Source organism: Lactuca saligna, chromosome 6, assembly GCF_052625555.1.
Source record: "Lactuca saligna cultivar CGN05327 chromosome 6, ASM5262555v1, whole genome shotgun sequence".
Classification (NCBI taxonomy): Eukaryota; Viridiplantae; Streptophyta; class Magnoliopsida; order Asterales; family Asteraceae; genus Lactuca; species Lactuca saligna.
Window position 1 is genome coordinate 53,162,538 of NC_136422.1, and position 72,089 is coordinate 53,234,626.

The window sequence follows — 72,089 nt, forward strand, 5'->3', positions numbered from 1 at the left end:
AGTGTTAGTTCTGGTTGCGCAAGGTGTAGTTCGTTGGGCATCTTGTCAACCAAAAGGTTATTCTGCTCGATCCGGCCAAGATAGAGGCCATGATGCAATGGGAGGTTCCGAGGTCTCCAACTGAGTTTCAGAGTTTCATGGGTCTGATAGGGTATTACAAGAGATTTATTTAGGACTTCTTCAAGATTACAGTTCCTTTGACCCGACTGACCAAGAAGTCGGTGTTTTTTCGCTGGGGACTTGAGCAGCAGACAAATTTCGAGACGCTCAGGCAGCGGTTGTGCGAGATCGTGTGATAGCTTATGCTTCGAGGCAGTTGAAGCCTCACGAGGCTAACTATCCGACGCACGATTTAGAGCTGGGGGCTGTAGTGTTCACCCTCAAGATTTGGCGGTATTACCTCTACGGGGTTCGTTGTACCATTTACACGGACCACCAGAGTTTCAGGTACCTTATGGATCAGCCGAATCTGAACATGAGGCACCGTCGGTGGTTAGATGTGGTGAAGGACTATCATTGTGAGATCATTTACCACCCGGGAAAGGCCAACATAGTGGTCGACGCCCTAAGCCGCAAGGCGGTAGCAACCCTGAATTGATATATTTGTCTGATGATTACAGTGATTACTCCATTACTGGAGCAGATCCGAGAGGCACATGTCGAGGGCCTAAATCAGAAGCACCGGAAGTGCAAGCGGATCATAGGCCAGGGGTCCTCCTTTGATTATGACAACCATGGATTGTTGATCCTTCATTAAAGGGTCTGGATATCGTATTCGGGTGTAATACAACAGATACTAATGGATGAGGCCCACAAGTCCAGGTTCTCCATCCATCCCGGGGCATCGCAGATGTATAGAGATCTTCGACCCGATTACTAGTGGCCCTTCATGAAGCAGGATGTAGCCTGGTACGTAGAAATGTGCCTGACCTGCAGGAAGGTCAAAGCAAAGCACCAAAGACCTCACAGCAAGATACAGTTGTTAGACATCCCCATGTGGAAGTGGGAGGACATTACCATGGATTTTATCACTAAGCTTCCTAGGACCACACGTGGGATCGATTCGATATGGGTCATCGTGGATCGGTTGACCAAGAGCGCTCACTTTATCCCAACCTAGGAGATCACCTCGGCTGACAAGTTGGCCGAGATCTATGTGCGAGAGGTGGTGTCACGACATGGAGTGCTTGTCTCAATAGATCGAGATGACCGTTTTACTTCCAGATTTTGGAAGCGGTTTCACGGTGAGATGGGTACTTGTTTCCACTTCCAAACCATCAGACAGAGCAAGATGATGATTCAGACTCTCGAGGACATGCTTCGTGCATGTGTTTTGGATTTCGGTGGCAGTTGGGATGTGTATCTTCTGTTATCGGAATTTCGTATAACAACAGTTATCACGCCAGTATAGACCGACCTCTATTTAAGATGCTCTATGGGAGGAAGTGTAGGACCCTAATTTTTTGGGGTGAGGTCGGTCAGAGGGTTATGAGGAGTACTGAGGTAGTACTCAACACCACAGAGCAGATCCAGCAGGTCCGGAGCAGGCTCCAGACTGCTCAGAGTTGGAAAAAGAGCTACACCAACTAGCGGCATTCGGATTTGGAGTTTTGGGAGAGCGACATGGTCCTCCTGAAGGTGTCACCCTGGAAGGTATCATCCTGTTCTAGAAGCGGGGAAAGTTGGGCCCCAGGTATATCAGCCCCTTCAAAGTCATTTCCCTAGTGGGCATGGTAGTGTATCGATTGGATCTTCCCGCAGAGCTCAGCCATATCCACAACACTTTCCATGTTTCCCAGCTACGGAAGTGTTTGGTGGACGACATGGTAGTTGTGTCCTTAGAGGATATTCAGGTTGATGACAGCCTGAATTACATTGAGAGACCGGTGGTGATTCTGGATCGCAAGACAATGGAGTTGAGGAACAAGCAGTTTGAGCTAGTGAAGGTGTAGTGGGAGCACCGTAAGGGTTCGGAGTGGACATGGGATCCCAAGGAAGATATGAGGGAGCACTACCCAGAGTTGTATCCAGAGGCAGTAGACTTCGAGGACGAAGTATAAGACAAGTGGGGGAAAATTGTAACGCCTGGTTCCCTAGTACGTATTTAATTTAATTATTTATCTATTTTTTAGAGAAGGACTCGATGAGTTGGTGGCCCTAACTCGTCGAGTAGAGGGCAGTCTATGCGCAGGGTTTAAGTTATTGACCCGGTGAGTAGCCTGGCCAAGGTGAAACCGTAATTTTGGGGTTTTGCACCCTATTTAAGCATCATAATCCCCACCCCTTGGCCTCATTTACAGCCTCCTTGTCCCAAACCCTCATCCACGAAACCTTAGAGTGTTCCTTGAGTGTGAGAGCCATTTTGAGTGTTCTTTGTGTCTTTTGAAGCTTGTGAAAGAAGAGGAAGGTAGAGGACTCAAGAGAGAAGCAGTAGATCCAGAAGCTTCATCCATTTAGCTACAATTTCTGAGTTAGTCAGGGAGTCGTGGGAGCAGCCAGCAGAGATTCCTCACGCACGAGATCAACATCCAGTTTAAGAGGTGAATCTTCCTTCAATAGGAACGGGTCGAAGGCACCAATGTCATCCCGTTTTTATATGTTAGTATGTCCCGGACCTCGATCCGATGTTGGGGCTAGCCCTACGTAGAGTATGTGTTTCGGACTTCAGTTTGATTTCGGGACAGTCCCGAGAAGTAGTTATGTATGCTTGATGTCTTTGTGATTCATGCATGTTATGTGTTATGTGTTCCGGGCCAAGGTCCGATACCGGGGTAAGCCCGATGTATGTTAGTTATTATGTTATGTGTTATGTGTTCCGGGCTTCGGTCCGACGTCGGGGCAAGCCTGATGTATGTTATGTGTTTATCTTATGTGTTTATGATATATGTTATGCAGTGTGTATGCCGTGGTAAGCCCGATGACGGGTCAAGCCTGATGCCAGACGTGGTCTGATGTCGAGGTGAGCCCGATGCCAGACATGAGTCCTATGTCGGGTCGTCCCGATGCAGCTGGGAGTAGTCCCAAAGTTATGTTATACGTTTTATGTTATGTGTATAGTATGTGGTAGTTTGGGGGAGCTCACTAAGGTTCGTGCTTACATTTTCAGTTTTGGTTTAAGGTACTTCTGCTAGCAAAGGGAAGGGCTCAGGATGATTGCATGACACACACCACAGTTTTATAGCCTGATATATTTTACTCTGATATTTGAGATGATATTTTGATATTTTGACATTTGATGTGATTTTTGGATGACAAATGTTTTATGATGTTTATATAATGGTATTTATGGTTTATTTAATAAATCAAAAATTAAATTTTTGGACCATATTTTTAGGATGTTTCAATATAAAAATTAATGAGCTGACATAAGGAGTAACGAGATTACCCTTGGTTTTCTCAAAAAATGATATATTGGACCCGACAAAATCAATATTGTTTCTTTAAAAGACAAAAAAATAACATAAAGGGTTGAATGGATAAACCCTAGAAAATTCGTGTACTATAGGTGTCATTTTTCCTTTTTTATTTTTATGATTTGGTATATGTATATACATAAACTAATATTGTCATTAATCTTGGTATATTTATTTATAACATTTTTAGGAGCCCGAAGATCATGAAATTTCTTTTGTTGTGTATGAAAAAAATAAAATCTGATTTGGGATATGTATACATAAACTAATCTTTCATTAATATTGGTATATTTATTTATAACATTTTTAGAAGCCTGGAGATCATTAAATTTCTTTTGTTGGGTATGAAAGTATTTTATTCAAGGGTATGCAATACTAGTATTTATAATCGCTATTTTTTAAAACTTTAACGCTTCTATGAAAAAAAATAAAGATATGTAATTGCATATCCTTGCAAACAATATAAGAAATGTGAATATTAGCGGTGACATAGATCGCCGATAAAGAGTATGGTTGTCGCCGCTAAAGCTATTTGTGGTGACATGTCGCCGCAAAAGGGTAGCCGTTGTTGCCTCGTCGTAAATGTCCAATTTGTCACCGCTAATACTACATGTCGCCGCTAATGCTCTATCATCATTAATACATCGGTGTCGCCGTTAAAGATGTCGCCGCTAAAACATTTTCTTTTTTTTTAATGTTTTAAAATTATAAAAACTGCTATAGCATGCATAAAAACTACTAGATTACTTAATTTTGTAGTAATATTAATCCAAAATATTAGTTCATACACAAACCTTTTTTTTTTCAATTATAGCATTGAAATTTCCAAGTTGCATATAAATACATGTACAAGCTTCTTTTTTTATTTTTTTTCAATTATAGCATTATATTTCTCAAATTGCATACAAATATACAAACTTTTTATTTTTTTTCATTTTTTCCAATATAACATTATACTTTCTATATAAATAGATTTAAACATGATTCCTACAATATTGCATATTCATTATTGCATCATATATTATACACATTACAATACAAACAAGTACATATAAACATACATCCTACACATATTACATATTCATTATAACATCATTTTTATTTATTTTTCCATACATTATATACATAAATACACATATTTATACGTACAAATACACATAAAATGCTTCCTACACATATTATATATTCGTTATAACATGATACTTTTTCTTTTTTCATTATAGTAACCTAATTTTTTTCATTTTTTTATACGTACAAATTAAATATATAATTTTAATAGTCATACACATACACATACAATATATATATATATATATATATATATATATATATATATATATATATATATATATATATATATAAACATGAAAAAACACATGCATGCATCATCCACATACAAATACATTCCACATCCAAAATGAGAGATAAAAAGATGAAAATGAACTTGTAGTGGAGTAATTTCGAAATTTTCAAAATATATATAGACATGAAAAAACAGATGCATGCATCATACACATACAAATACATTCCACATCCAAAATGAGAGATAAAAATACACATACACATACAAATACATTCCACATCAAAATGAGAGATAAAAAGATGAAAATGAACTTGTAGCGGAGTAATTTCGAAATTTTTCGGCAAAGAGTTCCACAATCCGACAACAATTCCAACAGAAACTAGATTTTTCCGACAAGAATCCTTATATTAAAGCTTCAAATCAATAAAAGAAAAAAAACACACGAAAACTGAAAAAGAAAACAAAATAAAGGATGATTTCGACCTTAATTCATCAAATTTCACGATTCGTCGCTGCTTCTGTCGCCGGAGTGGTTTTCGCCGGTAATGGAGGTCCAGTGGTGGTCGATCGTCGGTAATGGGGGGAATAATGAGAGCAAAGGAGACAGACATAGGAAAGAGCTTAAGTCGTAGGGTTATCTGCCCTTTTAGCGGCTGCACACCCAATACCCCCTCCCACCACGAAACTCAAAAATCATAAATCAAAAATAACATCCCATCAAAACATTAAGTATTAGGGCATTTATGCACAAGGAGTCGATTTGTGATCTTGTAGAACCAGCAAAGATAAGAGAAAATGAAAGATCGTGAATTTACTAGAGCATATGATGTAACGATTCGTGGATCCTGTTGCCGGAAACTATATATTTAAGTACTTACATGTACACGATGATTGTTATACGTCAAAAGATCGTATATATGCAACAAACACCGATTACTTATGAACCACCATTATTAGAGGTTGGAGAGGAAGAAATACCCAAAAAGAAAACCCTAGGAAAAGTCACACATACAAGAAAACACATACAAAAACGGCCTCATCGATCGAACCTCACACACATTACCTACAAACACTACTACTCTAACTCCATTGCCATATTATAAGCAAAGCTGTTCTTCTTCATCCTTATCTTCGATCCCATCTTCTCCACCACCGATTCAGTCGAACGACCACCACCCTCCTCCTCCTGCGACCCGCCACCACCACCCTCGCCCTCCGGAATCTCCTCGTCTCCACCACCTGGGGACGCAGAAGCCGCCGGCAAGATGGTAGTTTCCTTCTGAGCATCAGAAATCTCCTTTAGCCTCTCTTCGCTCATCCCAAAAGCAGTTGCAAACTCCGGACCCATCATGGTTTGCAAAAGAGAACCTTGACCCACCAAGAACTGTGGCCTGTTGTTTCTTGCCGAAGTTGAAAATCCAAAGAACACAAACGGGTTCGATCGTGAAGCTACCTGGCAAAAAGGAAAGTATCGTGGAATCCAAAACACATCACCTTCGTTCACTTCAGCATTCATTGCTAATGTCCCGTTTGGAAACACCACCTGAATGTTTCCAGTTCCACTCAACACTACCCCGTACTCTATTGCTGTTGGATTAATATGAGGTGCCATCATCGATCCCTGCGGATTGAATTCATATAATCATATTTTACGTTGGTTCGAATTTTAGAAACGAAAACGAGAGGTGAGATGTTAGTTTATATATACCGCAGTGAGATTGACAAGATAGACTCCGAAGTCGGATTTCTTAAGTGGTTCATAGTCGTTTTCGTTGACCTCAATGCTCCATCCGTAGTCGTTTTTGAAATCAGGTTTCCGATCATAGATATTGTATGAATCCAACGACTTGCTGTCACCTTTCTTCTTGTTTACTCCGAACATGGAATTTACAAACTCCGTCAACGACCATGTCGTCTTCTCTCCCTCGTCGTTTTTCACTCGTACTTGAACGATTCTCTTCATCTGTGTTTGCTTCTCGCGGTTTCCTTGATCCAAGAATCTCTTCCATATGCTTGGTTCCTTTTCAGACTCGCTGTCGGGTTTCAAGTACACAATCGCTCCTTTTTGTCGACTTGAAAGCAACTCATCGACTGTATTAAACGAAACCTATCAAACAAGAAGTCAAGAACGATCGTAAAGTTAGCTTATTCCAAGTATTACACAAAGCAATCTGATGGATACTCACATTAAGTGCTGTCGATAGAGTTTGGATATCGAATCCGGCGAGCACCGAAGATGGATTTGCTCCTCCTCCGATGTAAAACGACTGCAAAATAATACAGCGATTATGACAGATATGATACAATAGATCGAAATCTGAAATTCACTCAAATTTGGGTACCTGAAAAGCACTCCAATCGGAGCTCTCGGAGGTGTCGATGCTAGTGATGATATGGAGCCGCTGACCCTCTGCATTATTTACGATATAGAATGCTGAACCAGCTTGGATTCTGTACAAATCTCCAGATTTCAGATCTTTTTCAACGAAATCGTCTTGATAGATCGACCCGATTCTGGCCTCGCCTGCAAATTAAACATCGTTTTTGTGTATATCAGAACGGGGAAATTAACGAGTACCGAGTTGGGTTTGTAATGGAGGTTAATCATATGAACCTAATTCGACGAAGATGATCAGGCTGGAATCAAGATACTGTGGGATGAACATGCTGTTTGGTTCCATTGTTATGAACCCAATATGCATCGGACTTTCTGTGAGTTTTCCACCGACACCCTTCACCACTCTCATTCCACCGGCGTCCGTTGCCACCACTCGCTTTGCGTCCTGCAGTATAAACCTCCTCGAGTCCATTCGTCCCCTCCTACTACCTCCTCCGCCACCAGCACCACCACGACCAGCTTCTTCCTCCGGCGGCATCTCCCTACTCCCACCACCACCACGACCACGTTGAGATTCCGGTGGCACCTCTCTCCTCCCCCTTCTTGTCTCCTCCCCCGCGTCACCCTCCCACCGACTTTTACCTTGTCCATAAACTCCGATCACCAGTGCATTTGACACAACAACCGCTAGCAGTAAAAACACCCATACTTTCGATGAACCTTTTCCCATTGTTGAGCTTTGTTTCAGTGGTTTGAGTTAGAATACGAGAGTAGTTTAAGTAGAAGGGATGCGGAGATTGTGCGGTGGGCACGTGTCAGCCATGCAAATGTTTTAGGACATGGGTGGCATTTGATTAGTATAGACACACACCATCAACGTAATCACATGGTCTTTACTCATGAATACACTTGCACACTTGGCGCTAACTTCATGTACAAAAACCATGACTATTTTGTGTACCATTTTAGCAGGCACATTCGAGACTAAAATAATCTTTTACGTAGATTTCGTGACGATTTTGTCTCTATCTTTGATAAGAGAATTAACTATGAATCAAGATAATCGGATACATTAGTGTTAATTAGTGTTAAATATTTCGTAGTGTTTGGTATTATATAAAAGACATTAGTCATTTGTAAGTGGGAAAAAAGGAATAATTACATCGAAATATACAATTAAAACAGGGTTTTGAAACCAAAAATTACATTTTATATATGATATTTATGTTTCTATATACTATCAAATGCACATTTCTTCCTGAAGTCTCAAGGACACCACGCCGAAGAAATGATCACATCCAAAACACCCTTTTGAGCCGAAAACAACGAAGCCAAATCCAACAACCCCTCAAGGTCACATACCGAACGCAAAGTTGAAATATCAAGATCTCACCATTGCCCAAGCTTACCCATCACAATTTTCGCAACATCACATCCTGCTAACTTTAATGTCTAAATTTTCATAATATTTTTTTTTTTCATTTTTAAATAAGATGAATAACCAATTTAAAATGATGATCAAGATAAAACTCATTCGTTCATAAAATCACATTCCAAAATCCATGATGTGAGTATAAATAAAATCATTGTGGAAGTATCAAAACATAAAGTTGTTGCTTTGTGTGTAAACAGTCATGCATTCCACATTTGATCCACAACTATAAAGCAAAGCTTAATGAATTCCCAAAAATATCACATAAAACACATAACTAATAGTAACAAGTCTGTTTCAACCCAACATGTCTACTTCAACCAATAGCTCTATTTCAACCGACAAGTCTTTTTCAACCGATAGGTCTGTTTCAACCAACAAGTCTATTTCAACAAATATATCTGTTTCAACCGATATGTCTATTTCAACCAACATAACATACAAGCAAATAAGTAATATCCTACAAGTCTAATTATGCATACCATCATATCATAGCAACTATATCAAAAGTAATACATTAACAAAAAAACTCACATGAATCAAATATTGTAGAAAACATAGATACAAATCCAAACTTCACAGGAAACCGTCTCACGAACCGCCTAACAACAAACATAGGTTAAACATCAGTCTATAACTCAAAATCCTCAAATTGACCAAAAGTCAAACCGGTCAAAGGCCCCCGCATCGGGATTACTACCTTGGTCGCGTCGCGATCATAAAATGACAAAACATACATTGACCCAAATGACACTTGCGTCGTGGCTTAGCCTTGGCCGTGTCGTGATTCCCCTGGTAGAATCCATTTCTCATTAAGCACTTAATCTATTCAATTTAAGGATTAGATCTTTAGATCTGAATCTCTCAAGGGACTTATGGATAAAATTTTCAATTTTATCAGATTTATAACCCAATCTTATATTGTCCCAAAAATGTCTCGAATCCTTTGTATGGAATCCAAGAAGCTCACTTATTCACTCTAAAAGGTCCTTAATAACTCCATAATTCACTCATACACAAATCAATGGTTTCGGAGTTCTCCAAACTCCAAGAACTACACAAAAAAGGCTAAAAGAGATCAAAATCTCCCCCAAAGTCTAAGTCCAAGCATAAGAGTGAATAAAGTAATGAACTTTAGATCTTATAATGATAGAATAGTGACCAGAAGGTAGAATCTTGAGCTAGAAATGACTCCTTCAAGCATAAAAACAATGTTGATCTTCAGTAATCTCTCCAAACATCACAAACTCTCCAATAAGCACAAAAGAGGCCTAGCGTGTGCCCGTGTTTCTAGGCTACGCATTAATAATAATGTAATAGTCTAAGTCAACCTTTGTAACTCGTTTTGAAATAATAAGAATGAATTATGTGAATTTATGTGTTTTATACTATAATAAATTAAGGATAAAAATAAGAGTTGAAAATAAATGTTAGATAAACTCTGTATCTATAAAGAAAGTTGTAGTGCTTGAAACAAAGATTTCGGAAATATAAAGAAAACCGAAATTCGAGTTATAACGAAGAAGTTATGACCTGTCGAAGTTTCGCGACAAAACCGGCACGACTCTGTGTGACGTAAAAAGTAAGTTTATGATAAATTGTTTTTTAGTCTTAGCGATCTAAATAAAAGTCGTAGTGTACGTTAAACCAAGAGCGTGCAAAAAAATGTCCAAATATGACTTCGTATGAGGAAGTTATGAATTTTCTAAAGATTTGATATAGCAGTATGCAGCCTGAAACTCGAATTATAAATCGAGCGATTTTTAGGCGACACAACCTAAATAAGAATCGAAGATATTATCGATAATAGTTTAACGGTAAAAAGACAGACAAAAACGGACGTCAGATGAAGAAGTTATGAATTTTTAACAGACTTTTTCTGTCCCGGACTGTTAAAATATAACTTTAAAAATGAAGTCGAAATTAGCCAACAGAGTCCAAATGAAAGTTGTATAGCATGGTCTTACCTACGCGTGCATATAAAGATTGTAGAAAACGGAGCTCGTATGCGAAAGTTATGAATTTTGAAGTTCGAGGCACAAACTTCGAGGCTGGAAGCACGCCCAACATACTAAGGGGTATGCTAAGCATACTGATGTACGCCCGGCGTACAAGGTCTGTACGCCCAGCGTACTTATATTTGCTCGGTCCAGCATTGCCCACGACACACCCTTCGTTTTCTTGACACGTTTGAAGTAATTCGCTCCTACTCCCAGCGTAAAGTTTCATAGAAGATTACGCCCCGCGTACCAAAAAGTTACGCCCAGCGTAATGAGGGGCTTCGGCCACCTATAAAAGGGGTACAAGGCTGCCTCAAAAAGTTTTACAAAATTTATACTTTTTCACCCTATACTCTCTCTTAAACAACAATAACCCCCCCCCCCCCAACCCCCACCCCAAGCCTAGGGTACCTTCCTAGCACCACAAGAAAGCCCCAGAGAGCCTGAAGTCTCCAAGAAAAAGAGTTTTTCTAGTTGAAACTCTACCCACGTAAAGCCCGGTTTTTAAGCAAACCTCCTGGTTTCATCGAAAAAGATTGTTTTAAGGGACGAAGTGTTGTCCAATCACCGACCAATCAAGTGAGTGTAGTCACTTTCATCTTACACATATATATGAAGTATTTTCTATAAAATACATGTTATATGTATATATATTATTTGTTTATTTGAGATGGATGTTGAATGAATGTTTTATACAGGTTTTTAACTATATATGTATTTTTATCCACAAATATGTTGGATAAAACATGGGTGGATGAAATAGTTAATGTGTGATAAAATGATGAGAGGCCTCGATGTTGCTGTTATTCCAGTCATCTAGTGGAGTATAGATGACGACCACAAACCTTTCTAGACAGTCCAGTGGAACGCTAGCAGACACACAACATGTATGTGTTTGTGAACGATGTGTTCACCAGTATACTCCATCCCCCTCATGGTTACCTTATGGACATATATGGCTGAGGAATCCCCCTAGCAGTATTGTCCATCCCGATGATGATCCTTAGGCTAAGTCCCTTATGATATGTGTTTAGGGATGTAAAGTGAGGATAAAGGGAACGGGTAATCAGGGATATTATTGGTTGATGAAATTAATAAATTTATTATTGGTTGATGAAATTAATTAATTTGTTATTGTGTGTTGAAAATCCTATATGCTCATCAGGCTCCCAAGCCTGACCCACTCAACTTTATGTATTACAGGTAGTGGAACAAGAGCATAGTTGAATGGTGACGATGGATTTTGGATTGTAGGTCAGTACATGTAAATAAATGTTGTAAGGCCTATATTGTTCTGTTTATGTTTTTGGTATGTATCGATGTGGACATCCCGAGTTTTATAATGAAATGAAAAATACATTTCTTTAAGAAATGCTTTGATAAATTTTTCTTAATCATATTTTGTTTTGGGAACAAATTTTGCATTACTTTTAATTCAAAGATTACTCTGATTTTTGAATAAAAACATAAACAAAATCGGTCTTTTGTTAGGCTGTGAAAATGGGGATGTCACAGTTGGTATCAGAGCATTAGTTTAAGCGAACTAGGAATTTGTAGGATTTCTAGACTTAAACTTAGAATGCTAAGTGATGATCGTGAGATGAGTATCTACCATATTTTAGACACAAGCACTAGTATATTTTAGAAAAGATGCCTAAAATGATTTTATGTGCTAAATGCTATATGTTTACCATATATGCCATTATTTGTTCCGATCTATGGTTTGTTGCCGACCGGATCTAGAAACGTTATATGTTCAGGATTCTAAGTGTATGACTATGATATTAGAACTGACATGTAACGTTTCGGAGTGATAAGGAGAATTTAAATATCTATCGTGAATAAAGATCTAAATTCGCCTAATTTGATGTATAGATCATAATGGCAAGAACCCAAAGTAGTACTGGAAATGCAAATAGGAATCAGAAACCTCAACCCCAAGTGATGGAGCAAGTGCATATAGTAGAAGCTGCACCATAACCAATCAAAATGGCTGGAGTATAAGCCATGATTCAGGCTATGGTGATTGAACAAAGGGAAGAAATGAGACAACTATTGCTGAACAACATGAGTGAACCTTTAATTCCTGTTGAACAACCTGAACTAACTGATGGTCAGTCAGTGGAAGGAAATTACAGTAGATCTAATGGTCAAACTGAACTGCTTGTAGTTAGGAGGAATAACCAAGAGGATGGAGTCGAGAGAAATGGATGCAAGTACAAAGACTTTATGAATTGCAAGCAGTCAACTTTCACTGTAAAGGAAGATCCCATCGGAGTAATGGATTGGATCTCGAAGATGGAATTAGCCTTCATGACATGTGGTTGAAAAGGCAAGCTACAAACCATATTTGCAATGCGTCAGTTCAGAGGTGGCGCTATTCGATGGTGGAACACTCTGGGAAAGACCCTAAGCCCTAATGAGCATTAGAGAATTAAATTAATCCAGATAATTTAACCACATGATTTAGTTAAAATTAAACCACATGATTTAATAATTATCTTAATTAAACTTTTAATTAATTTATTAAATCAAATGAGCATTAGAGAATTAAATTAATCAATATAATTTAACCTAATCCACTACCCCTAATTGTCGGAAATCATGGGAGGGATAAATCAAATTTGATAATTATCTAGTTAGTCAAATAAGGAGATAATTACCAAAAACAAGAAACCCTACCAAAACCCTAATTTTCGAAAATGGAAAATCTTTGGGAGGAAGGCAAGGATTTCAATCCTTTCCATATTTCGAAAATATGGAGGGTTAAGGAAACCCTAAATTCAAAACTTGTAGGCAAGGGAAAGGGTTGAAACCCTTTCCAAATTTTCGAAACCAAGGTTTAGAAAACACTAATTTTGAAAAACCTTAAGTCCAAAAGGGTTTAATTGTCATAAACCCTAACTGATCAAATTCAAACAATTGCAATCAAATTTAATAGAAAACAAACCAAGGATCTGATACCACTGATGGGTTTTGAGCATAACAAACAAAAACATATTTGTGCATGCAACCCTAAATCTTGGATCTATGCTTTCTCGAATTGAACATACAATTGTTGAACATCAAATGGAAAACCCTAGGAGATCTATATTATTTTCGAAAATCATGACTAGGGTTAATAAACATACCTTTAATTGTTATGTAGTAATAACAATGAAAATCCAAGTCTTCTTGAACCTTGAGAGCAAGCGTCATAAGTGTCACACCTCTAGTAGATCACACCTAAACTAAACAAGAGGATGCAAGCAGAGAGAGCTTGTGATTTTCGGCTATCCTTCAATGATTTCCTTACTTATGTATTGACCAAACTGAACTTCACCCTACGTTGCTTTCCTTTGACGCACACTTCATAGAATTTGATTTTTTTCGTTACCCCTCCACCAAACAGCCTCTATTTACTCAATATTGACATTCCTTTCTCACTCATGTACCCCAATCTTTAATACTATAACTACGTCTTGTCATAAAGTTATTCGAAGGATTGTGATACAACCACCATTTCTCTAATAATACGTCCTTTCAAGAAATAAATTCCATTTTGCAAATTTCCTTTCATAACAATAAGAGCAAATTTGCAGAATTTTATCTAGTCTTATTCACTAAAATACTTCAACCCATGTTTGGCTAAAGTTCCAAGAGAAATTAAGTTCTTCCAAATATCAAGAACATACCATTAATCAAGTTTTTTTAACATATCATCATGCATTTTGATATACACCATGTCACCGCCCATGATACACTGAATCCCCTCCTCACCCATCTTCATTGTGACATTTCATTATGTAAATGATTCGAACCAAATCATGACCAATGTTGTAAAAATCATGTAGGTACTCGGAATCGGCCATGCGCTGAGGCACTTTTCTAAGAATCAGTCAAAAAAGTTAGAATCTGTCAAACTTGGGTCCAACTCGGTCTAACTCAGAAAAAATCGGTCCACCTCGGTCTACTCGGCCGACATGGAAAAACTTGGTCCAACTCAGAAAAACTCGGTCAAACTCGGAAAAATCGTTCAAATTGGCCAAACTCAGGATTTTTTACTTTTTTTAAAATAAACAACAATAATTGTTAAGTAAGTATTTTAGCATTTGTCATATATTTCGTTATTTATTAAAACATTTTCTTGTTTTGTTATAAATTTTAATAAACTTATGATATTTGTTATGTATAATTTTTTCAAAATTCATTTCTTTATAATTTACCCGATCCGGGTACTCCTGAGTACTCACTGCGTAGGTCGAGTTCTTGTTACTCACTAGTTGACCACCCTAGGAACGCCTAATGGCTTTTGCACCACTGATCATGATTATAGCTCATATAATGAGATGCGTCTGAGTCCAAGATCCAAGCATCTGCAAAACAAGTGGTGCATATATCCAAAACGTCGCATATGTCTTATTCTTCTTAACGCTCTTAAACCATGAAAACACTATTTTTACTGCTTGTTTCAATTTTGAAATTTCTCTTCTTTCGTTATGAATAGTCTCTTTTATAGTGCGTATTTTCCTTGTAGTTATAACATTTAATCTTAGCCAAAACTTTAGATTTGGATTGTCATTTCCCCCTGTTTCCACCATCTATTTTTGTGTTCTACCCCTTCCAACAAATAAACCTAAACTAGAACCTTGTTCATTACCAGAAACTCGACGCTTCAGTTCCTTGAACAACAAAAAATCATTCATGTCATTCACAATAGTCTTTATTCTACTATACAACATGGTATTAACGAAATTCTCATAAGAATTCAATAGAGAACGTATCAGAATAAGTGCTTGATCATCGTCTTCAATTTTTACGTCAACAACTTGTTGATCAAGTATAATATGGTTAAAAGTATCGAGGTGATATGGGCTCTTTATGTCATTCAAAGGGTATACAAATGTTGCTTCTGATATAATCGAATCATGATATAATTATTTTGATACTCATCATAGAGTTTCTCCCAAAGTCCAACAACAATCATTTGATCGCTAACCTCCCATAACACCTTATCAATCAAGTTTAATAGAGTAGCTACTATGTGATTTTGCTATAATGTCTTTATTTAACATCTCAACCATGTCTTTCGGGAATTTTGTTTCTCCTTCTAAAGCTATCGCACATAGCCATCATCTTCACCTTCCATAAAGTAAAATCGTTCGAGGCATTAAATTTCTCCAACTCGAATTTATAGGACATCTCTTCAATCGATAGAGCAAATTGTGGCTCTGATGCCATTCGTCATAAAGAAATGAGAATAATCACGTATACGTTCACGAGTATGAGGGGGGTATTCTTATTCACAAGTGCCACCTCATTGGTATGTTGACGGTGACTCTCTTCCTCTCCCTTCACACAGCACACATCCCACCCTCGATCTCACCCAAAATTTGCATCCCTAGTCTTCAGCAACAACCGGCCAAAAGGTCTCACCAAAAAGCTTTTGGATCTCAGCCCTAGTCTCTAACAACGACCGGTCCAAAAGGTATTAACAAGTATCGTTAGAAATCTTGTTTCCCTGCCCATATCATGGTTTCTAAGGCTAGTTCCGCCGAAAAGGTAGTAATAGGTCTAGTTGGAAAGCTTGTTTCGTTGGGAAGCTCATGATCTTCTAACCTTTGTAACCCCATTTCCTCTTGTTAGAGAGGAAGGAAGATAATTCCAGGATATGTTTTTGGATCCGATCAGGGAGGAAGAGAATTTCCAGATCTAATGATCGTTATCTAGATTTGCTGTTGGATTTCACCCAAAAAACAAGTTAGAAGAGAGGATTATGGTTGAAGATGCTATCGATGATTTGTTGTTGGATTTGTATGTTTGTGCATGTTATGTTGTGTTGTGTTTGTGTGTGTGTGTGTGTGAGAGAGAGAGAGAGAGAGAGAGAGAGAGAGAGAGAGAGATTAGTTCGGATTTTAATATCACTAAAAAACAAAATAAGTATGTGCATTTATGTGATTGGTTTCAAGTTTCACCTATGTATTTATAAGTTGATATGTTTAGAGTTTCAAGTTTCACCTATGCATATAATTAAAGCTATGAGGGGTAGTACTATAAGTCTGTGTAAAGAGGGAGATATACTAGGGACAAATTCCAAGTGATAAAGACGGAGGTATCCCACCTTTTTGCAATATAAAACTGTGTTTTTTGTCGCACATTGACATGATCAGTCTTACTTTCTTTAGATATAATGAAATCAAAACACACAAAGCACCATCTTCCCCACATGCAAGCAGACAAAGGAAAATAAATGATGCCTCAAGGAACATCATCGAACAAAATAAAATATCAAACTCCATTGATAAACCGAGCTCTCAATAGGCAAGTTCATAAAGAATGAAAAAGAGATCTACAGGAAATAATTCCATATCCATACCCATATACATATACATATAGTGATACTTTCAGCATCAGAAGGGCAAAATGGTCATTCACTCTCTCATTCTACGCAACAAATTTGAGACAACGTGTATCATTGTGAATATTCTGGCATCGAACAGCACAGAAACGCATCCCACATCTGACGCATGTATACTTCGCTGAAAACCCACAAACAGTGCAAAAGTGGCGGCGGCTGCCGGAGCTTGGCGGCCCAACCGCTGCTCTTAAATAGGTTGGCACATGAGGACCCAAGGATTCCAAGTTTGCCTATTATCAAAACACAACACATGTCCCTCAACCACATAATAATAAAAATAGCCCTAAAAAGCCTGTCTGTCTGTATCCTGCATAAATTGTAACAAACAAAAATAATAAGAGGTAGGAAATGAAATGTAATGTAATCTACTCACATCATGCAAGAGCTCAAGGAATGTTCTCGGGGCTTTCTTTGCAGTCTCGAGTGCTTTCGCCTGGCGAGTTTTACGTTTGGTACCTTTCGATTGCTTTTTGTGGAACACTACAAATGGTAAAGAACTAAAGATAAAACATATAATTAAAGAATATTAAAATAATAATATGAAAACTAATATGACCTTGATCATCATCTTCATCAAGGGATGCATCATCATCATCATTAGGTTCTACCATTTCGGCTCCTGGATTGTCATTCTCAAGCGCTTCAAGACGTGCGAGAATTGCCTAATAGTAATAGTAATAGTAATGGTAAGTAGAATTTATTCTCTCATTTCAATTATATTAATTAAATTTTAATTTTTGGTAGAAAAGAAGAAATCAAATTCCAAGGAAGGACCTGTGTTCGATTATCAGTGCTGGCAAGTGCAGCTGCCATTTTGGGTGCGACTTTACGCGCTCGAGTCGACATGCGACGGAGTGAGTTTGAAATCTCATCATCCATTTGCTTTTGCTTTGCTATAAAATTAGCAAAACTTACAGTAATCAGATTCAGTCATTTATATTTTTTCCATAGTTAACTTATGAAGTGGTTTGTTTTATTTGTTTGTTACTTTTAAATAAGTCTTTTATTTGGTACTAAGTGGTTTTTCTTTTGGGACTGTAGGGATATATATTTTTTCCATAGTTAACTTACTGAACCAGATAGGCCGATTCAAATCTTATTAAAAAAACAGATTCACACAATTCTTTTATCTTACTGGGTCAGACATATGGATGATTAAGAGGTTTATTAAGTGGTTTTTAAAACAACAGCCTAAACTATATCAACATAATCAGATTGTAACACCAAACATAAGTGCGTACTGTTGACATGAAACCAGATAATCACCAAACTATATCAACAAAATCAGATTCTAAGCTTCATTGATTGCACAAAAAAAAAAATCAAGGTGCTTTAAATTTAAGTGCTTTATCGATTCAATATATATATATATATATATATATATATATATATATATATATATATATATATATATATATCAGCTTATCACGAGGTGTGCATAACCAGAAAAAGAAAGTGGGATTCCAAACCAGAAATTAGGAACAAGAATTGAGCTCTAGAAATCAAACATCATGTAACCGGATAAAGAAATTCGGACTTACCAGATGAAGGAGCAGTAGCCGGCGCCGGTGATAGGAAGTCTGGAGCGGATATCGAAGCAGGGTCGCAGCTCTTCTCACCGATGAACGTTGTGAAGGAGCGTGTTTGGGGAATGAGCCTAACGACGTGAACGAGGGCATTCCTATTTGGGGAGAACGGGGGTATTTTGGTAATTTCAATCAGGTCCTCTTTATTTATGGAAAGTTGCATTTTGACCCATATTAAAAAAGGAAAATGAAATTGCACCCCAATGTTCTTGGAATTTGTCAAATCAGTCTTTAAACTTCGTTTTTGATTTTATAGGTGCATCAAATCAAATGGATATCGACTTGCTTATTTGGTCTCCTAACCTGAAAAAACATGTCAACTATGCCATATAATTAAAGAAACATGTCAACTATGTCATATAATTAGTTGAAGTTGATGTGGTTGTCTGGTCAACACATAAGACCCAATTAGTTTAACCCTTAACCACCATTGTGAACCACCATCGACCACCACAAACATCAACTTGTTAATCAAATCCCACATTTAGGGCTTAAAGATTCATCTTCAATGGATTTGCAGTCACAACCAAGAGAAACACTACAACTAATAAATTTCAATCGAAATTAACTATAATATGACAGATCATTCTATAGAAACTCATCGACGGTGAAAGCAAACTCAACTCCATCACCACCACCGCACACTGAAACAAATGCAGCATTAGCCAAAAGCAAATGTGCTAATCTCAAAGGCTCTCTTCCGCCATTATTCAACATGTATTTAATCCATCTATCCAACCTCTTACTTCCTTTTTGTATCTACGCCCTTTCATCTTCACAATCTTGTTATAAAATTCATCATCGCCAAAATCAGTCCGGTCCTTTTCCGTCAAAATCAGATAACATAAGAACCCGAATCATCACATAAATGTCGCCAACTGAATTGTCAGATAAATTACTCCCTGAATCCGTCAACTGATGAGGGGTTTTGCTGGTGTTTGATGGGAACTCGTTTGTATCTTCATGTGAGAGAGGAATTCTTAGGGCTTGTTCGATGGAGTTGTCTTGGAAGGTTGACAAGTCGTTAGTATGTTGGTTTGTACAAGTAAAAAGGGGCAATGTTGAAAGATTTTGATGGTTGTGTTTCGTAGGTTTGTGGTCGTTCAAGGAAGTAGGTCAAGAAGAATGTCTACGTGGTAAGAGGTAACCATGTTACTCCTTCAAAATTCCCAAATGCACTATTTAAACCCAACAAAAGTCTTTTGATTCCTCTGGAAAATAAGTTTAGGGAATAAATTTTGAAAACATTGTAGGACTACAATATCATTTCCCATTTTAAAAACAATGATAAATCATGAACTTATTTGTCAAGGTCCTCTTTATGCCGAAAAACCATTTTGAAAACTCGTTACCAAATTTGCAAATAAACTTCACTTTTTCTACAAAGTATATTGCTACAATAATGTTCAGTCCAAGTCCAATAAATTTTGTATAGATAATAAGCACCTGAGTCGTCTTTAAATATTCTTATTAGAGACAGTTTTTTTTTTTTAATTTTTTTACATATTTAATTTATAAAAAACATATAAACAAAACAATCCATTCCACATTTGACAAAGATCCACTTTTGATTCATAACCTTTTTTTCAAAGAGTAACTAAACATCATCCTACATTTTCTTCCTTCTCACATTTAATGAAAATAATAATCTTTTAATACATTTATCACTATTTAAAATGGGGGTAGGAGAACATACAGAAAGTTAATATAATAAGAGGATATTTAATTTCTCTTTTCAAATTAATACATCTATTGCAACTATCCCTATGAAGGAAACTTGAAAAGTAATTGTGACTACCAAACATCGATATAGATCAATATTTTGTATCTAGTTCTTTCAAATATTATGGTCCGATTTCTGGCCTCCTAAAAGCTATTTAACTAATTATCTGAATATGCAAAATCAAAAGCAAGCATCACATCATATAAGATGTAAATCAAGAGCTCATCAACAACATTATATTTTGTACATACCACTAAAAAAGAATCCGAAAATAAGTAAGAGCCCACTAATTAAAAAGCCCATTTACCTTTTTACCCTTTCTCCACATAAAAACAGCCAAGAATGATTTGCCAGCCAAATCATATGATATATCATCATTTCATGGCAACTGCCCTCTGTGAATTTTGACTAGATGGTATCGTTGACCATTGCTGCCCTAAAGAACCTCCCTCCTGAAACCCATCTTGGTTTTCATACCTCAGGGCCCCACCATTGCATGAATTTACCATTCCGCCCCCCCTCGTTTCTTGGTTGGTGTGGGTCCCGAAACTTACAGCTGGCTCTGAGTGTACGCGCTTCATGCCTGATGACGTGGCAGTTGCCACGTCATCGCTTGTATTTTTTGAAGCATCGGTTTCGGTTTTCTTTGCAAATCGACCGCCGGAACTTCTCACTCTTCTCATCGCGTGTTGATGCCGGGATTCATGAAGATAAGGCTGCAACATAAGAAAAAAAAAAAAAAAGGTGTTATGTTTTCCATGATTCCACCGGAATTGAGAATTGGAATGGAATACCAATGGATGGAATGGAATAAGCAAGATAGTGGAATGTCAATTGTCATTATGTTCTGTTTTTATGATCATGTTTGGAGTTGAATGAATTTTCATATTTATGTTATATGTGAAGAAAAGATTATGGTTTAACTATATTCCAATGGAATGAACCATTCCATTCCATCGTATAAAGGAATCAAATCATAATTCCATTGCATTGAATGCCAACCTTTCTATCTTTTATAAGTTTCTTTTCAAGCTCAGCTTTAGCTCGTGATTGTCTTCGCCTCAATATTGCATGATATTGTTTAGCATTCACATAAACAGGCTCTTGTGCCATTTCAAGTGGCAATGGCATCCTCACTTGTTGCACATCGACAAACTGAGGATGAACCTTCAAAAAAAAAAAAAAAAAAAATCAAAATCTGACATGAATTCAAATTCATCAAAATATATAATGTCAAGATTCTCACAAAATGTTGACCATAAGCTGCCATCATCCCACCATAATACGGATCGTAATAAGGAGCCTACAAAAGATCGGAATTAGTGATTCCGCCCTAGAGTGGAATTGGTGATTCCGGGGAAAAGGAAAAGCTTACAACTGATTGGTTGACAAGTTCAAGATGTGGTGGCTGTGAAAGGGTTTCTTCATTTCTTGGAAGTATGTCATGCTGAAAATGTTGGTGCTCTTGTGCACATGTATCTGAGCTCCAGGGGTAAATCAGTCCATCAATATTATGATAAATAAATATGATCCAAGTGAAGTCAACATGTACAACATCCTGATAAAGGACTTACTATGACAAAAATAAGGATAAAGAATTGATGTGTAGAGAATATATCAATCCTGAACATAAGTACATGAAAGGTATGAGTTATTTGATAGGTTAATAAAGAATTAGTGTAGAGAATACTGATTCCCATTTTAGTTTTATTTTTTTAATTTCCGATTTGACCCTTTTCAAAGCAAAATAAAGGGGTAATCACTAAATTGACCAAAATGGAAGGAAAGAAAGGAGAAAAATAGCTAACACTCAACAAAAAAGATAAAATGAAGAAAAGATATAAAGATAAACCAAGTCCAGAGTGTATAATGAATGATATTTATTCATAGATGTAAAGAAATGCAATGAGTAAACATGGAGTATAGAGATAAACCAATTAGAGAACACCTCTTACTATATTATTAAATAGTAAAAAAAAAAAAGGATTTATATAATAAAAGCTAATTAGATGGGCTAAATAACTAAATTGTAGTAGAATGGAAAGCACCTGAAGGAAAATATGACACATTGTTATGTGTTTCTTTGCTGACATCATCTTCTTCTTCACTTAAAACTTCATCAGACTGAGTGTCCCTGTCTAATGATTGTTCTGGTGAAGATGAATCATGTGAATTTGCTCTCATGGCTGTAGCGGACATGGAGTTGATGCAATTTGCCAGTAAGATTTACCTGTAGCAGATGATTATATGGTGAAATTCGATAGTAGTTTCCATTTTATCACATTGTCACATACGAATTCATAGGATTTATAGAAAGAAACTATCGTATTGAAAAGATACCAAATTACCAATTCAATAAAAAGAAATGAGGTTTTATGCAGATAATGTTGCAATAATGCAAAATAAACACAAGATATATCATGGATTCAGTTGCACCTATAATTACAGGTAATCAAAAGAACCCCTAAATGATCCACCTTAAGGACATACCCAAATCAAAAGAGGATCAACTCTGTAAAACAAAGCCGGCCTTCAATCAAATGGGACTAAATACTACAAAAAATCAGAAATCAAAACTCAAATCTAGAAATTTCGACATTGGAAACCGAAATTCGAATTAAAACAACATACACCCAATTCTAGTCACGAGTAATCATCAATTACATGCAGATAGATAATCCCCATAACGAAATAACAAAACGGAAGGCAGAAAAAAGGGATTTGATGAAGAATTGAAGGAATTTAACATGCATAAACACCGAGGAGAATTACAATTAAATAAAACTGGGATTAATGAATCAGTAAGTTGGGTGTGGAGTAACTTACCGGCAGAGGGTGCTGAAAAGGTAAAAAAGAACCCTAGAATTGGGCAAAGAAATCGGAGAGAAATCTATAAAGAAACTGGTAGAGGTTGAAAATTTAGAGCGAGAATCCCTGTGCATTTATCTCTATCCATGTTGTCTATTTCGAAACTGGATTTGACTCACTCAACCTCACATACGTACCCCCACCAATTTTATATATCGACGCGTGTACCTTTGAGACACATCATGCCTTACTTTATTTAATACCAAGGGAGTGGTTATTATTTTATTTTTCATTTTTTATTTTAAAGGAAACGCATATTCACTGTTTGGGAAATTGTTGATGCCCTCTCAAATTCTTTGATCATCCTTAAATTAATATCTAAATTTTTAGATTTTTATTTTTTTTATTATTATTATCATTAGTAGTATTAAAAATATTTTTTTTATTCTTTTTTCGTATTATTTCGTTGTAATATCTTTGATCTTTTTTTTTTCATCTAAATTACGCATTAAAATTATGACAAATCACCATTCAATTTAATTGTAATTGATATATATTCCTAATATAACGTTAATGAGTTAGTTAAAATAAATATAAAATGATGATATTTATCATAATTTTATTGGGTAGGAACATTTGTAGGCATAAAAAGTAGGAAGCAATTTAATTTCTCTTTTCAAACTTATTTATTTTACTTTTTCAAAGTTATTTAATTAATCGGGTTTCACCTCAATTTCAACCAAGGTTCTAAATAACATAAGACGTAACTTGGCGACAATGTCAAATCTCAAGTTTTTTTGAGTCACGGCGAGCCACATCGTTTGTAAAGCGTAAATTAATGCGGCAATTTTGTATATAATTAATAATTTTATATGTATCTTTATTATATGTATTAAAATAAAAACCTGATGGTGTTACCTTCAACAATCAGAACCATTCATTTGATTTCATTGATTGATTTCAACCCTTAGATCGTTCTTTATATTTCTGGTGATGTCATCATAACAAAACAATTTACAATTTATTGAACACATACTAAATTCGATTGATTACATCCGTCTGTCCTAACTACTTCCCATATTGAAATCAAAAAACCAGCCACCAAATTAGCGTTTTTTGATAAGTCGATGAGGATGATTGCAACATATTTTATTGAAATCCTTTATGAATTGTCTCCTCAAGGTTAGCTATTATGCCATTACATCGTCTGTTGATTAGGGTTCTATATTGCTAATCATCTTTTTATTCTGATTGATTTTCACCTTCATTAATCTTAACTAACATAGTTATTGGTTGATTCTAATCATCTTCTCTCTCACACACGGAAACTTAATAAACATTTGTTATATGTAGGTGCTTGAAGACGAAGAAAGAAGAAGAAAGAAAGAAAAGAAATCCAAACTGTTATCGGTTGATTCTGTTTTATATATACAGTTTGTCTGTTTTGTTGTTGAAGATGATGATCTCTGTATATATATAAACCCCCAAATACAGGGGATTTCTTTCTCCACATGGATCATAATATAGTTACACTTTCAATGTTGTCTCATATTATCATTAATAATGTTATTATTTCAACTATTTTTTAAAAGTATATATACATTATATCATCATACTTTGCAAATTTGCAATAGGATCCCAATATTTAACTTTACTGGTTACATTTTGGCCAAAAAGTTACTTCTTCATCCATTAATATTTGGCTTAAGTCACTGAGTTTGTTATTCCACAAACAAGATTTTATAACAATCATTTTTTTTATTGTTCGTAACAAACTATGTTGACAAAGTCTATTATTGTTAATTTATTTTAAATTTAAATAACAAACTATGTTGATCAAGTCTATTATTGTCAGTTTGTTTTAAGTTTAAATGTAATCTCCTTAGTATTTAGCTTAAGCCATTGAGTTTGTTATTCTACAAACAAGATTTTATAACAATAATTTTTTTATTGTTCGTAACAAACTATGTTGATCACGTCTATTATTGTCAATTTGTTTTAAGTTTAAATAACAAACTATGTTTACCAAGTCTATTATTTTCAATTTGTTTTAAGTTTAAAGGTAATTTCCTTATGACCAATGGTATAATTGTCAACATGATCACATACATATAAATTTTAATTTCTTTCATTAATCTTATATTCTTATTTATGCAGATTATTATTCCAATTATAACGTCAATCATAAACACTTTCCAAAATAATTATATGTATATTTATCATGTTTCAATATATAGAATCCAGATATTTGTGATTAAATCGTTTAATAAGGAAATATTATCTTTAAATATTTTCAAAATCATGTATCCTTATCAATTTAGAAACCATCATTTAATTTAATCTTATTAAAAAGGATTTAATTCATCTATTTTTGATACATATTTTTATTTAATATAAAATCACAACATATGTTTTCCAATTATATTTCTATATTTGTTAACCAACTTTAATTCGTTATTATCATCACCAATATCCTTTAAGTTCATTCTTTGTATAATCATTTTTTATGGTATGTTATGATATTCATTTATGCATTTACTATTCTCTCTAACTTTATGTACTTCATCTTACGTTTTACAATATACAACATATATCAATACTAATAATGGAAGAACCAAATCAAAAATATCGCCATGCCCACCACTGTTGAACATCACAAACGGTAAACTTTTAATTTAATATTATCATTAGATGTTCAATACATATAATTTATTGATTTTCTTTTTATGTAATATATATTCCCGTTAAATTACATATTTAATGTCTAATATATTTTCATTTCATCCACCTTTATCATACTTATTATTATTATTATTATTATTTTTGAAGAAAATAACTTCTAGATCCCCACTAATTGTCGAGTTATTCGAAAATGCCCGAAATTACATTCAAACTCATCATCCCATAACGTCCTATGGCCGAATTTGTAACCTACAACAGTTTCATCAAGGTCGCCACTTTCACAAATAATCAATCATAGTAAATTATTAATAATTACCTTTATATTATCCTCTTACTGCGAGTCAAAACCATCTAAATACTATTAATTTTTCCAAATTTAATAACTGTTATGATACTAATAAACGGTTCGTATACATCGCTGATTTCAAATGTCCAAACGAACAAAAATGTAACATCTTTCAAGGATGGAAGGATACATCACAACTCTGTTAATAGTTATTTTATTGTTATATTACTACTTACTGTATTTTTTATATTTAATTGATTGTAAAATTAATTTCAATATTGTGTAACGACCCAATTTTTACAAATAAAATTTTCATTTTTCAATAATCAAACCATTTACATAAACCATAAATTCCCAAAAACATATGTTTTCAAATTCACATTCATTACATCGTTATCTTCTTTTAAAACATCAGAGTGTCCCAAAACACATTAGTAAAGGAGAGATAGAGTGCACGATGTGCCATCACGCCTTGCCCTTGCCCTTAGGCTCAAATGTACCTGAAACAAATCCACAAACGGTAAGATTGAAAGCTTAGTGAGTTCCTTAGAGCACACCCATGCACAAACACATATAGCATAACATACTAGCTAAACAACTATCCAAAACACATAAATCATGCATGCCAATCACATAAGGAATCCTTGGAAACCATGCAGGGTCTTACTCTGGGTGCCATGGGAACCCCCACATGGTCTTAGCCCAATGCCTCGGGAACCCCCTGAGGTCTTTGACCTAGGATGCCAAGGAAACCCTCCAAGTACTTCCACCTAAGTGCCTCAGGAACCCCCCGAGGTCTTACATACAAACATAATCACATAACATATCAAATCACAAGATGTCTAACACATGTAGTATAATCACATAATGGGTTGGACTTGGTGCCTTAGACTCATTGGTATGGTGAGGAGACTCGCGTCAATCTGCTGAACATAAACATTGCCCTCCTAACAGTCTGCAATCTCCCGAGCTAAATAATAATAATAGTAATATAATCAATGTTAGGACTTTAAATTAACCAAGGGGAAACCTAACCTCCAAACCCCTCCCCAAGGCCCAAATACCCTTTCATTACTAATGGGCCCCAAAGCCCAAGTCCATCCTTAATGGGCCTCTTAGCCCAATAAGGCCCAACCATTGCATCCATGCCCCATACAGATGAGAAAGCTCATAACTCACAGAATACAACCAAGCCCTATAACTAAATGAGACCCACATACCCAAGGCCCAAAACAGATTAAGGCCCAACTGTGTTGCGTACGTTCGACATACCCTCCTAGTACGCGCAACGTACTAAGGGTTTGGGGACTACGCGCTGCGTACAACGGGCTACACTCAGTGTACGACCAGATTAAGCACTTCCTCCATTAAGTGCTTAATGCTTGATTCCTTCATGTCCAAAAGTCAGATCTAGGCTTGTTAAAACGTCCTAAGGCATAAAGTTGCCAACTTTAAGCCCTTGCATGCCTCATAAACTTCCAACACCTCCATTAAGACATTTCCAAGGTCTTTAACCCATGCATAACACTAATACATCCACCAAGACTCCAGTTTTATGCTTCTAAATGACCAAGGGACCTCAGATCTATGATTCCCATCTCATAGAGTTGCTTAACTCACCAAAGAGGTCCAAAATCAACCAAAGGGACAAAACTAGAAAACCCTAGCTAGATCTAAGGATTTAGATGGAAAGGTGCAAGCTTTTTGCCTCCAGAAGCCTTGCAAGATGACCATAATGCAGATTCTTGAGATAGCAAACCGTCCCAAGCTTGCCTAGCAATTCTCCTTCTTTAAAGAACTCCAAAATGGCCACCAAAACCTGCTTTTTAAGCTCAAACTCTCACTCTCACACTAACTCAATTGAAAGTAGATGAAATGGGGCTAAAGAGACTGATATGGTTTGGTCCAAGAGGTTAAAAGGTGTTTAAATAGGGGTCAAGTCTGGATTTAGGGTTTTTTCCTTCAATTATGTACGCCTAGCATCCCCTTACGTACGTCCCACATATGCAAGATGTCCCCTCGATCACTTATGCAGAGTACACTAAGCATACCCATAAATACGCCCGACGTACTCCAAGGGACCATTTATGCCAAAGTTAGAAATCATCAAGGGTTTTCAAGTCATACCTGATTTAGGACGTTACAATATGTACTTTAATATTACATATACATATTCATATTTTCATTATCACTTACAATACAATTTTTTTCCAGAAAAATCGTATCTTCATAAAGCCTGTTTCTCAAGTTACTCGGGAAGTTACTCCATCACCTTCAACATCATGCTCTCATAACCGTATATGGAAAAATGTGCAACATTCATTTATTTCCTGAAGGTCGCCACTGTCACATATCACCGGTCAGGGTAAGTTTTTCATAATTATTTTTTTTATAATGTTTACCTAAATAGTTTAGATAATATAAAAACTTTAATACATTCAATATTTACTAACATAAAAAAAAACTACCAATGAATAATTGTAAATAGTTCAAGTACGTTGCCAATTTCAAATTACCAAATAATTCAAAATGCAACAACTTTCAATGGAGGTAAGACATATATGAACTATGGTCTTATATTTCAAATTATATCATTATTAATTAATACATAATATTTTTTATTTTATCATATAATTACATTCGCTATATTTCACTTTATACATTTTTTCACGTTTAAAAGTTTCTTCACAATTATTACGAACACAATCATTGATCTTATCTAATCATTATTTTTTCAAAAAAATGAGCTACATTTCAAGAAAATAACACAACAAAAATGACAAGAAAGGTGCTTGAAGCGGGACGTCGCTTGGTACGTTGACAGGTGCTTGACCTGCAGAAAGGTCAAGACCGAGCACCAGAGGCATCACGATAAGACACATCCGTTGGACATCCCCATGTGGAAATGGGAAGATATTACTATGGATTTCATCACAAAGCTTCCTAGGATTGCTCGGGGGTTGAATTGATTTGGGTCATCGTGGATCGGTTGACCAAGAGTGCCCATTTCATACCGATCCAGTAGAACATCTCGACAGAGAAGTTGGCTGATATCTACATCCAAGACGTAATAGCTCGGCACAGAGTGCCAATCTCAGTGACTTCAGACCGAGACGTGTGGTTTACTTCCAGATTTTGGAAGAAGTTTGACGACGAGTTGGGTACTCTTCTGCACTTCAGCACTGCTTTTCACCTGCAAAAGGATGGTCAGAGTGAGTGGACCATCCAGACTCTGGAGGATATATTGCAGGCGTGTGTTCTAGACTTCGGAGATATTTGGGATACTTACCTTCCTTTAGCGGAGTTCTCCTACAATAACAACTATCATGCGAGTATTGACCGGCCTCCCTTTGATATGTTGTATGGGAGGAAGTGCAGGACCCCGATATGTTGGGGTGAGGTTGGCCAGAGGGTCGTGGGGAGTACTGAGGTGGTACTCAAGACTACAAAGAGGATCCAACAGGTTCGGAGCAGACTTCAGACTGCTTAAAATCGGCATGAAATTTATGCCGACAAACGACGATTGGACCTGGAGTTCCAGGTCGGGGACATGGTGCTCCTAAAGGTGTTACCTTGGAAGGGTGTCATCCGGTTTAAGAAGCGGGGCAAGTTGGGCCCCATATACATTGGACCCTTCAGGGTTGCGGCTCGGGTGGGCAAAGTGGCGTATAGGCTGGACCTATCAGCCGAACTTAGTCAGATTCACATCACGTTTCACGTCTCCCAATTGTGGAAGTGTCTGGTGGACGATTCAGCAGTGGTGCCTTTGGAGGATATTCAGGTGGATGACAGCCTGAACTACATCGAGCAGCCGGTAGCTATCCTCGACAGGAAGTCGAAGGATCTGAGGAATAAGAGGGTGAAACTAGTGAAGGTGCAATGGAAGCACTGCAAGGGCTCGGAATGGACCTGGGAGCAGGAGGAGGAGATGAGGGAGCACTACCCCGAGCTATTTTCGGATTCAACAATAGACTTTGAGGATAAAGTCTAGAATAAGCGGGGGAGATTTGTAACACCCGGTTCCTGGTACGTATTTAATTCCAAGTATTATTGTATTTTACCCTAGGACTCGGCAAGTTGAAGGCCCAACTCGTCGAGTAGACTCGACTTTACGCGTGGATTTTAAGTGACCTACTCGACGAGTATGAGCTGTTTAAGTGAAACCCTAAATTTGAAGGTTTACACCTTATTTAAACAACTTATCTCTTCCAATATTAGCCTCTATCATCCCTCACACTTACAGAAGAGCTTAAACTGAAACCTTAGCCTTGTTTGAGTGCTCTTAAGCCATTTTGTGCATTCTTTGGTGGTTGTGAAACTTGAGAAGAAGAAAGGAGCTTAGGATTTCCAGTTGAAGCTAGAAGATCTAGAGATTGTGTTTCATCTCCAGCTTATTTAAGGTAAAAATCTTCAATCTTGACTTTCCATATGTTTAATCAACTTTAGGGCTTAGATTTTGGTACCTTTAGGGCATTTATAAGCCATTTTTGGGTTGTGGGGTGTAATGTGGAGTTATGGCTCTAGATATTGGACTTTGGAAGAGTCTCATGGCATAAAGGTGCCAACTCTATGGCCATGAGATCCCCATGCATCTTGTAGTTCTCATTTTTGGTCCTTTTAAGCTTAAAGACCCATGCATAGACGTAAAGTTCGTGACTTTACGTGTTATATCGATCCTAAGAGGTCAGATCTACCCTTTGGATGAGATGATCTCAACATAAATCAAGTTTAAGGACATGGACTTAGTGGACTCGACGAGTTGTTCTTGAGACTCGGTGAGTCGGGTAATGGTTCCCCGACCTTTGCTATTTTTAGGAGACTGGTTGAGTCTAGAAGGGGACTCAAAAAAGATGGTCGTGATTATAGACCTGGAAATCATGGGAATTGATGAGCGTGTGAGCAAATTCGGTGAGTTCAAGGAAATCTCTTAACCCATAAAGATGGACTCGACGAGTTGTTCATACAACTCGGCGAGTCATAGACCGAACACATTCTTATGAGGGAGATGAACTCGAAGAGTTCAAGGGTGAACTCGGCGATTCGGTTGAAGATGGTCCCAAATTTATGGTTGAAGGAGGACCCATCGAGTTGTTGCTAGACTCGATGAGTAGAGTCGGGGGTTGAATCATTTTGGAGGAATAGGGACTCGATGAGTTGGTAGACCAACTTGGCTAGTCAAGTTAACTGGAGGTTGACTTTGACCAAAGTTGACTTTGATCCGAATTTGGGTTGACCCTTGTAAGGGTTACAAGTATGAGTTTCTAAGTTAGAAAGGTTGTTGTGTAGGGATTGAGGAATCGGTGGGAGTTGTTTTTCATACCGAGATTAGTGCAGACACTACACAACTTCGAGGTGAGGTTCCTCCTAGTATGGTGGGTCTATGGCCACAATGTCGACCCATAAGTAAGAGTGTTGGGTAGATGATTGTCTTTGCGACAATTATTTAGGATTGATATGTGACATGTTCACAGTGCTCGATGTGATAATTTTACTTGACATACTTATTGTGCCTAATATGTGTTAGCAGTGGTAGAGGTGAAATAGTCCCTGATTACCGGTTGAAAGATACCAAATGGGAGGTTAGTTCCCAGTTACCGATTGAAAGATACCGAAGGGGAGGTTAGTTCCCAGTTACCGGTTGAAAGATACCGAATAGGAGTTCAGCTCCCGGTTATGCCTGATAGTTACTGGTTGAAAGATACCGAGGATTATGCATTATTGGGTATGGGTATGATGAGGGAACTCACTAAGCTTTGTGTTTACGGTTTTTAGTTTTTGGTTTCAGGTACCTCTTCATCTAAGGGAAAGGGTCGGCGGTGTAGTAGCGCATCACACACTTGCACATGAATTCCGCATCTGAGAACTTAGGATTTGTACTATGATATTACACTATTTGTTAGAATGATTTTTGAGATTTATGACTTGTGATTTTATTTTAATGGATTGTAATGTTGTCTTTTGATGACTATTTTTATAAGTAATATATTTTTAAACAAAAATTTTTGGGTCCTGATTTTGTGATGTTACAAATCTAATTTTGGACCGTACCCTAGGCCTAATTCCATCTTATCTTTCCCAGCCTACTATTGGCCAACTAAAGGACCAATTTTCTAAATTAGGCCCAACTCTTCAAATGACCTTTTCACAAACCCAATAAATCCTTAGTCCTAAAATAAATAATTCGAACGGACCAATTTGGCCTAAAAGGCCCAACCTTCGTTATCCTTTTTTCCTCACGTCGTGAGATTCATCGTCTCACGTTGTGAGAGTCACTCAGCTTGGGTCGACACAACGAGTTAACCCGATTCACTTGTCTCAGGGCCTCATACTAGGGAAATCGTCGTGCTCACGTCGTGAGGCTATACCCCTCACGCCGTGAGAACTGTTTTGTGAGCATTAAGCTCTTAATATTTTAAGATGAGCATTGAGACTTTCTAGAATACCTTATTTAGTATAAAAGACCATAAATATCATATCTTTTCAGCCATTCATGGCCACTGCATGACTTAATCACTAGCTAGGTTTAAAGTTGATATAATCATAAAGATTCAAGCTTGGGGGCCATAACTTGCACCAAAGTCCATATCTAGAACATATAAGACTTAAGATGCCATCATAATCCATAAAGTTGCTAACTTTATGGATTTCATGCATGCTAACCAACATTACAAGCCATAAAATGCATGGAAACTTAGATCTAGCAAGCAAGGAAAGGAAAGGCATTAACTTGAGGACTTATAAAGGTCCAAAAGCTCCTGAACTAGTTGATGATGAAACCCATAAGCTAACCAATGCACCACTAATGATCTTCTTCTCCTTAATGAGCTTCAAAGCCTCCAAAATATCTTGAATAACACCAAAATGACCAAGAACTTCAATGGGGGTTGAGATTAGGGTTTCTAGAGGTCTTGGGAGTGAAAGAGGTTGAGGAGGAGCAACCCTAATCATCTCATACCTTTAAATACTCAAAAATTAGGGTTTTAGTGCATTAAATGCTCCGCATGTCGTGAGCCCTTCATGCTCACGTCGCGAGCCTTAAATGAACTTGGTCAACAAGTCAACGATCACTCACCCGAATGACTCCAACTTCAAACGACCATAACTTCTTCGTTTCAACTTCGTTTTTGATGTTCTTTATATCCACAGAAAGGTTGTGAGAATCTATACACTATTATCAGCTTATCCTCACATCAAAACCCTTCGAACTAAAATCCAAAATTCATAAAGAGCTCAAACTATCACTTTACCGATATACCCCTTTGCTCCAATGTACAACCCAAACTCCCGAATTTCCTCCAATACATTATTTGTACCCAAACGGTTCTAGATCTATTTTTTCCAATGGCCCTAAGCCTTATGATAACCCATCTTTAGGTCACAGTCTCGAATTAGGAAAACGATCTGGAATAGGGTGTTACAACTGGCTTCCATCTCGACTAGGATGTGGAACTTTTCCCGGTTTGCACCTGATACCATCCATGAAAATCCAAACGATCCTCCCCCACTTGGATTCAACCACGCTCTTCCAATCTACAAAAATTGATGAGTTTCCAACCCATCCCACATCCTTACAATTCAAACTGTCAACAACTAGGGCTTACAAGAACTAGCATCCCCTTAGTAGACAACCTTAGTGATCACACACAATCCAAGACCAGATGAACACTTTTTGAAATCTCAACGAGCCTAACAATCAAAATGCTTCCCATAATACGACCCCAAATCCTTAAGCCATTTCAGCTCATGACATAGAATTATAACCCTTTCTCGGAATAAACGGATTATCAATTCCATAATCCACTTATCGCAAAATTCGATGCACTCAAAACATTTCTATCAATTTCCGTTTAAATCTTTTCGTGCCATATGTTGTTTGGTTGACATGATATGAAATTGGAATTAATTCCAAATTCTGTTTGGTTTACAGGAAATAGAATTGATATTCATATAAAATGATAGAATTACCCTTTTGCATGTTTTGCTTAAATTTACCTTGTTTTCTAACTTATATGTAAATAAACATTATATAAATTATAAAAACAGCAAAATTTTGGCGGTGGTGGTGACGATGGTGGTTGGTGGTGATGGTGACAGCTATGGTGGCAGTGGCGTTGATTGTGGTAGCGGTGGTGGTGGTGATGGTAGAAGTGGCAGTGACGATGGCGGTGATGGTGTTGGTGGTGATAGTGGCAGTGTCGGCGGTAGCGTTGGTGGTGATTGTAAGTGTGGTAGTGGCGGTGGTGATAGTATTGATGGGTGATGGTAGTGGTGGTGATTGTAGTGATAATGTTGTTAGTAATGGCGGTGGTGGGTGATGGTGGTGGCTGCGTTGGTAGTGGTGGTGGTGGCGGCGACGACGTTGATAGTGGTGATGGGTGATAGTGGAGGTGGTAGCGACGTCGGTGGTGATGGTGGTGGTGGCGAAGATGGTGGTACTAATGATGGCGGCGGTGACGACGGTGATGGGTGGCAGCGGCGATGGTTGTGGTGGTGGCGGTGGCGATGACGGTGGTGGTGGGTAATGATAATGGTGGTGGTGGTGAGTTTTCTGATAAATACAAAGGGTATTTTTATAATCTATTACTTTCTTTGATGAGAATGAATGTTTTCCATCCAATTTTAGAAGAATCTACTTTCCTCTATATGGTGGAAAGTTTATTTCATTTATAAATCTCTTTCCCCCATCTAAATCCAACCAAACACATAAATTCGAAGGAATTAGAATCATTTTCCTTCCAAAGTTCCAATCTCATTCATTTGCTACCAACCAAACGCACCCTAAAACACATTCACTTGTTTTCTCTCTCGATTAGGGTTTCTAATCTGTTCAATTAAATCTTTTGTGTTCTTGTTCATCGTTAATATGAAAGTAGATTTAAGAGAGAGCGAGTAGGTTGATGTAGTTTTACACTTATCCATTCAATAAAAATAGATCGTTCATATTGTAAAATATCTTTGTTATTTTGCACAAAGACCCTCATTATTTTTTGAAGCAGTAACTTTTGACCGCGAAGCCCAATAGATCTTATTCTTATAATCTTATTATTTCCATCACTCCACATAAATTGTGACCTTAATTTTTTTCAAATATCTATTATGTACATGAGAGTTTTATCATTGATTATTACAATTATATTTTTTCGGCGATTTCAATTTAAATAAATTCTTTGACTGTTGGGAATTTAAATATACTAACGAAATTTTAAACCCACAAATCAAAGAATCAGTGACAAACTTGATGGATCACAGAAGTTCTGATAGAGCTTACAAAGCATCCTATGGCTGCATCACCATGATGCTGTGATTATTGGCTGCATTTCAAAACTTGATCTTCTTTTACATATCTTTTTCTTTCTCTAGTTATGTTTGTATTTTGATCTTAGTTTTTATTTCCTTTTTTTTTTTTTTTTTTTTTTTTTTACTTTCCGTGTACTCTTTTTCGTTCTTCCGTTGGTCGCTTTTTTAATAAAGTTCGATCAAATTGAAAACATTGACTAATGTTTTTGGTCAATCCTGTTAATGGCCACATATTTAACGGGCCAGCTCAAACTTTGACTCCACAGATGGGAGTGGGAGCCCATTTCTCTTCGGTAGATTCAAAAACCCTTTTCTCAGATACATACAAGTTACAACATTACATTATTACTAATCCATTATTCACTTGAATTCCTCTTTGAATCTTTGTCTCGTTCTCTGTTAACGGAGACGATGAGTTTCCGGTTTAAGTTTCCGCCACCGCTTCCTCCGTCTTCTTCCATTTCCTTTTGGAATTTGTTCATCTTCTTCGTCTGCATCATCATGTTCCAGAAATCCAACGCTCAAACTCCGCGAACTGTTCCTTCCGAAGGTACGATCATTACTCTCTCTGTCACTCTCTCATTAGATCGACTACGAGTTTAATCTGATTAATATATCAGATTTGAGCTTAATTATCAGTTATCTGGATCGATTATGAGCTCATGATGTTGTATTTTGATACAATCGCTTCATATTCGAATATTCTGATCATTTGAGTTGATTCACCGTGTTGTTCTTTGTTGAAACGAAATCGAAAATGTTAAGCATCAGAGATATTCAGATTGAATTAACAAGTATCCATATTTCTCGTTCTACCATCTGTTCATGTCGGCTTTGTTGTCCTGTTGCCGAATAGGGAGTTATCAGCGATTTGGAAAGTCCAAAACTGGATAATTTCGTAATATAATAATGTACGTACTTTTCATAAATAAATAAATAAATAAATAAATAAATAAAAGGATATATGTGTACATTATCAACTTAAGAAGCTGTGAGTTGAATTAAGACACAATCTACATTTATTCGAAATAACTTTCACAAATATAAATTGAAAAAAGTATTGTAGTGCAATTTATTGTTGAATATTATAAAAAATAGAATTAATAAGTGAAAATTTAGATTGGAATCGTAGTCTTGAGAAAAACAGAAAAAAGTTGTATTTATTTTTGGAATGATGAATCGTTGAATTATTATATATATGTATTTTGTATTTGATATTAGACAAAGAAACAATAATAACATTGTAAGTGCAAATTTAATTTCAAAGCAGAAAGACTAAAATAGTTATTTGATTCTATGTTTCACACAAACATTTGCAGGTCATAGTTGCCAACTTCCTTTTTAGGATGTAATTGACTTCTAAATCATAATAAAGTCTTGGACATTTGATTTAAGGAATCGTCGAAGATATTTGGAAAGAGGACCTTTTAACACCTTTCCACATAAATTAACAACTTTCACACGTATCTGAGCATTTTTTAAAAAAAAAAAATCATAAATATAATAATAAATATTTTTGTCAATCCAATCTAAGCTATCTAACTTTGACATTTTTTAATATATTGATTAGCACGATAATAGTTTTTTTTGGGTCAAATTTAATGGATATATATTTTACTAAAGCTATTAAATTGTCAAAATTTGGTGACATTTATATATTTTTCCCTAATAAAAGCTTAAAATAAAAATCATTTGATGCAATTTTCGTAGGATTTCGATGAGACTTTTTATTTGGGATGCTAATGATTTAATTTTAAATTTATATTTGGATTTTTAAAGAACTTTATTAAATATAAAACAATATGTCAAATTGTCCATTCAACCATATCAAGGACTCTTGCAAGTATTGCTAAATGCTAACGACACATGTCTTGCTATGAAGCGGTGCAATCTTATATTGTTCTTTGACCTTGACTATATTTGTCATAAATAGGCTCTGATCTTTGTGGTATTCTTTTGCTTCATTTATGTTTACTATATCTCTATCTATTTTAGAACTACAACAGTTCCTTCAGGTCATTTCAATATATATGTTTCTAAGTTAGTAAATATGTTTATTACCAAGCGATACTAACTTACATTTATGAATATTGAATCTCTCAGTTAAAGGTGTTTTATTAGATATAACAATAATAAAATATTTCTCCGTGGAAAACTATAAATGATGTAAATGGAGATAAAAGGTGGATACTCATATTTTCTTTTGAATTAACGACGAGTTTTTTACTGTCTCTTTTGTAGTGCATTTTTAATGAGAAAATGATTTAAAACGGTGATATAGTTTTTAGTTCGTATATGTTTAGTATTTATTTTTTATTATTGTTATTTTTTAAATAAACCATTGATTTTTTTAAAAAATAAGCCCTTGAACTTCTTTTTGTTTAGTCTTTAGTCCTTATTGTTTTTTTTTTTTAAATAAGCCATTGAACTTTTTGTTTTTGTACACATCTAGTCCTTATGATCGATTACTGTATGTTAAGTTCTCAGTTTATACACATTTAGTCCCTAATGTTATTTTTTTTTTGCAAAATAAGTCATTGTTGTTTTTGTATACATTCAGTTGTTATGATAAATTTCTTCAGGTTTTGCTCAAATGAAATCTTATTTAGGATAATCATTAATGAAATGTTCTCATACATGGATCATATGCGAAGTGGAATAATGTGTTTTACGATTTGAGGAGGTTGAGACATACACGTCTCCTTGGTTCTTGCGACAGTATTCTAATCGTTCTAGGGTTTTAGTATTTTGTGATTCAAGGTGGTTGAGACATGAAACCACCTCTTTAATAGTTTCAATCTCATCTTCAAAATTCAGGGTTAAATTGAAAAGAACAAAAAACCTATATGCTGAAAAATGGTCGATCTGAAGCTTATTTGAGGGATAAACCACATATGAGAAAACTTTATTAATGATTGTTCCACATAGGATGTCATATAAGCAAAACCTAAAAAACATGGTCATAAAAACTGAATGTGTACAAAAACAATAAATGTGTACGATAAAACCATGGTCATAAAGATTGAATGTGTACAAAAACAATAAAGACTTATTTTGCAACAAAAAAACATCAATGACTAAATGTGTACAAAATGAGAGCTTAACATAGAGTAGCCAATTATAACCTGGAATAACGGTCATAAGGATTAAATGTGTACAAAATAACAAGTAAAAATGACTTATTTTACAAAAAAAAACATGTACAAAACAAAAAATATGCTATTAATTCATTTCCGCATTTTGAATTAACGACCATTAAAAATGCTGTAACCGTTTGCGTATTTGTCTTTTCTTTTATTTATTTAAATTTAAATTTCTTTGATATTTTCAAAACCCTAACCAAAACCAAAAGCCAAATAATGTATTTCCAAACTAGTTATGAGATTAATGTATTACATGAGTTAATTAAAAAAAAATTAAATATAAAGATTAAAATATTTGAAAACTTTGAATTTATAAGAAAATAAGAAAAATAATGAATTATTATAATAGAAATGTTTTTTATCTTTTAAATTTAAACAAATAATTAAAAAAAATAAAAAAAACTAATAACTTTTATTTTTGAAAAATTTGAAATTAAAAGGTACATTTATTAATGAAATTGATATCTATTTATTATTAAATTTATTATAATTATTATATTAAAATATTATATAAAATTTAATAAAATAACAAAATAACCCAAATTTGAGAAATTGAATGACCGTAAATTTATTTACCATGACTTCGGTAAAACCGACAGTTGCTAGTCTTTTGGTCACACTCACTTGACTACTGCTATGCATCTCAATCGTATATACTACACGAAGCCCTGAAGCAATGAGCATCGATCGATGAATAAGCAATCGCTCTATTTTTTTCAATTGAACAGTGAGAGCGTTAAATTCGATATTTCAACAATGGGATGTTCAAATCCCTAATACCGAATGGAACATAAGCGGAGAACCATGCAGCGGAAAAGCGCTCGGATCAGATTTCGACAACGAGAACAGAGTCGCAGCAATCCAATGCAATTGTACCTTCGACAGCAACACCACTTGCCATATTATCAAATTGTATGTCTTTCGTCTTCTTCAATCAATCACTTATTCCGATTTAAGTTTATCAAAAAGCAACCTCACTTGTATGCCATGTCATTATGCATAATTCATGTGTAATTTGAATTTTGAAAGTACCCTGGCCTATAATAAGAAAAAAAAAATGAATGTGTAATGCTATAATAATTTAAAAATCACAAGTTTTTATGCCATGTCATTGTCCACATAGGATGTCCACGTGTAATTTGAAAGAACAATGTTGTAATACGGGAAAAATTCTTTTTTTCTTGAGATTTCTCATCTTTTTGTTTCCAGAAAAGTCAGTCAACTCAACAGGCAAGGGGTTATTCCTGAAGAACTTGCTGCTCTAACTTATCTTGCTGTGTTGTATGTATTTTTCTTTAACCTTTCAATTCTTTTCTTTTTCTCAAAATTATTAATCCAAATTAATCTTCATAATATCTTTCACTTATGCAGAAAAATTGATCAGAATGCCTTCACTGGTACCTTGCCTCCATTCCTTGGAAATTTTTCTGCAATGGTGGTCTTGTAAGTGTACGATTTTTATTTATGATAAAATTTTGTTGAATCAATTAGTTTTACTTAATGTACATAAACAGAATCCAAGTTATAATCTTAATCTGAAATGTTATAGAATATTTTTTTTGTTGCATGTGGCATAGAATGTTCAGATTTATCCCATCAAATATAGCATTCCTAAAATATATATCTTAAAATTATCGATTTTTTACTTTCATATTGATAACTTTTTTATTTTTGTTTTCCTGAACAGGTCACTTGCCCACAATCAATTCTCTGGTCCCATACCCAAGGAGCTTGGAAATCTTAAAGAACTAAATATGTTGTGAGTGCTTTTTTAATGTCATTTTGTATACAAATTTATTGTAGTCAATTTTTATAAATTAGAAAGAAGTATGTCCTTGTATTTATAATCCTTTTACTCTTTGTTTATAAACTAAAGTTCTTTATTTACATATGCGACATGTTATGTTAATATGTTGTCTTTTTTATTGCAGGGCTATAAGTTCCAATAATTTTTCAGGAAGTCTTCCACCAGAACTTGGAAACCTAGTCAACTTGCAGCAATTGTATGTTATTATTAGAATATATATATAAATTATATATGCAACAAGCATATTATATTATATTATATTATATAATATAATATCTGATTTTATATAAAATTTGCAGTTATCTAGACAGTTGTGGTGCTGGTGGTGAGATTCCTTCTACATTTGCCAACCTCCAAAATATGATTGTCATGTATTATTTTTCTCTCTCTCATTAATCTCGTTATTTTTTATGGGAAAATCATGGAATTATTATCAATGTACATGTACATTCCTCTCACTACTAGTATGGGTAATGTACTTTATTTCTTTCCCATAATAGCAACATACTTACATCTCACTGATTCTATAAGAAACATCTTTTAGTGGAAGGGCATTATGGGTATTATGTAACTTTGTTGTTTTTGTGGTTAAAAGTTGTAAGAAAATTGCTATTATTGTGTGAAAGATCAAATACTTTGCCTATATTTGTATAAAGAGTAAAGTATGTTGTTATTTCAGGTGGGCATCAGATAGCCCTTTTTCTGGAAAGATACCTGATTTTATAGGAAACTGGACAAAATTAGTAAGCCTGTGAGTAAGAATGATTATATCTCAAAATTTTAAGCTACAAAAAGTATCAGTTTACTTATTTGCATTTTTTTTTAATTTGATAATTTAGGAGACTTCAAGGGAATAATTTTGAAGGTCCTATACCAGCTACTTTTTCAAATTTGACCTTGTTGACTTCTCTGTGAGTTCTCTTTCTCTCTCTATCTTTATCATTTATCTAAATTATGTGAGTCATGATACATTTTGAATCACCACAAGTAAGTTATAACGAGTCATTTGTAACTGAAAGTATTGTGAATTAAATAAATTATCATAACTGACAATACTACGCATATAATCAAACTAAACATATATGTAAATGACATAATTTTCTAGTTCATCTCTTGACTTTATCATGAACTACTTTTAAATTTATACATTAAATTTTACAGGCGAATAAGTGATTTGCAGAATTTCAGTTCATCTCTTGACTTTATCACCAACTTGAGGAACCTAACTGATTTGTAAGATGCATAACATAAATCTCTTTCACATGATGTTTTCAAATCTTTACCAAATTAATAACAATTTTTTTCATCTTTTTAACCAGAGTTATAAGAAACGCATTAGTTTCAGGTCCTATTCCAACAAACATTAATCGATTGGAAAAGCTAGAAACACTGTAAGTTTTTCATTTAAATTGTAAACAAACAACTTTACACAATCCTCTAAAAGGCTGGAAATATAGATAAATATCATATAATAATTACTTTATTATTTCTTTTTTGGTAGAGATTTAAGTTTCAACAATTTAACTGGCACTCTACCACAAACATTAATGAACATGAGTTCCCTCCTTTCATTGTAAGTTTTAATTACAATTTCTCTTACAATAACATATATACTAATTTAACTATTACTATTATTATTATTATTATATGTTGTGTTATTTGATGTGGTTAGGTTTCTTGGAAACAATAGCTTGTCTGGTTCTCTTCTTCCTGAAAAAAGTGCACGTCTTCAAAATATGTAAGTTGATTACAGCTACTTGAACATGTTTACTGTTTAAGTTAATTTACTTTTTTTTTTTTTTTTTTCTTGATTTAACAAGAAGTTTATTTTGTAGAGATTTGTCTTACAATGAACTCTCTGGATCTTTTCCTCAGTGGGTGATACCATCATGGGCAATGCCTAATCTGCAATTGTATGTTTCAATCTCACCTTTTTAAATATCTTGATCACTGAGATTCATCATGTACCTATAATTTATGTATCTTAATATATTGGAATGTTTACGTGCTAATTTCAGGAATTTGGTGGCTAATAACTTTAAATTTGACAGCACAAACATAAGGTAACCAATCAAAGTCTTTTTTTATTTATTTATTTTAATTTTAAATTTCTGTTTGCAGTATTTTCCCAGGATTAGTTTGTCTTCAGCGAGACTTTCCTTGCAACAGGAACACAACAACACCTTGTAAGTTGCTCATTACTTCTTTCCATTCTTATCTTCTTCGCTTCATTATTTTCACTCCAACTTATTATTATTATTTTTAATTAATAATCTTTTAATAATTTCTAAAGACACCAGCTTTGCAATCAAGTGTGGTGGATCAGGAGTAAGGTCAAATGACATAGAATTCGATACAGAAAACTCCACAACCCTGGGACCCGCGTCCTACTATTTATTTCAAGAAAAATGGGCTGTGAGCAATGGGGGTATTGTAATTGACAGAATTAACAATGACCCTTCATTCATACAAACCACATCAATCAAAGTCAACAACACAAGATACCCTGAGCTTTTCACAACTTCAAGAAAATCTCCAGGGTCTCTTAGATACTATGGTTTAGGCCTTCAAAATGGTCCTTACACCATAACCCTTTTCTTTGCTGAAACTGTCTTCAATTTAACCACCAGTGTCTGGAAAGGTCACCCCAGGCGTCTCTTTGATATTTACATCCAGGTTAGACTGATATTTTAGATTCTATATATATATATATATATATATATATATATATATATATATATATATATATATATATTTCCATTTTTTATTAATGTTGGTCTTTTTTTACAATGTTCTTCAGGGACAACGTGAACAAAAGGATTTTGATATATCAAAGGAAGCAGGTGGTGCTGGAATAGCTCTAGAAAAACATTATGATGTTTCAGTGACACAAAATCATATTGAAATCCATCTTTTTTGGGCTGGAAAGGGGACTTGCTGCATACCTGAACAGGGAGATTATGGTCCTTTAATTTCTGCCATCAGAGTTACACCTGGTAATAATCATGGAATGCGTATATATTTATTTATTTTATTTTGACTCTAATGATTTCTGATTTTTTTTTTTTAATTAGGTTTCAAAGTGAAGGGTAATTCTTCAAATAAAACTGGAATAATAATTGGTGTCATAGCTGGGGTGGGATCTGTCTCCCTTGTTTTCTTAGTTTTTGGTTTATTATACTTGAAAAGGAGAAGGTCTAAAGATAGGGAAGAAGAAGGTAACTAATAATTATATTAATTATTAATTATTGTTATGTAGCTGTGTTTGGTATGCAATTATTGCAGATGGAATGGAATGATATATATTATAAATGGTAATGGTATACATTTAAAACGACATGAAATGTGGTATACATTTAAAAGTACATGAAATATGTTTATATGCCATATATAGATCTTACCTGATTAAAGTTACTTATATAAACTAATATTTTATTATTATTATCTATCAGCTTAATTTCATTTGCTCTTTTAATTCTACATGACAAAAGACATGTTTCAATGACTCATTCCATTCCTTCAAACAAACCAAACATGAAAATGGAATGTACTAATCCATTCCATTCCTTTGTGATTCCGTTCCATTGTTCTAAAAAGGACCTAATGCCATATTCTTCCATTCTACCTACCCAATTAACTGCAATTCCATAAATTTTCTAATCATTTTTCTTTACTTTTTTTTTTTTTTTTTCACAGAATTTCTTGGCATTGGACCAAAAGTAAATACTTATAGCTATGCAGAACTGAAAACTGCAACTGCAGATTTCAGTCCTTCAAATTTCCTTGGAGAGGGTGGTTTTGGACCTGTTTACAAGGTTTTTCTTTATCTATTAAGTCTTCTGCATATACTCCATTAGTTTCTTGTTAAAAATAAAAAAATAATGAGGTTTATTAATATGTGTCACAGGGGATGTTGAATAATGGAAATGTAGTAGCAGTGAAGCAACTCTCAGTAGCATCCCACCATGGAAAGAGTCAATTTATAACTGAAATTTCCACCATTTCATCTGTCCAACATCGGAACCTAGTTAAGTTACATGGTTGTTGTATTGAAGGAGCTAGAAGGCTTCTTGTTTATGAGTATCTCGAGAACAAAAGCCTTGATCAAGCACTCTTTGGTATGCAAAATTCAAAAATCTTTATATACCTTTTATTATCTTTTAATCGTAATGCTTCACATATCTTAAACAAAAAGAAAATGAAAAGAACATAAGACATATATTCCCTTTTCCTAATAAAAATGTAAGTACATTCTTAATATGACTAAAGAACACTTGCATCAAACAAAAACATTTTATATAAATAAATGACTGATTTACCCTTGTGTCTAGGTTGTGTTTTAAATGCTCAAATAAAAACAACATTTGTTATGTATAAAATATGAAAATTTCAAAATCTAAGTATCTTGATACGTTACAATAGGTAAAAGGAATGTGCATATCGATTGGGCAACACGCTTTAATATATGCTTAGGAACAGCAAAAGGTTTGGCTTATCTTCATGAAGAATCAAGGCCAAGAATTGTGCATCGTGATGTGAAAGCAAGTAACATCTTACTTGATGGAGAATTATGCCCCAAAATTTCTGATTTCGGATTAGCAAAATTATACGATGATAAAAGAACCCATATGAGTACTCGCGTCGCTGGAACCATGTCAGTTCTTTTTTTTTTCACGACATTATAATAATAGTTTATTCAATAACCCACTAATATTATATTTATTTTAATATATATATTAGTGGGTATCTTGCACCGGAGTATGCAATGCGTGGGCATTTAACATCGAAAGCTGATGTTTTTGGGTTTGGAGTTGTGTGTCTTGAGATTGTGAGTGGGAGGCCCAATTATGAGGATAAACTCGATTCCGAACAAAAGTATCTTCTCCAATGGGTAAACATCAAAATAAATTATTATTATTTTTATTTTCCTAAACAAAAATTCGTTAATTATAATCACCTAACATGTTTTTGGTGTTTCAAGGCATGGAGTCTATACGAAAGCAACAGAAGCCTAGAGCTTGTGGACCCATCTTTAACCTCTTTTGATGAGCAAGAAGCTACACGTATGATAGGAATAGCTCTCATGTGTGTTCAAGCATCACCTTCTTTAAGACCCGCTATGTCACGTGTCATTGCAATGCTTTCAGGGGACATTGAGATAAGTCAAGTCACTACAAAACCAAGTTATTTAACCGATTGGGATTTCAATGATACCACCAACACTTTTTATGATGAAGAAACTCGTCCTTTTTCATCTGAAACTACAACCATCACTACAAATACAAATACAACCACAAGTACTTCAACGGGTATTGAGTCAACGTCATCACCTATAATCATGTCTGAGATGATCAACAATGGGAATTTAAGAGAAGGAAGGTGACATATTTTCAGATACGGGGAACTTGTACATTGTATATTTTATAAGATTAGAATTCTCGAATGTGTTGTAATTAGTAGAGTAAGTTGAAGAAGTTCAATGATTGTATATGCAAAACCTAGTTATTTGATTGATTGGATGGGATATGTAGAGATTAGCAAATGTCCAAAACCAAAACTAGTCATGAGAAGTAGTGATTGGACCTGCCTATCTTTGTCAAGGGATGGATATAAACAAATCAGTTTCAATCATAAACAGGTTTTAAACCGGATCAAAATTAGTCATAAAGAGTCTCATTTTTGTTCCATTATTTTTTATTGGTAAGTTTTATATATATATATATATATATATATATATATATATATATATATATATATATATATATATATATATATATATATTGGTTAATATATTATTATTTTAATATGCAAAATAGAGTTCTAACAAAATAGTAACCATACCTTTACTTTTTTATTTTTTTTATTAACATGATATATTAAAATAAAACTGTAATAATATTTTGAAAGATATTACGTGTTAATTTTCTTTTAACATTTATTTAACAAAAATATATTCTTACAAAAAAATTTTAGTAGTCGACTTTTTTCAATGTTTTTTTGTTTTGTTTTGTTTTTTTAAAATTTTATCTTTATCCATCTTAAAATGTTACATAAAATCAAATCATCTTTTTAATTTGTCATTATCTAAGCATATAGGGACGGATACAAGATTTCGAAGTAGGGTGTCATGGAAAAATCAGAGTTTGCATGATAGTAGAAATAATAAATGGAAATATTTCGAAATCTTTTGCATTGCATCTAGAAAAGTCAAGGGTTGCACGTGTCACTGTGTGTCCTATACTATTGAAATTTGAATAATAAACTTAGTTGATATTGATATTTAAATAAATAAGAAAAAGATAAAGTATTATATGACCGTAACATTTTTAAATATGTTTAATTTTAAAAGTTGATTTAAGGTTTTGTAGAATATTATATAGTTGATTTATATATGAGATAATGATTTAAAAAGGTAATATATTTTTCGATTTGTATACATTTGGTCACTAACTTTTTTTTTCGTCTATATTTACCCATTCAATTTGTTAAATTGTACACATTTAGTCCTTATGACCGGTTACTCCAAGTTTGCTCGAAAACATGGTATTATTACCACTAGAGTTTAGTCTATTATTCGCTGACACTAATTAATAGTCTAACTATTATTACTATTATATAAGCGTTATACAATACTTATATAATCCATAATAATAGCCCAAGTACTTATTATAAGTTCCTAATAACGTTAGTATAATTAAATAAAAGTTATATTAAAAATAGCATAGTCGTAGCTCACTTACAGTGGGTTTTATAGAAAACCGGATTTTGCTTGGAGCAGCGTTCCTAAGCCGAAAAGCTATTCTTCTCGGAGCCGTCGAGCACTCTGGGGCTTCCGCCTCGTGCTAGAGGTTCCCTACGCTTTTCGGGGGGGGGGGGGGGGGGGATTTGGTGCTAGAGAGAGGTTCTAGAGAGAGAGAGTAAAAAGAAGAAAGATTATGAAAGATGTGAAGAAAATAAGGGTGAGAGAGGTTCTATTTATAGGGTGAAATATAGTTGAACTTGATGCCACATGTCACCATATGGTAGCAAGACTTGGGGAGAAAACAATGACCAAGATTGTGCCACGTCACACATTTTTGCACATCACACTTCCCAGTTTTACATATGAGCTCGATTATTGACGTTCTTTATATTCATGCGTAGGTAAAAATAAGATCTACAACTTTCATTTTCACTCCGTTGGCTAATTCTCGACCGATATTAAATTTAATATTACGAGGAGATTATACTGTTAAATGTCAGCGTAAAATTCATAACTTCTACATACGGACTCCGTTTTTGTCTGTCTTTTTACCGTTGAGTTCCTATTAATGAGATATTCAATTCTCATTTAGGTCGGGTAGGCCAAAAATCGTTCGATCTAAAATTCGAGTTTCAGATTGTGCACTATTAAGCCAAATCTTAGAAAATTTATAACTTCCTCATACAAATTTGAGCGTTTTTGTTTTGTATGTTCTCGGTTTAAAGTATACTACAAATTTTGTTTAGATCATTAAGGCTAAACGGTCATCTATCGTAAATTCACTATTTACGTCTCCCGGTGCCGTGTCGGTTTTGCCGTAAAACTTCGACGGACCATAACTTCTTCGTTATAACTCGGATTTTGGCATTGTTTATATGTACGGAACCCTTGTAACATATACTACAACTTGGTTAAGATTAATCCTTCTAAATAAACTTTCATCAAAAACTCATTTTTTACGCTCATTATCTATAAATTGACTAGCCTAGATCTGCAGGTGTTACAGCAAGACAGATGCATTTGGACTTTATGGGACTAAAAGTTTAGATCTTGTTTGTTTTGGAAAGACTTAATGGATAAAGTTGGAAACTTTATCCATTTAGACCTTATGGGAGTGTAGATCTGGAATTTGGGGTATTGACTCAATGGAAAGTGCAGAGTGCTTTTCCTGAGCGCGGGGCGTTTTCTGACTTTTCTCTGCCGCGTCTATTTTAAGCCTTAAACCCGATTATTTTGTCTTCTAGCAAAGCACACGACGATTCTTAAGTGCACACCACACTTTTTGACCAATTGTTGATTTTGACCATTGACCGTTAACTTTTTGGCCAGTTTGACTTTTGGTCAAACTTTGGTAGAATTAAACATTTAATTAAGGACTAGTATCAGTTTTGAATTATGTAGCTTAGGTTAGCTGTTCTGTTGCGGAGGTTGTTGTTAAGCTTCTACTGTTTAGTTCATATGAGTCTTCCCACTATACCATGCATGCTGCTAGACTATCTTTGTAACTTAACATGAAAGACCATGACACTTGCATCAAAGAACAAGGGAGGTCCATGACACTTGTATGAAAGACCATGTGAAGGCCATGGAATCCGTATGGAAGACTATGGGAGGACCATAGCAACGGAGACTACAAGAGGGCTGCATCAGTGAGTGACTGTAAGACTGTGGGATGGCTGCAACATTCACACGTTATATATGTTCTGTATGATATATATGATATTTTGGGAAACTCACTAAGCTTTGTGCTTAGGATTTTATGTTTAAATGTTTCATCTATTTCTGGTTCCAAAAAGAAGAGCCCGACCTGATTACACCGCATCTCCTGGAGTTTATTTTCGCATTATCTATTTTGATTTACTATAATATTTGACAAATACATTTTACAATGATTGGCCTTTGAAAAAATAATTATATTATTTTGGTGTTTTACAAATGAAATTTTTTACTAGTAGTTTTGGGACATTACATGGAGTCCATATGTGTCGGGAACGAGTTATTCTTGATAAAAGACATAGTTGGTTGTATAATAAAACAAAAAAAATTCTTGGTTAATTGTATATAATCCACAAGGTTAATTGCTAGACTATCTTTGTAACTTAACATGAAAGACCATGACACTTGCATCAAAGAACATTGGAGGTCCATGACACTTGTATGAAAGACCATGTAAAGACCATGGAAGCCGTATGGAAGACTATGGGAGGACCATAGCAACGAAGACTACAAGAGGGCTGCATCAGTGAGTGACCGTAAGACTGTGGGATGATTGCAACATTCACACGTTATGTATGTCCTGTATGATATATATGATATTTTGGGAAATTCACTAAACTTTGTGTTTAAGATTTTATGTTTAAATGTTTCAGCTATTTCTGGTTCCAAAAGGAAGTGCCCGACCTGATTATACCGCATCTTCTGGAGTTTATTTTCGTATTATCTATTTTGATTTACTCTAATATTTGAGAAATACATTTTACAATGATTTCGCCTTTGAAAAAATGATTATATTGTTTTGGTGTTTTAAAATTGAAATTTTTTACTAGTAGTTTTAGGACGTTACATGGAGTCCATGTATGTCGGGAACGAGTTATTCCTAATAAAAGACATAGTTGGTTGTATAATAAAACAAAAAAAAATTCTTGGTTAATTGTATATAATCTAGAAGTGTAATGACTTAAAGATGTTTTTGGTGCTACGTTATGACATTTTCCCATTTATGTTTAATCGATTCTTTAAACACAAAAAATGAAATTAAAAAGCGTGTTTAGTCTTATTTAAACAAGTGTTTCATATTGTTTATTACCACTGTTTCAACAAAAAAAACAAAATATTACCGTCTATTTCAACACCAAAAATCTTAGAATCACTAAATTTAGCACCAAAATTTTCAACACCAACAAGTTTTAGTACAACATTATAATGATTAATCTCATACACTCGATACTAGTTTTGGACATTCAATATACCAAAATAAAGGTACTTCAAATGGAAAACAAAACTCATAAATACCTTGTCATTTTGAGTTTGGATAAGTGACGATATCTTTGCTCAAAGTGGTATATCCTATTTTTCCAAATAGGTACACAACTATGGTATGACATCCTATTAGTACTCCTTGAGTGTTACGTAATCATATGAGACTCCGGACCCAACACAAATGCAGATTCGAAGCCACAACAAAATATCATATAACCATATACCTGATATTGAAATTATGTAAGGAAGATTCAAAGACACAACAACAACCCCTACAAATTTTTACTAGATATTCCACATCTTTTCCTATGTTGTTGTTGTTTTTTTTTTTTTGGTTCTCTACCATTGACTATTACATCAAATCTTGTGGTAATGACTTGTTTCAGAAAAAGTAAAATGATAAATTGACGAATGTTTATGGTCAATGGGTCAATCACTCAACCCTATTGATTATCGCCTACATAATGGGCCAAATCAAATTTTGACCCCGCACGTGGAGCCCAGTCCCTCTTCAGTCGATTCAAAAACCTTTCGCACACATGAGAATACACATATATGATATACCCGTTACATTGACACCCACTGGTCCATTATTCAATTGACTTGCTTCTTCTTCTCTCTCGCTTTCGCTCTCGATTAACGGAGACGATGGGTTTCCGGTATAAGTTTCCGCCACCGCTGCCGCCGCCTTCTTCAATTTCATTTTCGAAATTCATCATCTTCTTCCTCTGCATCATCATGTTCCAGAAATCCAACGCTCAAACTCCGCGAACTGTTCCTTCCGAAGGTACTCTCACTACTCTCTCTCTCTCTCTCTCTCTCTCTCTCTCTCACTCTCATTAGATCGACTACCAGTTTGATCTGATTAATATATGAGAATTGAGGTTAATTATCAATAGTTTGGATCGATTCCGAGCTCATGATATCCTATATTATGATACACAGTCGGTTCATATTCGTATCTTCTGCTACAGCTCATTTGACTTGATTCACAGTCTTGTTCTTAGTTAAAATCAGATCGAAAATGTTCAGCATCAGATATTCAGATTGAATTAACAAGAATTAGTATATAGATTTCCCGTTCGACGGCTCATACTAGCGGCGGATTAGGGAGTTGTCAACGATCGGAAAAGTCAAAAACTGCATAATTACCTAATATAATAATGTCCGTACTTTTCATAAATAAATAAATAAATAAGCGGGATATGTATGATTGTATGCGACTGCTGTCTACTTGTCTTGTTGCTATTAATTAAACTTAGCTTAATAAGAACATATGGTTTAATTATATAGCTGTGAGTTTAATAGTTTAAATTAAGACACAACTTAGATTCCGAATAAATAATAGTAATACTTTGAAATAACTAAACGCAAACTGAAAAAAAATATTGTAATTGAATTTAATGTTGAATATTGAAAAAAATGGATGTAATAAATGAAGTTAGACTGGAAACGTGGTCTTAAGAAAATAAAAAAAGAAGTTTTGAAATGATGATTTATTTAAATTTGAAATTTCATATTTAGACACATACATGTATATATTTTGTATTTGATTTTAAACAAGAAACAATAACAACATTGTCAGTGCAAATTTAAATTCATACCAGAAATGACTAAAATTGTTAATATGAAGTTAACATTTGATGGTCATACTTACACCTGCTGACTTTTGGATGTAATCGACTTCTAAATCATAAAGTCGTGTACATGTGATTTCAGGAATCGTAGAAGAAATTTGGAAAGAAAGGACCTTTGAACAACTTTCGCATAAAATAATCAATTAAATTCCAATTTGCTGAATTAATAATTATAAACCACTAAAAAAAATCTTTGGAAAAATTAAATATTCTTCTACTTTTCTTTCTTTCTTTTTTTTTTTTTTGTTTCCACCAACACCTTATACAAACATTTTTTATAAATATTACATAATAAATATATCAATTTCTATAAGTATATATAAATTAGTTAATTTAACGAAAAAATTATTAAACATTTTAAAGGTTAAAATTAATAGAAAGATATGAAAAAAAAGCGAGGGTAATTTAAAATCGAAGATGCTCTTACATTTCTTTGAATTTTTCAAAAGAAAACCCTAACCAAAATCCAAATAATGTATTGATCAATAACCTATCGCTCTCTTTTATCGATTGAACAGTGAGAGCTTTGAATTCGATATTTGATCAATGGGATGTTCGAATCCCGAACAACGAATGGAACATCAGCGGAGAACCATGCAGCGGAACAGCGCTCGGACCAGATTTCGACAAGGAAAACGGCGTCGCACAAATCGAATGCAATTGCACCTTCGACAGCAACACCACTTGCCATATTACCAAATTGTAAGTCTTTCATCTTCTTCAATCAATCGCTTTTCCGATTTAAGTTCATCAAAAAGCAACCTCTCACTTGTATGCCATTTCATTATGTACATGTAATTTGAAACTTGAAAGGGCCCTATAATAAGAAACATGAATGTATTATGCGATTCATTAATTGGGATAACAATGTCTAACTGCAATAAATGGCAATGTCCTTTCCAATTTTATTATAGCCACGTGTAATTTGAAAGAAGAATGCTGGAATAAGGAAAAAAATGGAAAGTACATAGCTATTTCTTGCATTTAGCTCATCTCATATGGAAGTGATCACAAGTTCTGTAAATATTTGTGCAAATTAAATATTTCAGTAATCAAACTTACTTAAAAAGGGGTGTTTTGGATGTGCATTTGTAAAATGCAAAATTCATTAATCAGTTTAGATATCTGTATGAACTATGATCATTTGATGAAAGTTAAAAAGATTAAATCAGTTTTACCTAATAACAGCTTTTTACATGTTTCTGTCTGCTGTAAATGTAAATCATGAATGCTTTTTCTTGAGATTTTCCATCTTTTTGTTTTCAGGAAAGTCAGTAAACTTAGCAGGCAAGGGGTTATTCCTGTTGAACTTACTGCTCTACCTTATCTTACTCAATTGTATGCATTTCTCTTTTACCTTTCAATTCTTTTTTATTTTTTTTTCTCAAAAATTATTACTAAAAGTTAATCTTCATAATAATACCTTTCACTTGTGTAGGAAAATTGATCAGAACAACTTCACTGGTCCCTTGCCTACATTCCTTGGAAATTTTTCATCAATGGTGGTCTTGTAAGTGTAGTATGTTTCTTTAGCAATTTATTTATGTAAAATGACTACATTACCCTTAGTAATTTCTTTTATTTGTCTGAAAAGGTCACTTTCCCACAATCAATTCTCTGGTACAATACCCAAGGAGATTGGAAATCTTAAAGAACTAGATTTACTGTGAGTGCCATTTAATACTGTTTGTTTTGTAATAATGTATTTATAATTCTTTTATTGTTTTCTTATATATTATAATTTTATTGTAGGGCAATTAGTTCCAATAACTTTTCAGGCAGTCTTCCCCCTGAACTTGGAAACCTAGTCAAAATGCAGGGCCTGTACGTTTTTATTACAATATTTAAATTATACATAACATGACACAATATTTTTTTTTTTTATATATCTGAATGGAAACTAAATCATGCAATTTTAATTTTCAAAAAATTTGCAGTTATATGGACAGTTGTGGTTGTGGTGGTGAAATTCCCTCCACATTTGCCAACCTCCGAGAATTACGTCACATGTATTATTTATTTTTTATTTTTCTCTCCATTCATTAATCTCTTTATTTATTTAAGCCAAAAATTAGTTAGTATATGGGCAATTACATTTTTACCAATAATAGCAATGTACTTGAAATTTGCTACACTTTATTGCAACTACATATTGCTATTGTTGGTAAAAAAAATATAAGTGTGTTGTTATTATGTGTAAAAAATAAAATATTTTGCCTATATGTATTTATAAAAAGAGTAAAGTACCTTGCAGTTTCCTTCAAGTTGCCCTTTTTTTAGTTATTTGTTTGTTTTTCAGGTGGGCATCAGATAGTCCTTTTTCTGGAAAGATACCTGATTTTATAGGAAACTGGACAAAATTATTGAGACTGTGAGTAAGAATTGTTTTATTTATATTACACAATTTTAAGCAACAAAAGTATCATTTACTTATTTCCATTTTTTAAATATATTTTAGGAGACTTCAAGGGAATAACTTTGAAGGTCCTATACCAGCTACCTTTTCAAATTTGACCTCGTTGACCTCTTTGTGAGTTACTCTTTTTTTTTTTTTTTTGTCTACATTCATGATTATTTTGATTCTGAATCTATATAAATGAACTACTTTTATACATGAAATTATACAGGCGAATAAGTGGTTTACAGAATGTCAGTTCATCTCTCAACTTTATCACCAACTTGAGGAACCTATCTGACTTGTAAGATGCATAACATAAATCTCTTTCACATTATGTTTCAACTTTCAAATATATATATATATATATATATATATATATATATATATATATATATATATATATATATATATTATATATTTCAAATTACTTAACATTTTTCTTAATGTTTCAAGCAGAATTATAAGAAACGCATTAGTTTCAGGTCGTATTCCAACAGACATTAATCGATTGCAAAACCTAAAAACACTGTAAGTTTTTCATGTAAATTGTAAACAAACAACTTTACAGAATTCTCTGGAGATAATATAATTATATTATTATAATATATATTTTTTTTAGGGATTTAAGTTTCAACAATTTAAGTGGCCCTCTACCACGAACATTAATGAATATGAGTGCCCTCACTTCCTTGTAAGTTATCATTACATTTTCTCTTACAATAACATATATATTAAAACAACTGTTTTTATTAATATTATTATTATTATTATTATTATTATTTTTATTATTATTATTATAATTATTATTATTATTATCTGTTGTGTTATTTGATGTGGTTAGGTTTCTTGGAAACAATAGCTTATCTGGTTCTCTTCTTCCTGACAAAAGCCCAAATCTTCAAAATATGTAAGTCAATTAGTGATTTATTATTATTATTTTTTTGTTTTCTTGATTTAATATAATTTTATTTCACAGAGACTTGTCTTACAATGAACTATCTGGAACTTTTCCTCAATGGGCACTTCCATCATGGGCCATGCGTGATCTGCAATTGTACATTTACTTTTCAAAATTTAAATTTATTGATTATTGAGATCCAGTATGTGTCTAGCTTGTGCTGTTTTCTTTTTCCTTTTTTTTTTTTTGTATTTTTATTAATATATTGAAATGTTTGCCTGTGCATTTCAGGAATTTGGTGGCAAATAACTTTAAATTTGATAGCACAAACATAAGGTAACTATTTAAATTCTCATTTCTATTAGTCATGGTCAACATTGGAAGATGTCACACCTTGTAATTTTTATTAAAACAGTTATTTTATCGTTTCCACTTTTTGCATTATTTTAAATTTTATCTGGAGTGTATAGGGTAGTCTTAACTCTTAAATATCTGGTCAACGTTCCTTTTCTTTTTCTTATTATTTCTTTTTAACCTTGTTTTTCTTTATGTTCCATTTACAGTATTTTCCCAGGATTAGTTTGTCTTCAGCGAGACTTTCCTTGCAACAGGAACACAACAACACCTTGTAAGTTGCTCATTACTTCTTTCCATTCTTATCTTCTTCGCTTCATTATTTTCACTCCAACTTATTATTATTATTTTTAATTAATAATCTTTTAATAATTTCTAAAGACACCAGCTTTGCAATCAAGTGTGGTGGATCAGGAGTAAGGTCAAATGACATAGAATTCGATACAGAAAACTCCACAACCCTGGGACCCGCGTCCTACTATTTATTTCAAGAAAAATGGGCTGTGAGCAATGGGGGTATTGTAATTGACAGAATTAACAATGACCCTTCATTCATACAAACCACATCAATCAAAGTCAACAACACAAGATACCCTGAGCTTTTCACAACTTCAAGAAAATCTCCAGGGTCTCTTAGATACTATGGTTTAGGCCTTCAAAATGGTCCTTACACCATAACCCTTTTCTTTGCTGAAACTGTCTTCAATTTAACCACCAGTGTCTGGAAAGGTCACCCCAGGCGACTCTTTGATATTTACATCCAGGTTAGACCGATATTTTAGATTTTAAATTTTTTCCATTTTTTTATTAATGAGGGTATTTTGGTCTTTTTTTTACAATGTTCTTCAGGGACAACGTGAACAAAGGGATTTTGATATATCAAAGGAAGCAGGTGGTGCTGGAATAGCTCTAGAAAAACATTATGATGTTTCAGTGACACAAAATCATATTGAAATCCATCTTTTTTGGGCTGGAAAAGGGACTTGCTGTATACCTGAAGAGGGAGATTATGGTCCTATAATTTCTGCCATCAGAGTTACACCTGGTAATAATCATGGAATGCGTATATATTTATTTATTTTATTTTGACTCTAATGATTTCTGATTTTTTATTTTTTTTTTTAATTAGGTTTCAAAGTGAAGGGTAATTCTTCAAATAAAACTGGAATGATAATTGGTATCATAGCTGGTGTGGGATCTGTCTCCCTTGTTTTCTTAATTTTTGGTTTATTATACTTGAAAAGGAGAAGGTCAAAAGATAGGGAAGAAGAAGGTAACTAATAATTATATTACCAACCAAACAGACCCTAATGCCACATTCTTCCATTCTACACAATTAATTGTAATTCCATACAATTTTCTAATCATTCTTCTTTACTTTTTTATTTTTTATTTTTCACAGAAATTCTTGGCATGGGACCAAAAATAAATACATATACGTATGCAGAACTAAAAACTGCAACCTCGGATTTCAGTAGTTCAAATTTGCTTGGAGAGGGTGGTTTTGGACCTGTTTACAAGGTTTTTTATTTTTATTTTTTATATCTATTAAGTTTTGTATTAAACCTTTTGTTAAAAGTAAACAAATAATGAGGTTTATTAATATGTAACACAGGGGATATTAAGTGATGGAAAGATAGTAGCTGTGAAGCAACTCTCAGTAGCATCCCACCATGGAAGGACTCAATTTATAACTGAAATTTCCACCATTTCATCTGTCCAACATTGGAACCTTGTTAAGTTACATGGTTGTTGTATTGAAGGAGCTAGAAGGCTTCTTGTTTATGAGTATCTTGAGAACAACAGCCTTGATCAAGCACTCTTTGGTATGGAAAATTCTTTATATACCTTTTAATTTTATTATCTTTTAGTGATAATACCTCACATATTGCATGTATGTTGCTGTTATGGGTTACATATTGCTATTATTGGTAAAAGTATGTTAATACGTTTCTATTATGGATTAAAAAAACAAACAACATTTGATATGTATAAATAACGACACAAAAACAAATATGAAAATTTCAAAATCTAAGTATGTTGATACGTTACAATAGGTAAAAGGAATGTGCATATCGATTGGGCAACACGCTTTAATATATGCTTAGGAACAGCAAAAGGTTTGGCTTATCTTCATGAAGAATCAAGGCCAAGAATTGTGCATCGTGATGTGAAAGCAAGTAACATCTTACTTGATGGAGAATTATGCCCCAAAATTTCTGATTTCGGATTAGCAAAATTATACGATGATAAAAGAACCCATATGAGTACTCGCGTCGCTGGAACCATGTCAGTTTTTTTTTTTTTTTTTTTTTTAAAACACATTATAATAATTCTTTATTCAATAACCCACTAATATTATATTTATTATAATATATGTTAGTGGGTATCTTGCACCGGAGTACGCAATGCGTGGGCATTTAACATCGAAAGCTGATGTTTTTGGGTTTGGAGTTGTGTGTCTTGAGATTGTGAGTGGGAGGCCCAATTATGAGGATAAACTCGATTCCGAACAAAAGTATCTTCTCCAATGGGTAAACATCAAAATAAATTATTATTATTTTTATTTTCCTAAACAAAAATTCGTTAATTATAATCACCTAACATGTTTTTGGTGTTTCAAGGCATGGAGTCTATACGAAAGCAACAGAAGCCTAGAGCTTGTGGACCCATCTTTAACCTCTTTTGATGAGCAAGAAGCTACACGTATGATAGGAATAGCTCTCATGTGTGTTCAAGCATCACCTTCTTTAAGACCCGCTATGTCACGTGTCATTGCAATGCTTTCAGGGGACATTGAGATAAGTCAAGTCACTACAAAACCAAGTTATTTAACCGATTGGGATTTCAATGATAACACCAACACTTTCTATGATGAAGAAACTCCTTCTTTGTCATTTGAAAATACCACCATCACTACAAATACAACCACAACGGGGATAGACTCAATGTCATCACCTGTAATATCTGAACTAATCAACAATGGGAGTCTTCGTGAAGGAAGGTGACGTATTTTCAGACGCCAGAAACTTGTACATTCTACATTTTCATCTATTTCTACTTTCTTGTATCTCTTTTTATTTTAAGATAATTAAGTTTCTATTTTATTTTTCGAATGTGTTGTAATTAATAGAGTGTGGTGAAGAAGGAAGTGATTCAAACCGGCTAAAGGCCCCAAAATCGGTTCTGGGCTAGGCTACTTGATAACCAATTTTGTGTTTTATTTCAAAACATGAAAATAAAATTAAAATAGGAAAAAGAAAATACTTGTTTACTTTATTTGATTCTAAAAATCGAAAAGCAAAAACCTATGGATTTAACAGTACTCCTTTTCAACTCTTCGTTTCTTATTTTCTTCAATCAACTTTTTTTTTTTTTAGGTTAGAGACCTGTGTATTAAATAGGTTTGACAACTTAGAAAATCAAACTATATTGCTAAAATACAAAAAAATACTACTTAAATATGATTAAATATTATGAAAGTATATTACTGTGGATTGGAAATGTTTATTAATAGTGTATTTTATTAAATTCACACAAAATGTCATACAAATCGGAATCGATGAAAAGAAAAAAAATCAAATAATAAGAATAAATATTAAGCACCAAATGGTATTATGAAAAAGCTAGATCAAGTTATGGGAATCCAGATTTTATTGGTGAGTTTTTTAGGATGAATTTATTTATTTATTTTAAATATTATCATTATCCTATAATGTTGGTGATTTTGGAACTTGTAAAATCCAAGTCTAAATTGATTAAATCTAAAAATTGTTTTATAGAAATATGATTTGCCGTTTGTCAAAAATTTTAAATCAATATAAACTTAATTGAAAATGAGAAAAAAAATCAAAAGTATTAACATATGTTAACTGGAAGCTAAGATCATGACTAAAATTATAGGATGTAGTTATAATCTTGATCTATTAAAACGTAACTTAAAAAGTTTGAAAGGGAATTAATAGAGTAAAAAGTAATAAGAAAATACATAAATAACAAATTTTATTTTATATACTACAACAATTTAGAAAATATGACTAACAATGAAGTATTAGAAAATGAAAACCAACGACAACTCATGGCATCCGATGGAAATTTTTTTAATTTTTTGAAGGTTCTTTTTAAAATTACTATAAACTGAAATAAACCTAACATTAATAATACATAATATTGATATTATTTTAAATCTTAGTGTAATATTTTATTTGTAAAGTAATTAAAAGAAAATATGCAAGGCTATCACGTATCATCTTAAAAATAAAGCTGAAAAATTAAATATAAGTTATAAAAACATGATATGTAACATTTATTTTTATTTATTAGACATTATTGATTTTAAAATTTTTGTAAATCAAATTTGTAGATTTGTAGTAGTGGTTGGGAAGATGACAACGTTGTACGGATGTACTAATCACACAAATCATTAAGAAAGTGTTAGGAGGAGTTGTCTTCAAATCATTATTAATTTTTATAAATAAATAAGTATTAACTACTACCTTATAACCAATTGGCAACCGAAAGACTTTTCACTTTGGCATACTTATCAAAAAACCAAATTAAAAATGATTTCATTGATAGCAATGATACTTGTATAGTTGTATTAAACTATAAATGATTTGTTTCCAATTCCTTTTATTAAACTCCACCGTCGTTGTCCTATCTTATGTCATCTCTAGCCTTACTTTGCAACCATTAGTCGTTTCAATTCAATTAAACAGTTTGACTTTTTCACAAAAATGAAAAAAATTATCAAGTTGACAAATGTCTTTGGTCAACCCTACTACTTACCATCTACTTAAACTTTGACACCTCACGTGAGAGCTCAATTCCACTTGAATCGATTCAAAAACCTTTCACAACATATAGATACACCATTACGCATTTGCACCCTCCTGCTTCTATATTGAATTCACCCGTCTTCTGTGTTGCTCTCGGTTAACTAACAAAGACAATGGGGTTCCGATCTAGGGTTCAACCACAACTACCACCCTTTTGTTCAATTTCCTTTTGGAATTTGATCATCTTTGTCGTCATCTGTATCATCATGTTTCAGAAATCCAACGCTCAAACTTTACGAAGTGATCCTTCTGAAGGTACTATACTATACTATTACCACTCTCTCATACTCATTACACCAATTATGAGTTTAAACTAATTTACCTATCAATAGAGATAATCCAACTTAATTATCAATTATTTCGATCAAGATATTGTGAGGGAGTTTGGCTAAGCTTATTTAAGGAGATTTTTAACTTATTACCGGTTCTATACCTATATATGCCAAAACCAATGTTTTGATAGACTTTTTAGAAAATAGCTTATAGTGATTCCACACCGGAGATACGTTTTTTTTTTTATTATTTTTATTTTATTTTTTATTTTTTATTTTTTATTTTTTATTTTTTTATAAATCACTCCTTAATGACTTATCAAAAGTTTGCCAAACACCATGCTAAAAACACCATTTTGACACCGCTATAAATCAATAAACTAATAAGTTAAAAGATTCTTATTATTTAAAATAAACTATCCCAAACACCTTGTTTATTTTGATACAATCAATTCATATTTGTCCTCATTCAAAAGTGTTGTTTATTTTGATACAATCAATTTATATTTGTTTATTTTGATACAATCAATTCATATTTGTCCTCATTCAAAAGTGTTGTTTATTTTGATACAATCAATTTATATTTGTCCTCATTGAAAAGTGTTAAATAAACATGAAAGCTATTTATGGATTCCGATAATCTAAAATTTTAAAATTTCGGTTTCGAATTAGCCTATATTAAAATCTCTTCTTTTTAAAAGAAATTCAAATTTATTCCAACTAGAGAAAAAATCCTTTAAAAAAAAGAAAAAGATTATCCAAAAAAAAAAACATATAGTTATGTTACCCATTTAAATATATGGGTTTACAGGTTAGTGGGTTAAATCCAATCCACATAACCCGTTTGATAAATAAGCAACACATTTTCAAAAAATAAAGTTTTTTCAACATAAAATTGTAAAGTGATTAAAGTCATTAACTTAAAAAAAGATTTTCAACATAAAATCATAAAGTCTTTAACATCCAACTAAAATTGAAAAATGAAAACATTTATACATAATGCAATTATTCAAAAATATCCAAAAACCAATTTGATGATTCATTCATGCTAGAATTCCCAGTTCTTCCTCCAACACTGACTTCTTCATGATGACCTTTAAATAGAAACAATATGCAAAATGAAATTTATACACAATTAAACAGTATGCGTTCTTTGTTCGTGAATCGTGATTTGTGAGTATGTGTGTTTTCTTTTTTAATTAGGGCTTAGGGTGTAACATCCCAAAAATACAGGCCAAAATTTTCATTTTTAATTACGTCATTTTAAAACCAACAGTGTAATAAAACATCTGTAATATTATGTCATGTCAAAACCAAAGTAGAAATAATCAAACATGTTATCATAAAACAATATCAGAGTGTAATCCCAAAGATCTCTTGTGTGGAAAACCATAGTGTGATGCGCTGCGATCAAGCCGGCTCCTTTCCTTTAAACACAAAGTACCTGAAACCAAAACTGAAAATCGTAAGCACGAAGCTTAGTGAGTTCCCCCATTATACCACATACCACACAATCACATAACATACATACTGCCACGCATTTCTGGGGTGCCCGACCTACCTGGTACGGCCTTTCTGGGGTGCTGACCTACCTATACGGCCATTCTGGGGTGCCGTCCTACCCGTGTCAAGCCATTCTGGGGTGCTGACTACCCTTCGGTCCTAACGACCAAACCTCGGGGACTATTTCACCCCCTACTACTACTACTATCACATATCATAACATAACATATTATCAGACATATCTGGGGTGTCTGAACTACCCTTCGGTCCTAACAACCGAACTCGGGGACTGATCCCCACCTACTACCTCTATCACATATAACATAACAAGACAACATGCAAGCATATCATCACATACTGTCAGACGTACCTGGGGTGTCTAACTACCCTTTGGTCCTAACAACCGAACTCTACTACTATCACATAACATATCATGCTAGCATATAACATATCAGGTAGTAGCAAACCTAGATGATATCACAAAGACAATCATCTATCATACATCTCCTACTGGTGGGCCGGCATTGTGGCCTTAGACCCACCGCTACTGGAAAGTAACTCACCTCGCACTGCTGAAGTCCCGTAAACACAATCCCACACTTGATGAAGTCCCGCAGACTCAACCCCAGCTGTTGGATGATAGATTCCCGAAACAATGGTGGTTCATGGCGGTGGCCACCACCCTATGGTGGTGGTGATGCCATTTTGAGAACTTCAACTACACACACACGCCAACAATGGAAAAACACCGCCTCATACACATGCTCTGGTTGCAAAAGGACCCAGCCACCTTCTTGGTGGCGTATAGCGGCTGACAGCCACCACCTCACGGTAGTGGTGGTGGTTTCTCTCAGTTTCCTGTCAAGCAGCAACACACCCCGTGAATCTAAAATAATAGCGCCCTTGAACCCACGTGAGACACAAACTCGACCGCCTCTCGAGTGGCAAATGGTGACCGGAGCAACAACACATTGCACAGGCGGCGGTGGAGGACCTGTGACCATCACAACATAAGAAGAACGAAGAGGGAAAAACAACTCAATATGCCACCGAGATCAGCGACCACGAAAGCCCTCAGCTTGTTTCTTCGGGTAGCTCGCCGTCACAGCTTCCATCGGCAACCTTATTCTTCACTGGTTGTAGAAACGAGGACGACGGCTGGTCTCGGCGGTTCGGTTGCTATGGAACGGTCTCAGAAACGTGGTTCTCGTTGTCGCCGACAGAGGGAGGTACAACAGTGATGGTGGTGCTCCAGCTGCGAAGTAGTAGGTGGTGATGGAACTTAACTATGTAGCGGCGGCCGGAGATGGTCAAAGAGAGGATGGTGGCTGATAAAGGCCGCTAGGGTTAGGGTTCAAGAATGGGTGACAGGTTTATATACCCGGTCCCCTTAGCTACTTTCCATAATACCATCTTTAGTCCCTCCATTCCCTTTTCTTTCAAAATAAACCCCCATAGTTACCATTTAAACAATGAACTCGAAAACCCCTTTCAAATTAAGTCCCATTTTTTTTACCAAACAACCCCCATCTTATAAAATCTTTACAATTAGCTCCTCGAGACCATCATTTCATACATAATTATTTATTTTAGGACTACCATTTATTCATTAATTAATTTATTTATTTAATAAATAAACGGGGTTGTACAACTCTCCCCCACTTAAATTAGATTTCGTCCTCAAAATCATTCCTTACCGATCCTTACATACCAAGCCAATCTAGTAACATAATCATCATCCTGGGCACGCCCTAGCCTTCCCAGGGTAGCCGTGACCAATCTTTGTAAAGCCCTACAATCCGTTGGTGAACGAATTCCTTGCAACAAGACCACATGTAATCTATCCGAAATCTACTATCTCGAGATGGTCTGAATCCCTGACAAACCACTCATACTAAATCATTATCATTGAATCTAGTATGTTTATCGCTCAACTGACTACTCAAGTTCTGATAACCAGGGCTCCCACTAGAAAAACAGAATCACAGTTCCACTTATCCCTGTGATTCCCGTTGTAAGTGACTTACCACTTCCCAATCAACCAGCTATTTCGTCTGTATTTGCAACATGAAATGTATATACTAATGCTGCCCAAACGTTGAAACTGCCTGAACACTGAACTGCCTGAAGCAGTATGTTGCCACATGGTTGTTTTCCAAAATCTAACAAGACCTCCCTGGTCTCTATACGTGCACCAATCATCTGAAATACTGGGTTCCAGCTCGGCTGCGGAGCCAAAGAACTCCCACTTAGTCGCCTCACCCGACTTCTGAATGAAATCCTTCTCTGGAACTAGTTGCCACTAGTTATCATGTCATTGTGGCTATAAAAACCTCCTGATCTAACCGATCAAGTCCATGCGTCGAATCCTGTCATCATCCAACCCAAGACTAAAAGTGGTTGCTACCTATCCAATGGTAGCCTTACATCACAAACGCCCATAAGCAGTCCATTACTTCCCTGATCTCATAACTGTAGTGGCGTTCCTACAGTCTTATCACTGGCTCAACCAGAACTAATCTATCTGGGTAATACCGAGATCCAATATGTGGATTTCCCGTATCCTCATTGCTACACCTGAACTGGTGGGTACTACTATTCCTTCCGCATTCTAACAACACGCTCATGCCATCTATTAACCTAGTGAATGCTACGGCTACACTCGCAAACTTACAACACTCTATCACTATCTAGCTGCTAGTGAATGCTACGGCTACACCCGCAGACTTACAACACTCTAATATTATATGTCAACATGGTGAATGCTACGGCTACACCCGCAGACTTACAACACTTTCCACGCTAACTGAACGCTAGTGAATGCTACGGCTACCCCCGTAGTCTTACAACACTTCCCACACTATCTGACTGCTAGTGAATGCTACGGCTACCCCCGTAGTCTTACAACACTTTCCAAACCGGGTCGAACACGCACTCGACCTAACACACCACTACACTTGAGTCCTAACCAGAACTCTAACCTGATTCCCGAAACCTGCTATCATGTGACCCCACTGTATCAGTACCACACCCATGCCCGTGATCAAAGCGTCACACTAAACCACGAAATCATCTACACCCTCTGGCAGGGTGAGAATTAGTGCCTCGCACAACTGCTGTCTGAGAGTATTGAAGGCTACCTGCTATTCAGGCCCTCAACGAAAGGCCATCGACTTCTTGGTCAGTCGGTTCAAAGGAACCTCAATCTCGGAGAAGTCCCGTGTAAATCTCCGGTAATAACCCACTATACCCAGGGAATTCCGAATATCAGATGGAGACCTATGAATCTCCCACTGCATCACGACCTCTATCTTGGTCGAATCAACTAGGATACCCTTCTGGTTGACAAGGTGGCCAAGAGATTGCACCTTGCGTAACTAGAACTCACAGTTGGAGAACTTTATAAAAAGTCTCTCCCCCACTTAGATTCGTCTAAGTCTTCACATTACTTGAGAATTGAAGGATTCCTAATCCTTCTCACTTTCTAATATCCCATTGATGACAACCTGTGCCTGTGAATGCTTACGTTTAATCGCCGATTAAACCTTGAGATCGCCCATCCTCAGAAGTCTCGATGAGTACCCTTGAAATATGATTCAGTCTGACACCTCAATCCATTTAACATGCTATCAATTGAAGACCTTAATCTTCACTCTAGCTGACGAATCCTCATTCCCACTGCCAATCTTGCAGTACCACTGAACTCTAACCGAACACAACCCATGCGAAAACACAATTCTATTGAACATCCAGTGACCAACCACTTATGCATCTAACACCCGCGACTGACACTACCCTCTTCCTGTCACCAGTTCTGTCCTTGAAACGGTAGTGCCTTGAACTCCAAGGTTGATCCATAAACAATTATCGACCATACCTAAACAATGATAGAACCTCTGAACGCTGACTTCATTGGGGAACAATCACTCCAACCCTGACCGAGTATCCTCTAAATAATACTCCTGCATAGATCCCGACAAACATCCGAAATGATAATGGTATGCGCGGAAGCCACTCCGCAAGATGCGCCCCTCTTTGGGTTCATCAAGGACTTTTCAGCATGCAGGATGGCATATATGATTATTGATAACCAAGACACTAGTAGGAAACCGACCCGAGATCTAACTTATCCAAACTCACTCACAATTCCAATGCGATACGCATCCCCAACATCCATCTAGTAGCAATAGAAGATGACATACTTGCAACGTCTGGGGAAATACTGGTCACCTTCTGCTGATATGACCAATCCTGCTACCCTGTAGCAGCCTAAACCCTTGGAGTGACAAACTCCCTTGTGTACCTTCTCGTACGCGTTGCACTGACTCAGACCCTGCTGGCCTCTCACCTGATGTTCAGAAGTCATGGGTCTCTTCTCGGGACCCTCTACTATACGCACCTGGTACACACCTCTCTTTCCAAGGTGCTCCAAATCAATCTCGCATCTACAACTCTTGGAAATCAAATCCTTCAGGGTCTGACACCCTATCACGTGCACTAGCTCGCTTGCCAATGGTTAAGCTGCAAAACTGGAACATCCTCTATCCCCAAATTGGGTTACAAACTCTTCCCTGAAGCTTCTTAGATTCTCCAAGACTCTCACTGATTCGAGTATGGATCCTATGCTTTCAGTAGTACAGGCCCAATACTACCTTCCACACCTATCCATACTTCCCTCAGCAATCCTCCCGGATTCTCCAAGTCACTTCCTCAACTGGTACACCCAAGTCTAACTGAGCCTCACTACTAACTCACTGGAATATATCCTAGGCTTCCCTAGGTTCCCGAACTCACCCAGTCCTCAGCTGCTGAAAGATTCCCAGTAATGTCAAGTAGCTACCTCATGAATATAGCCACATGCAACAGAGATCAGATAATCTTTCAAGTAACAGACTCATCCCTATAACGGTTAGACTCAAACGAGAGCTGCGCAATAGGGTCAAATCTATCACTATGAGATTATCCAGCCTGTGCCACATGTGACTTAGCATATTCACTTAATAGCTAACTCACATTACTAAGAGTCCCACAAAGCACAAAGCAAGCAGCATTCAGACAATGGAAAATCTAACCATCATATTCCAATCAAATCATTTTATCCTTTAATCAGGAATCTGTACATGTAATTCAAAGGCCTATACAATCAGGCATAACCTAAACAGACTATCCTATCACTGACTGATCAGTACTAGCATGCAAGTCTACAAGCACATATAATAGGCATATAAGGAATCCTCCTAAATCCTTAGCCCTAATCTAGCATGCAGTTCTCATAATCATATCATATCGTAACATCTCATAACATGTATGGATATCTTGGGGAAGATTTACTTGAGCTCAGCTGATTGCACGCATCACACACTTTGTTCTTCTTAAAGTTCTTTTCTCTTTTCAGATTCTTTTCAAACTCTTTTTTTTTATAAAATTGTTTTACTTTTGAAAAATTTCATACCAAACCCTTAGTTTGAGTTCAGACACACCCGATAGTATGTCTGAATCCCTCAAACCACGACTCTGATACCAACTTGTAACATCCAAAAAATACATGCCAAAATTTTCATTTTTAATTACGTCATTTTAAACCAAAAGTGTACTAAAACATCTGTAATATTATGTCATGTCAAAACCAAAGTAGAAATAATCAAACATGTTATCATAAAACAGTATCAAAGTGTAATCCCAAAGATCTCTTGTGCGGAAAACCATAGTGTGATGCGCTGCGATCAAGCCGGCTCCTTTCCTTTAAACACGAAGTACCTGAAACCAAAACTGAAAACCGTAAGCACGAAGCTTAGTGAGTTCCCCCATCATACCACATACCACACAATCACATAACATACATACTGCCAGACATTTATGGGGTGCCCGACCTACCCGGAACGACCTTTCTGGGGTGCCGACCTACCCATACGACCATTCTGGGGTGCCGTCCTACCCGTGTCAATCCATTCTGGGGTGCTGACTACCCATGTCAAGCCATTCTGGGGTGCTGACTACCCTTCGGTCCTAACGACCGAACCTCGGGGACTATTTCACACCCCACTACTACTACTATCACATATCACAACATAACATATTATCAGACATATTTGGGGTGTCTAAACTACCCTTCGGTCCTAACAACCGAACTCGGGGACTGATCCCCACCTACTACTTTATTGCATATAACATAACAAGCCAGCATGCAAACATATCATCACATACTGTCAGACGTACCTGGGGTGTCTAACTACCCTTCGGTCCTAACAACCGAACTCTACTACTATCACATAACATATCATGCTAGCATATAACATATCAGGTAGTAGCAAACCTAGATGATATCACAAAGAGAATCATCTATCATACATCTCCTACTGGTGGGCCGACATTGTGGCCTTAGACCCACCGCTACTGGAAGGTAACTCACCTCGCACTGCTGAAGTCCCGTAAACACAATCCCACACTTGATGAAGTCCCGCATACTCAACCCCAGCTGTTGGATGACAGATTCCCGAAACAATGGCGGTTCATGGCGGTGGCCACCACCCTATGGTGGTGGTGATGCCATTTTTGAGAACTTCAACTACACACACACGCCAACAATGGAAAAACACCGCCTCATACACATGCTCTAGTTGCAAAAGGACCCAGCCACCTTCTTGGTGGCGTATAGCGGCTGACAGCCACCACCTCACGGTAGTGGTGGTGGTTTCTCTCAGTTTCCTGTCAAGCAGCAACACACCCCGTGAATCTAAAACAACAGCGCCCTTGAACCCACGTGAGACACAAACTCGACCGCCTCTCGAGTGGCAAATGGTGACCGGAGCAACAACATATTGCACAGGCGGCGGTGGAGGACCTGTGACCATCACAACATAAGAAGAACGAAGAGGGAAAATCGACTCAGTATGCCACCGAGATCAGCAACCACGAAAGCCCTCAGCTTGTTTCTTCGGGTAGCTCGTCATCGCAGCTTCCATCGGCAACCTTCTTCTTCACTGGTTGTAGAAACGAGGACGGCAGCTGGTCTCGGCAGTTCGGTTTCTGTGGAACGGTCTCAGAAACGTGGTTCTCGTTGTCGCAGGCAGAGGGAGGTACAACAGTGATGGTGGCGCTCCAGCTGCGAAGTAGTAGGTGGTGATGGAACTTAACTATGTAGCGGCGGCCGGAGATGGTCAAAGAGAGGATGGCGGCTGATAAAGGCCGCTAGGGTTAGGGTTCAAGAAGAGGTGACAGGTTTATGTACCCGGTCCCCTTAGCTACTTTCCATAATATCATCTTTAGTCCCTCCATTCCCTTTTCTTTCAAAATAAACCCCCATAGTTACCATTTAAACAATGAACTCGAAAACCCCTTTCAAATTAAGTCCCATTTCTTTACCAAACAACCCCCATCTTCTAAAATCTTTACAATTAGCTCCTCGAGACCATCATTTCATACATAATTATTTATTTTAGGACTACTATTTATTCATTAGTTTATTTATTTATTTAATAAATAAACGGGGTTTTACATAGGGCATTGCAAAAAATTAGCAACATGATTATACAAATACGGAAGGAAATCACCAAAGAAGTTTTCATTAATAATTAAATATATCTATTTTTTAAATGTAATATATATATATATATATATATATATATATATATATATATATATATATATATATACACGGGTTGACGTGTTGACCTGCGAACCCAATCAGGTAATCCAACCCAACTCAAGAAATAAACGAGTTGACAAGTTGGCAGGTTAAAAATCTCAATCCAAACCTGTTTATTGTCGGGTTGGTTCAGTGTCAGGTTACGGGTTAGGTTGAGAGATTCCACCCCTAGCCATTTCTTCAGTTTCAATCGCTAAATCATATGGATTCATTGAACATAAAGACTAACATACTATATATCAATCCCATAATCAAATGCTAATCAATGGTAAGCGCTCATCTTTTCTTGGAGCTATTTCGGATTTAGCATAGTCTTCTCTATAAGCGATAGTTGTAGATTGTTTCTTTATCCTAATGGAAAACCTTAAATCATTCAACATTAAGTGAATGTTGGGAGATGGAAATACTTGACCATAGGCGGATCCAAGGGGTATCCCGGGGTAGCCCAAGATACCCCTCAAAAAAATTTCGGTAATGTAATTTTTTTAGAAAATTTTCGTTTTTTTAGTGTATATATATGCATCCCTTCACTTATAAACACAAACATATAGCTAGTCTATTGGGTAAGGTGTTGGGTTATTGAAACAAAGGTCTTAAGATCAATTCTTGTTCCCTACAAATCCTTTGTTTATATTTCTTTTATTTTTCCATCTATTCTATTCTCTTTTAATTTCTAAGCTATTCTATCCCACATCGCAAAACACATGTAAACTCAGTTGTTTTCATCTATTATAAAATCTTATCATCATGATTCATTTTATATCAACTTTGAGTCCCACATTGATTCAAGTATCAAAAAATACTTCAACTTTATGTTTATATAACAAGACTTAAAGTTAGCTAACGATTCTATTAAGGTTTGAGTTTAATACCAAAACCAAACGAGGAAACTCATGTACAAACTGAAAACCATAACATCAAATTGATGGGTTTGAGTTTTGTTTGGTTTTAAAAGATTCAAAACCGTCGCTATCAGATTTGGGGTTGATTTTAGGTCAAAACTGATCCGACCCGCCCCATGCTCAGCCGTTGCGGTTATACCCGGAAAAAAAAATTAGGATACCCCTTTGCTTTGAGTCTGGCTCCGCCACTGATACTTGTTACGGTTAGTACAAGTCTTTATCTCTATTTTTTGAAGGTGGTGTTGTCGTGGCAATTTTTTCTATAAAGTTCTATGCTTTAATCTCCAAAGAAGCTTCTCTAATTGCTATTTGGTTCCCTCATGAAGACTTTGGTTTAAAGAGGCTTTTGACCTTGGTTGATTTTTCCCATTGATATAAAAATTATAGATGGAACCGATACTCCATGGCTATGGTGTTTTGATCGAAGATGAAGATTCTAGAAAAATTAATTTGGGTTTTGCATGGCTTAAAGTTGTAAGGTCTCAAATTTAAATTAAGTTTTTTATTTTCAAGATAGAATATAATATCAACGTTGTTTTCAGTAAGTAATATAAAAACCATTTGCTCATCATTGTAAAATTATAGTTACCAAAACAGAGTAATAACATAGAATCAAAGGAAGTCTAAATCATAAATCATCAGCAATGCACGTATGGTACAATAAGCTGGACCATTCTTTCTGACAGCATAACTACCTGAAAATACCAAATCTACAATTGTAAGTACAAAACTTAAAAAGTTGCCCAATATACCATATATATCACATTAGGTATGCGATGCACTTATACAAGGCTGATAGTCAACACCTTAGTGGGTCTACATGCAGATAAATATCATCCCAAAGACCTCGAAGAATTTCCACCCGTAATTGCTTCATAGTTAACACCTTAGAGGGCCTATAAGCACATATTCGTCACCCCTAAGACCTGTTGAGCTTCCAACTATTCTCCTAGTTTCCCTGAAGGCATATAACGAACTTCCCTTAGGTTCTAACATTCTCCTAGTGGGCCTAAAGGTACATATCCAACTTTCCCTAGGTTACAACATATACCACCAAGTAGACTAACCAACCTAAATACACAATCGTACACTAAAAATACCCATAAAACCTATCACAATGTCACACATAATAATTATATAATGAGAAAACACACCCGACTCAAAAGAACTAAACACACAATCACACAATCCTTAAAGAATTAGCTACTACAAAAGTAAACCTATAATATATTGAAATTGTGAAGGGAGAGGTGATCAATTTGAGAGTCTTTCTAGTTATTGTTATTTGATCGAACAAGAGTATAGGGGAAAATAATTTTTTTACGGTGAATGGAATGGTTATAAAGAAGATATCTGTACGTGTGAGTGTGTGGGCGTAGACTTAGGTTTTGAAAAAAAAAAGGTGGAGCTTTTGATTACTTCAATAATTATAATTAAGGTATAGTTGTCAATAGATATAAATATTAGTGGCAAGATAAAAAGTTAACGTGGAAGTATCAACCCCTTCTAAAAAACTTAAAAATACTTATTTATACTTTAATAATGTAGTTATACTTCTAAATACACATTTATACTTCTAAAAACATATTATAAAAAATAAACCGTATAAATAGGCAAAAAGTATGTATATAAAGAAATAACATTTAAAAATAACATATATATAATGTTTAATTAAACATTTTTTTTGTATATAAATACGTTTTTCT

The 72,089-nt window shown here is 35.1% G+C and overlaps 5 protein-coding genes across 7 annotated transcripts; 2 read left to right on the forward strand and 3 right to left on the reverse strand.

Moving 5' to 3' along the window:
• Positions 1-5,557: 5,557 nt before the first annotated feature.
• On the reverse strand, positions 5,558-7,909 carry LOC145001739 (RmlC-like cupins superfamily protein). Its single transcript, XM_078961089.1, has 5 exons — positions 7,331-7,909; positions 7,059-7,240; positions 6,903-6,983; positions 6,425-6,823; positions 5,558-6,337 (listed from the first exon to the last, which is right to left on the reverse strand). The coding sequence occupies exons 1-5, from the start codon at positions 7,782-7,784 to the stop codon at positions 5,792-5,794; spliced, it is 1,662 nt and encodes a 553-aa protein (XP_078817215.1). The 5' UTR covers positions 7,785-7,909; the 3' UTR covers positions 5,558-5,791.
• Positions 7,910-16,742: 8,833 nt separating this feature from the next.
• Positions 16,743-18,577, reverse strand: SEF (HIT-type Zinc finger family protein). The gene is made up of 5 exons (XM_078959046.1): positions 18,425-18,577; positions 17,658-17,776; positions 17,440-17,545; positions 17,257-17,363; positions 16,743-17,113 (listed from the first exon to the last, which is right to left on the reverse strand). The coding sequence occupies exons 2-5, from the start codon at positions 17,760-17,762 to the stop codon at positions 16,910-16,912; spliced, it is 522 nt and encodes a 173-aa protein (XP_078815172.1). The 5' UTR covers positions 17,763-17,776; positions 18,425-18,577; the 3' UTR covers positions 16,743-16,909.
• Positions 18,578-20,372: 1,795 nt separating this feature from the next.
• On the reverse strand, positions 20,373-23,178 carry LOC145001678 (nuclear transcription factor Y subunit A-9-like). The gene is made up of 6 exons (XM_078961026.1): positions 23,019-23,178; positions 22,241-22,422; positions 21,568-21,671; positions 21,439-21,495; positions 21,195-21,359; positions 20,373-20,908 (listed from the first exon to the last, which is right to left on the reverse strand). The coding sequence occupies exons 2-6, from the start codon at positions 22,389-22,391 to the stop codon at positions 20,567-20,569; spliced, it is 819 nt and encodes a 272-aa protein (XP_078817152.1). The 5' UTR covers positions 22,392-22,422; positions 23,019-23,178; the 3' UTR covers positions 20,373-20,566.
• A 12,363-nt stretch (positions 23,179-35,541) lies between these two features.
• On the forward strand, positions 35,542-45,883 carry LOC145000020 (putative LRR receptor-like serine/threonine-protein kinase At1g56140). Of its 3 annotated transcripts, XM_078959164.1 has the most exons (24): positions 35,542-35,815; positions 39,137-39,320; positions 39,618-39,689; positions 39,780-39,851; positions 40,096-40,167; positions 40,340-40,411; positions 40,515-40,586; positions 40,895-40,966; positions 41,055-41,126; positions 41,377-41,448; positions 41,535-41,606; positions 41,717-41,788; positions 41,888-41,953; positions 42,051-42,128; positions 42,234-42,278; positions 42,337-42,401; positions 42,509-42,891; positions 43,016-43,211; positions 43,290-43,433; positions 43,912-44,030; positions 44,123-44,333; positions 44,638-44,869; positions 44,956-45,106; positions 45,197-45,883. In XM_078959164.1, exons 1-24 carry the CDS (start codon positions 35,677-35,679, stop codon positions 45,596-45,598), a joined length of 3,135 nt encoding a protein of 1,044 aa, XP_078815290.1. In that variant the 5' UTR covers positions 35,542-35,676; the 3' UTR covers positions 45,599-45,883. The 3 variants fall into 3 exon arrangements, with proteins under 3 accessions (XP_078815290.1, XP_078815291.1, XP_078815292.1); XM_078959165.1 differs by lacking the exon at positions 39,137-39,320 and having other exon boundaries at positions 35,719-35,815; XM_078959166.1 differs by lacking the exons at positions 35,542-35,815; positions 39,137-39,320; positions 39,618-39,689 and having other exon boundaries at positions 39,780-39,857.
• Positions 45,884-50,504: 4,621 nt separating this feature from the next.
• On the forward strand, positions 50,505-58,434 carry LOC145000581 (putative LRR receptor-like serine/threonine-protein kinase At1g56140). Its single transcript, XM_078959831.1, has 24 exons — positions 50,505-50,723; positions 52,092-52,275; positions 52,840-52,911; positions 53,012-53,083; positions 53,168-53,239; positions 53,326-53,397; positions 53,511-53,582; positions 53,873-53,944; positions 54,032-54,103; positions 54,201-54,272; positions 54,428-54,499; positions 54,591-54,662; positions 54,813-54,878; positions 54,948-55,025; positions 55,161-55,205; positions 55,433-55,497; positions 55,605-55,987; positions 56,073-56,268; positions 56,353-56,496; positions 56,626-56,744; positions 56,839-57,049; positions 57,281-57,512; positions 57,607-57,757; positions 57,848-58,434. The coding sequence occupies exons 1-24, from the start codon at positions 50,585-50,587 to the stop codon at positions 58,229-58,231; spliced, it is 3,117 nt and encodes a 1,038-aa protein (XP_078815957.1). The 5' UTR covers positions 50,505-50,584; the 3' UTR covers positions 58,232-58,434.
• Positions 58,435-72,089: the final 13,655 nt, after the last annotated feature.

Excerpts from the sequence above, each read along its gene's own strand:
- LOC145001739 (XM_078961089.1), bottom strand. The coding sequence starts at position 7,784 with ATGGGAAAAGGTTCATCGAAAGTATGGGTGTTTTTACTGCTAGCGGTT. Across the intron at positions 7,241-7,330 it reads GATCATCTTCGTCGAATTAG|GCGAGGCCAGAATCGGGTCG; the intron begins GTTCATATGATT and ends TTTAATTTGCAG. Across the intron at positions 6,338-6,424 it reads ATCTTGTCAATCTCACTGCG|GGATCGATGATGGCACCTCA; the intron begins GTATATATAAAC and ends TTCAATCCGCAG.
- LOC145000581 (XM_078959831.1), top strand. The coding sequence starts at position 50,585 with ATGGGTTTCCGGTATAAGTTTCCGCCACCGCTGCCGCCGCCTTCTTCA. Across the intron at positions 53,084-53,167 it reads TTTTCATCAATGGTGGTCTT|GTCACTTTCCCACAATCAAT; the intron begins GTAAGTGTAGTA and ends TTGTCTGAAAAG. Across the intron at positions 56,745-56,838 it reads GTTTTGGACCTGTTTACAAG|GGGATATTAAGTGATGGAAA; the intron begins GTTTTTTATTTT and ends TATGTAACACAG.
- LOC145000020 (XM_078959164.1), top strand. The coding sequence starts at position 35,677 with ATGAGTTTCCGGTTTAAGTTTCCGCCACCGCTTCCTCCGTCTTCTTCC. Across the intron at positions 41,127-41,376 it reads TTGACCTTGTTGACTTCTCT|GCGAATAAGTGATTTGCAGA; the intron begins GTGAGTTCTCTT and ends TAAATTTTACAG. Across the intron at positions 41,789-41,887 it reads ATGAGTTCCCTCCTTTCATT|GTTTCTTGGAAACAATAGCT; the intron begins GTAAGTTTTAAT and ends TGATGTGGTTAG.
- LOC145001678 (XM_078961026.1), bottom strand. The coding sequence starts at position 22,391 with ATGTCCGCTACAGCCATGAGAGCAAATTCACATGATTCATCTTCACCA. Across the intron at positions 21,496-21,567 it reads AACTTGTCAACCAATCAGTT|GCTCCTTATTACGATCCGTA; the intron begins GTAAGCTTTTCC and ends GATCTTTTGTAG. Across the intron at positions 20,909-21,194 it reads AACTTATAAAAGATAGAAAG|CCTTATCTTCATGAATCCCG; the intron begins GTTGGCATTCAA and ends CTTATGTTGCAG.
- SEF (XM_078959046.1), bottom strand. The coding sequence starts at position 17,762 with ATGGATGATGAGATTTCAAACTCACTCCGTCGCATGTCGACTCGAGCG. Across the intron at positions 17,546-17,657 it reads GCACTGATAATCGAACACAG|GCAATTCTCGCACGTCTTGA; the intron begins GTCCTTCCTTGG and ends TATTACTATTAG. Across the intron at positions 17,114-17,256 it reads TCCTTGAGCTCTTGCATGAT|GCAAACTTGGAATCCTTGGG; the intron begins GTGAGTAGATTA and ends TTTTGATAATAG.